The sequence below is a fragment of the Sus scrofa genome, chromosome 14, assembly GCF_054392235.1.
Source record: "Sus scrofa isolate SSC_HxYL_T2T_F1_AM1 chromosome 14, Sscrofa_HxYL_maternal_Yorkshire_Landrace_v2.0, whole genome shotgun sequence".
NCBI lineage: Eukaryota > Metazoa > Chordata > Mammalia > Artiodactyla > Suidae > Sus > Sus scrofa.
The window spans coordinates 19,659,652-19,731,740 of record NC_139396.1 but is presented as its reverse complement, the minus strand read 5'-3'; the positions used below and the strand labels follow the sequence as shown (position 1 = coordinate 19,731,740).

General features: G+C 44.4%; 1 protein-coding gene and 2 pseudogenes across 1 annotated transcript; 2 read left to right on the top strand and 1 right to left on the bottom strand.

Annotated features, from left to right (window-relative positions):
* Window positions 1-16,857: 16,857 nt before the first annotated feature.
* On the top strand, window positions 16,858-33,511 carry LOC146396393 (NUT family member 2G-like; annotated as a pseudogene).
* Window positions 33,512-33,865: 354 nt separating this feature from the next.
* LOC146396392 (putative serine protease 47) lies at window positions 33,866-45,888 on the bottom strand. The gene is made up of 5 exons (XM_084995666.1): window positions 45,678-45,888; window positions 43,795-43,978; window positions 42,347-42,624; window positions 39,926-40,086; window positions 33,866-34,183 (listed from the first exon to the last, which is right to left on the bottom strand). Exons 1-5 carry the CDS (start codon window positions 45,886-45,888, stop codon window positions 33,866-33,868), a joined length of 1,152 nt encoding a protein of 383 aa, XP_084851792.1.
* Window positions 45,889-69,048: 23,160 nt separating this feature from the next.
* On the top strand, window positions 69,049-69,824 carry LOC110258184 (coiled-coil-helix-coiled-coil-helix domain-containing protein 2 pseudogene; annotated as a pseudogene).
* The last annotated feature ends 2,265 nt before the right edge of the window (window positions 69,825-72,089 follow it).

The following is a 72,089-nucleotide window of genomic DNA, read 5'->3' as shown; positions in this document are numbered from 1 at the left end:
CCTTCCTGCCCTCTGCCTGACCCAGTGTTCTCATGTAGCCAGCAGGATCCTGGGAAGCCTCACAGTGGACCCAGCCTTCAGGACTCACAGTGCTATGGTGGGTGACCTACCTCTTCCTAACGTTTGCCCATTTTCTGGTGGAATAGGTCCCGCTGTTATGGTCGTGTCTTGGCAGTGCCTTATTCCCTCGAGACACCAGACTTGGGTCAGATGTGTGGTTGGCAGGTAGTTTCTCCAAACCTGTAGCTTCTTTTCACCTAGGAAAATGTTTCCATTTGATGAGGTCCGTTTTCTGTCTGGGGTAGGGTTTTGGCTGTCATGGGGAAGAACGCTTATCTTTTCATTGTTGCTGATGTTGTTGTTGCCTATTCCAGTGGTATTGATGTAGTTATCTTCCGTTTGATTGAAAGGACAGTGAGGTAGCATGTTGTGCTATTTCCTGCTGTGTCGCAAAGTGAGTCGGTCATACATACACACACACCCCTTCTCCCTCAGATTCTATTTCCATATCGACTATCGCTAACTGTTGGCTAGAGTTCCCTGGGCTCTACCGCAGGTTCCTGTTGGCCGGTCATTCCATGTACTCCGTGTGCAGAAGCCAGTCCCAAACCCCCAGTCCCTCCTGCTGTGGACTTGGCTCCTTTGGGACCCATCCGGTTTTCCAAGGCTGGGAGTCTGTTTCTGTTCCGTGCACACGTTCATTTGTGTCCTCTCTTTCGGTTCCACTTAGAAGTGGTATCATACGATGTTTGTCTTTCCCTGTCCACCTTCACTTAGGATGATAATTTCCAGGTCCATCCTTGCTGCTGCAGCGTTCATGATTCCATTCTCTTGTATGATTGTGTGATGTCCCCCCGTACATATGAACCTCATCCTCTTTATCCATGCCTCGGCCGATGGACATTTAGCTTGCTCCCTTGTCTTGGCTATTGGAAATGGTGCTTCAGTGGACATTGGGGTGCATGAATGTTTTGAAGGGCCTTTCTTTCCTTTTGATGAAGTCCAACTTTCTGTTCTTTCTTTCCCTTTTGGGGTAATGTTTTTCTTGTCATGTGGAAGACCCCTTTGCCAAGCCCGAGGACCCAGAGATTTGCTCCAATTGTTTTTGCTTGTGGTGTAAACGTTGCATCGTTTGTATTTATACACATTTTACATTTGCACTTAATGTTCCATGATGAGTTCATTTTCGTATGGGATAAAAACCCTATCCCTATTCCATTCTACTGCCCTTGAGCTTCCATATTAGAACATCCCAGGTATTGCTCTGGATCTATTTCTGCATTCTCTCTCTGTACACTGAACTCTGTCAGCCTCTATCCCGCCAGCAATGCCAAGCTGCCCTCCTTAGAGCGTTCTCATAAGCCGAATAACCTCCCACTTTAATATGCTTTCTCAAAATTATGTTTTCTGTTCTGGCTCCTTTATCTTTTCTTTATACTTTTTAGAATATGTTTGTCCATGTTGACAAAAAAAAAAAAAAAAAACTTCTGTTAGATTTTGACCATTTTCTATGTTGTGTCTTCACATCCTTGGGTATAATACATGTCCGCATTGTTGTAGGCCTTTTTCATTTTATCATACAGATCCTCTATCCTGCATATGTATCCCTGGATTTTCCATTGTGATTGATAATGATGAGGGCTAATGTAAGAGACCGAATATATATCCTTCTGAGTGGGTTACTTTACACCAGAACACAGCAAAGCATTTTAAATCAAGTATGATGGAAACAATTAAGTGTTAACAATTGAAATTTGAAGAAGCACTGTAAACCACATGTAGTAAAAAAAAATAAAAGTCATTCTGTAAATAACAACATAGTTTATCTTTTAAAATTAAAAAGAAAATTAAAATATAATCTGATATATTTGAGTATATTTAAAGTTGTCTTCATACTTATATCCTGGCTCCTTTATTTCTGGTCTAATTTTTATAACCAGAAATTCTACAGTTATTGAAATTCAAAGTACTGAAAGATCAGGTTGGTCATAGGCAGGCAATGATAATAGTACATGTCCAGCTAAATTTGAATTTTTCATTTCACATAAATAGTGCATTAATTTAGCCTTAACTATACCCTGTGCAACATTTCAGACATATCTTTACTGCAAGTACTTTCCATATTTATCTGAAATTTACCTTTCCCTCAGAATGGGCATTTATCTGGAACACTAACCATAAAGGGTAACACATTAGGCTATTAGTTGTGGGCAATTCTTGAGAGGATGAGAACTTGGAGTAGAGACTGACATGTGCCTTTTGGTCCAACACTAAATAAATTGACAAAGGGATCCAAAATCTGCAGGCTCTTTGGATGAAATGAAAATGGAAGAGCCAGGATATACTACCAAGTGTTTGTGCTTAGTGGGGTTAAGGACAGAAGTAAGGGGAAAGGAGAAATAATCTTCTCTTTCCATATGTTAAAGAAATAAATATCCTAGAAATCTGTGGTGGGGGGCAGTCCCTTCTTTTTATGTATTTTTCTCTTTAGGGCCAGACCTTCAGCATATGGAAGTTCCAGAATAGGAGTCAAATCAAACCTGCAGCTGCAGGCCTACACACAGCCACAGCAATGTGGGATGTAAGCTGTGTCTGTGACTTACAGCATAGCTCAAGGCAACACCAGATCCTTATTCTACTGAGGGAGGCCAGGGATCCTACCCACATCCTTGGATACTTGTCAGGTTCATTTCTGCTGAGCCACAATGGAACTCCTCGTATTTCTAGGATTAAAAAAAAAATCAACTCCCTTGGCACAGTGCCAGTATTTTACCCACCAATGTCCCCTCTCCTTTTGGACAAAGCCAGTCCCATCTAAGTCCTGGCCTGCAAGCCCTGCTTATAAGCTTGTGAATTTCCTGTCTGCATCCCATAGCCTTCCACTTTAGAATCTAAGCTCATCATTACCTATGGTCCTGACTGCATGGGAATCATGGTAGCCTCCCTTAGAAAACAAAACAGAGACACAAATAAGAAAAAGTTCTCTGAGCCTTATTATCGTGTTGGGAATTAATGTCAGCTTATCACTATCCAAATGATATGAATGAGTATTCATGTTTTGTGTGGTGAGAAGAGAGGACTCTTAGGAAACTCATCAAGGGAGATGAGGGGTGAAACCTAATAGGACTGCAACCAAATCTCTTGGGAGGCCAAATTCATTCTCTGCTGTAGCCCCACTACAACTCCTACTGATGTTAGGGCGTTGGGGAAGGAAAGAGAGAGGTTTAAAAGACTGTTCCACAATGAGAAAAAGACTTGTGTGGATGCTTCAGAAGCTTCTTGCCCCTTGCAAAGGAAGATGGACTCAGAAAAGGGTGAAAAGCTGAGGTGAGAGGATTTCCAGCAATATAATGGTGAGATTTGTATCAAGAAACTCTTGATGGGGGGTTAAAAAATAACCTGGAACTACTTCTCTGTATTTGAGCTTTTATAATGAAAAATTTAGATGTTTTTCAACCAATACCTTCATATGAGAGGATTGGTGAGGCAAGCATTCTACACAGGCTCTCAAGAAGGGCAGGCTCCTTGTTGTTTCCTCCCCTTGTTCAGCCATTCAATCAATTCCTTACAAGATCCTCACTCATAGCTCTGATATAGTATTTGATGAGTCTTCCCAGGGACAATGATAGAAAAAAATGCATGGTGGAAAAGTGACATCCCCAATTCTACAATTTTTTGAAACATCAAAATTCTATATCCTAGAGGCAGAGATAATCAAATTAGCTGACATACAATTAGGGAAAACCAGTCATGGAAGTGAGTATTTCAATGTCCTTTGGACCCTGATCTCTGATTATTCCTGCCAGGAGCTTCAGGGCAGGCAGTGGCAACTGAGGAGAAACATCTCTGGAAATGGATCACTAGCATCAGGAGACAGTGAATCTTCCACTTCTGCATGGACATTAAGGACACAGAGAAATACCAGGTTTGTGTCTTGTGGACGTTTCAAGTCTGTGCCCTTGGGGGCTTTTCATGTTGTTAGATGTAAGGGTCTTGAGAGGTATCCTGTGGAGTAAGAAATGCTCTGATGTTGCAACTGACCATAAAAGGGATCTGAGGGTTCAGGTTTCTTTAGCACACATTACAATGTCAGGTCAGTACAGTGAATCTGCTCCTACTTATTTGTATGTTGATTGCCAGCTGAAATTCTGTGATGTAGTCAAAAAAGTAGGGAGGGAGAGTAAAATTGTTCCCAAAGTACCTGCTGTTTTGTAATTGGCCAAGAGGGTCAAGTTTAGTTCACCAGCATAGCCAGAATAACCAAAACCTTACAAAAGAAACACCTGTGAATCCACCTTTATTAAAAAACCTCCAGGCGTTAACTACCTACCCTGAGAAAAAAAACATTCAAGGAGAACAAATGCATTTGGAAAAACTCTAGGCATGGAAACAGGAGAAATTTCATTCAGAGTGTTTTCTAGGTCTAAAATTCATTGCTAGACATTCTTTTTAATGGACCCCTCAGGCTTGATAGGGAAAAGAACCTTCTATTTCTAGGGAAAACAACAACAACAACAACAACAACAGTAAGGAGACCTAAGGAACTGCAGCCCAAAGGGCTTGAATGTACTTGGCCCAATTTGAGGATACCGTGCTTAGGCTGGAGCTCTCCAAACTCTTCCATGGGGATCATATCTAAATGCATGCATTTCATGTTTGCAATTTTAACATGGGGGCTCAACTCTCAAGAGACAGTTTTATTTTATTTTTTTGTTTGTTTTTGTTTTTTGTTTTAATGATACAAATGAATTGATTTACAAACCAGATAAAGACTCACTGGTAAAGAAAACAAACTTAAGGAAACCAAAGGGGATAGTGGGGGAGAGATAAATCTGGAGTTTGGGAATAACATATACACACCCATATAAAATAGGTACACAACAAAGACCTATTGTGTAGCACAGGGAGCTATATACTCAACATCTTATAATGGAAAAGAATCTGTTTTCTTTTTTTTTCTGTGTTGCAATCTTTTTTTCCATTTTTTTATTACTCAAATGAATTTATCACATCTGTAGTCGTATAATGATCATAACACTCTGATTTCACTGGATTTCCATCCCACAGCCCAGGCACATCCCCCCACCCCCCAAACTGTCTCCTCTGGAGACTGTAAGTTTTTCAATGTCTGTGAGTCAGCATCTGTTCTGCAAAGAAGTTCAGTCTGTCCTTTTTTTCAGATTCCACATGTCAGTGAAAGCATTGGATGTTGGTGTCTCATTGTATGGCTGACTTCACTTCGCATGATAGTTTCTAGGTCCATCCATGTTGCTAAAAATGCTGGTATTTCATTCCTTTTAATGGCCGAGTAATATTCCATTGTGTATATGTACCACTTCTTCTTGATCCACTCCTCTGTTGATGGACATTTAGGTTGTTTCCATGTCTTGGCTATTGTAAATAGTGCTGCAATGAACACTGGAGTACATGTGTCTTTGCGAGTCGTGGTTTTCTCTGGATAGATGCCCAGGAGTGGGATTGCTGGATCAAATGGGAGTTGTATTTTTCATTTTCTGAGGAATCTCCATACTGCTTTCCACAGTGGTTGCACCAATTGACAATCCCACCAACAGTGTACTAGCATTCCTTTTTCTCCATACCCTCTCGAGCACTTATTGTTTCTGGACTTTTGGATGATGGCCATTCTGGCTGGTGTAAGGTGGTACCTCAGAGTGGTTTTGATTTGCATCGCTCTAATAATGAGTGACATTGAACATCTTCTCATATGTTTCTTGGCCATATGTATGTCTTCTTTGGAGAACTGTCTGTTTAGATCAACTGCCCATTTTTTGATAAGCTTGTTTGTTTCTTTGGTATGGATCTGCAGACGTTGTTTATAAATGTTGGAGATTAATCCCTTGTCAGTTGATTCACAATGATTTTCTCCCATTCTGTGGGTTGTCTTTTTGTGTTGTTTAGGGTTTCCTTTGCTGTGAAGAAACTTTTCAGTTTGATTAGATCCCATTTGTTTATTATTCTTTTTATTGTCAATACTCTGATAGGTGGATCTGAGAAGATGTTGCTCTTGTTTATGTCAGAGAGTCTTTGGCCTATGTTTTCCTCTAGGAGTTTGATAGTGTCTGGTCTTCTATCTAGGTCTTGAATCCATTGGGAGTTTATTTTTGTGTATGGTGTTAGGGAGTGTTCTAATCTCATTCTTTTCCATGTGGCTGTCCAGTTTTCCCAGCACCACTTATTGAACAAGCTGTCCTTTCTCCACTGTCTATTCTTGCCTCCTTTGTCATAGATGAGTTGTCTGTAGGTGCATGGGTTGAATTCTGGGCTTTCTATCCTGTTCCACTGATCTATATTTCTGTCCTTGTACCAGTACCATGCAGTTTTGATGACTTTTGCCTTGTAGTATAGTCTGAAGTCCAGGAGCCTGATTCTTCCAGCTCCATTTTTCTTTTGCAGGATGTCGTTAGCTATTCTGGGTCTCTTGTGCTTCCAAACAAACTTTAAAGTATTTTGTTTGAGTTCTGTGAAGAATGTCCTTGGTAATTTGAAAGGGATTGCATTGAATCTGTAGATTGCCTTGGGTAGTATAGTCATTTGGATAATATTAACTCTTCCAATCCACAAGCATGGTATATCTTTCCATTTATTTGTGTCATTTTTGAAATATTTCATCAGTGTCTTATAATTTTCAGAGTACAGGTCTTTTGTCTCTTTAGGTAGGTTTACTCCTAAGTATTTTATTCTTTTGGATTCAATGGTAAACGGGATTGCTTGCCTAGTTTTTCTTTCTGCTCTTTCATTGTTTGTGTGTAGAAATGCCATCAATTTCTGTGTATTGATATTGTATCCTGCGACTTTGCCAAATTCATGGATGAGCTCTAACAGTTTTCTGGTAGAGTCTTCAGGATTCTCTAGGTATAGTATCATGTCATCTGCAAACAGTGATAGTTTTACTTCTTCCTTTCCAATTTGTATCCCTTTTATTTCTTTTACTTCTCTGATTGCTGTGGCTAGGATTTCTAGAACTATGTTGAAGGATAGTGGTGAGAGCGGACATCCTTGTCTTGCTCCTGATCTCAGCGGGAATTCTTTCAGCTTTTCACCATTGAGAATGATGTTCGCTGTGGGTTTGTCGTATACGGCCTTTATCATGTTGAGGTAGGTTCCCGTTATGCCCACTTTCTGAAGGGATTTTATCAGAAATGGGAGTTGGATTTTGTCAAAGGCATTTTCTGCGTCTATTGAGAGGATCATATGATTTTTATCCTTCAGTTTGTTCATGTGGTGTATCACACGGATGGATTTGCAGATATTGAAGAACCCTTGCATCCCTGCGATAAATCCCACTTGATCATGATGTACAATCCTTTTAATGTATTGTTGGATGTGGTTTGCTAGGATTTTATTGAGGATTTTTGCATTGACGTTCATCAGTGGAATTGGCATATAGTTTTCTTTTTTTGTGGAGTCTTTGTCTGGTTTTGGTACCAGGGTGATGGTGGCCTCATAGAATGAGTTTGGGAGTATCCCTTCTTCTGCAATTTTTTGAAATAGTTTCAGAAGGATCGGTGTTAGCTCTTCTCAATGTTTGATAGAATTTGCCTATGAAGCCATCTGGTTCTGGACTTTTGTTTGTTGGAAGTTTATTAATCACAGTTTCAATTTCAGTTCTTGTGATTCGTCCATTCATCTTTTCTATTTTATCTTGGTTTAGTCTTGGAATATTGTACTTTTCTAAGAATTTGTCCATTTCTTCTAGGTTTTCCGTTTTATTGGCATATAGTTGCATATAGTAGTCTCTTATGCTCCTTTGTATTTCTGTGATGCCCATTGTTACTTCTCCTTTTTCATTTCTAATTTTATTGATTTGAGTCCTCTCTCTTTTTGCCTTGATTAGTCTGGCTAAGGGTTTATCAATTTTGTTGGCCTTTTCAAAGAACCAGCTTTCCGTTTCATTGATCTTTTCAATGGTTTTGTTTCTCTTTCATTGATTTCTGCTCCGATCTTTATGATTTCTTTCCTTCTACTAACTTTAGGTCTTGTCCGTTCTTCTCTCTCGAGCTGCTTTAGATGTAAAGTTAGCTTGTTTATTTGGGCTTTTTCTTGTTTCCTGAGGTGGGCTTGTATTGCTATAAACTTTCCTCTTAGAACGGCTTTTGCTCCATCCCATAGGTTTTGGAGTGTCATATCTTCGCTAGGTAATTTTTAATTTCCTCTTTGATTTCTTCAGCAACCCATTGGTTGTTTAGTAGCATGTTGTTGAGTCTCCACGTGTTTGTGGTTTTTTTGCAGTTTTTTCTTGTTGTTGATTTCCAGGCATATAGCATTGTGGTTGGAAAAGATGCTTGATATGATTTCAATTTTCTTAAAGTTACTGAGGTTGGATTTGTAGCCCAGGATGTGCTCAATCTTAGAGAATGTTCCATGTGCACTTGAGAAGAATGTGTATCTGTTGCTTTTGGATGGAATGTCCTATAAATATCTATTAAGTCCATCTGGTTTAATGTTTCATTCAGGGCCTGTGTTTCCTTATTGATTTTCTGTCTGGTTTTCTGTCCATGGCTGTAAGTGGGGTGTTCAAGTCCCCCACTATGATTGTGTTATTGTCGATTTCTCCTTTTAAGGTCGTTAGTGGTTGCTTTATATATTGTGGTGAAACTGTTGGGTGCATAGATATTTAAAATTGTTATATCATCTTCTTGGATTGATCCTTTGATCATTAAGTAATGTCCTTCTTTTCCCCTTAAAATATTTTTTACTTTAAAGTCTATTTTGTCTGATATGAGTATTGCTACTCCAGCTTTCTTTTGATCCCCGTTTGCATGGAATATTTTCTTCCATCCTCTCACTTTCAATTTGTATGAGTCCCTAGAAGTGAAGTGGGTCTCTTGAAGACAGCATATATATGGGTCTTGTTGTTGTATCTATTCAGCCAGTCTATGTCTTTTGGTTGGGGCTTTTAGTCCATTCACATTTAAGGTAATTATTGATATGTATGTTCTTATTGCCATTTTATTAATTACTTTGGATTTGTTTTTGCTGCTCTTTTTCCTTTCCTTCTTCTCTTGTTCTTTTCTGCCTAAAGAAGTTCCTTTAGTATTTGTTGTAAGGCTGGTTTAGTGTTGCTGAATTCTCTCAACTTTTGCTTATCTGTGAAGGTTTTGATTTCTCCTTCAAATCTGAATGAGAGCCTTGCTGGGTAGAGTATTCTTGGTTAGAGGTTTTTTCCTTTCATCACATTGAGTATATCATGCCACTCCCTTCTGGCCTGCAAGAGTTTCTGCTGAAAAATGTGATGATAGCCTTATTGGGGTTCCCTTGTATGTTATTTGTTTCTTTTCCCTACCTGCTTTCAAGATTTTCTCTGTGACTTTAATTTTGGTCAGTTTGATTAGTATGTGTCTTGGTGTATTCCTCCTTGGGTATATTTTATATAGTACTCGTTGTGCATCTTGGATGTGAATGAGTGATTCCTTCACCCTGTTAGGGAAGTTTTCGGCTATTATCTCTTTTTTTTTGTTTTTTTTTTTTTGTCTTTTTTGTCTTTTTGTTGTTGTTGTTGTTGCTATTTCTTGGGCCGCTCCCACGGCATATGGAGGTTCCCAGGCTAGGGGTTGAATTGGAGCCGTAGCCACCAGCCTACGCCAGAGCCACAGCAACGCGGGATCTGAGCCGCGTCTGCAACCTACACCACAGCTCACAGCAACGCCGGATCGTTAACCCACTGAGCAAGGGCAGGGACCGAACCTGCAACCTCATGGTTCCTAGTCGGATTCATTAACCACTGCGCCACGACGGGAACTCCGTCGGCTATTATCTCTTGAAATATTTTTTCTGTCCCCTGCTCTCTCTCTTCTCCTTCTGGAACCCCCTATAATACGGGTGTTGGTGCATTTCACGTTGTCCCAGAGTTCTCTGAGACTCTTCATTTCTTTTAAATCTTTTTCTCTTTTCTGTTCTGCATCCGTCATTTCCACTAATCTGTCCTCCACCTTGTTTATTCCTTCTTCTGCCTCCAGTATTCTGCTGTTAGCTGATTCTAGTGAATTTTTTATTTCAGTGATTGTATTTTGCATCTCTTCTTATTTAAGCTGTATATCTTATATCTCTTTGGTCAGTGTTTCCTGTAAGTTATCCATCTTTGCCTCCAGTTTATTCCCAATGTCTTGCATTATCTTCAGCAACAACATTCTAAACTCTTTTTCCTGGAGGCTAAGAATCTCCTCCTCACTTAGCTGATTTTCTGGGGTTTTTCCTTAATCCCTCATCTGAGTTATAGTCCCCTGTCTTTTCATTTTTATATGTTTTTGGTGTGGTGACCTTCTTATGGATAATAGAGTTGTAGCCTCTCTTACTTCTGATGTCTTCCCCCCTGTGGCTGAAGTCAGCATGGGGGCTTGCTGTAGGCTTCCTGATGGGAGGGGCTGATGCCTGCCCCCAGTAGGAGGAGCTGATTCTACTCGCTCTGGTGGATGGGGCTTAGCTTACTGATGAGATTAGAGGCAGCTGTGTGCCTGAGGGGTCTTTGTGTAGCCTGTTTACTGAAGGGTGGGGCTGTGATCCCACCTGGGTTGTTGTTCGCCCTGGGGCTTCTCAACAGCTGGCTGATGGGTGTGGCCAGATTTTCCCAAAATGGCCACCTCCAGAGAAAGGCACTGCTGCTGAATATTCCCAAGAGCCTTTGCTTTCAATGTCCTTCCCTCACAACAAGCCACGTTCACCCCTGTTTTCCCAGGATGTCCTCCAAGAACTGCAGTCAGGTTTGACCCAGATTCCCTTGGAGACTTTGCTTTGCCCTGGGACTCAGTGCATGTGAAAGTCTGTGTGTGCCTTTTAAGAATGGGGTCTCTGTTTCCCCCAGTCCCGTGGAGCTCTTGCACACAAGCCCCACTGGCCTTCAATGCCAGATGCTCTGGGGCTCTTTCTCCCTGTGCTGGATCCCCCACATGTGAGGGTTTGATGTGTGGCTCAGAACTCTCACTCCTGTAGGTGAGTCTCTGTGAACCAGTTAGTTTCCAGTCTGTGGATGTTCCCCTCCAGGAGGTATGGGGTTGTTTATATCGTGAAATTTCCCCTCCTACCTCTTGATGTGGCCTTCTCTTTTTCTTCTGGAGTAGGGTATCTTTTTTAAGGTTTCTGATCCATTTTGGTGAAGAGTGCTCAGTCTTTAGTTGTGGATTTTGTTGTTTTTAGGAGAGAAGTTGAGCTCCAGTCCTTCTATTCTGCCATCTTAATCCCATCCTCAAGAGACAGTTTTAAACAGAGATGGCCACAAATGATCCCAATGAGAACACATTGCAAGAAATCTCCCCAGGGGATGCCAATCCTCCATAATATTCCTCTCTTGCATGACGCCTTGGGCTAGCTATTCACACATCCCATGCCAGCAAGCATGCACATGCCCACCGGTGGCGGTGCTGTCTGGCGCAGTGACTACCATCCTCCAACTGCTCCTAGTGTCTTTTGAGGCTGGTCTGCTTGAGAAGCCAGTAGCACATGCACGAGGGCAGAGGGCAGTTTCCCAAGGGGTGGCCTGCCTGGGGGCAGGGCCAGTCATGTCTGTGGTTAGAATTAATTATGTGAAGGCCGTTGTAATCACAGCTGGGTTACTTTTCTTGAGTGCTCATTAGCTTACAACAGTTTCCTAAACTTAAACCTTGTCTTTAATCTCCAGTGGGACTTTTCATCTATTTTAAGTATCTGAATCTATCCTTCTCGTTAGGATGATTATTTGCGTATTTGCAGCATGTTGTGTGGTTATTTGCTTTTTTGTGTAGTAATTTTTCAGGAGCTGCGTATGTGTATTTTGATGTGTACAGGGCAAGTCTGACTATTTTATGGGATTGGTGAATATTATATAGGTAGGTGTGCTGTGTTTCTGTACTTCTATATTCTGCAAGATGGAAGGGGGAGTGTGATTTTCTGTATATGCAGAGAGTGTATTATATATGTATTTGGAACAAAAGGCATAGGGTGATACACTGCCATATTTGTGGGGTCCTGGGTAATGGTGGGTACATTTGGGGCTCATGCAGAATAGTTGTGTGTATGAGTTTGAGGGTGTATTCAAGGGGCATGGTCATTTGGAGGAATATTTTCTAGGGCTATGCACTTGTATTTTTCAGTAGGGACATTTTAGGATTAAATATTTGGGGAATTGAGTATGTGTGTTTCTAAAGGAGAGATGAGTTTCTGTGTTTATTTGGAGGAGTTGGAGACTTGCATTTATAGGTATGAGAAACATGGGCTGTGGTTATTTGTTAGTAGTTGTAGAACTAGTTCATAGCTTGGGATAGTCATCTCTGTGTTCAGTTACATCAAGTTGGTAGTTTGAATATGCTCATGCTTGGAATACTTATACCATGTAGATATCATAAATGAAGTCTTACCTGACTTTTTAAAGAGCTTTATATAAGCATTTACAGCATACCACTCATCTGTGTGTTTGGTTGGAAGTATGTGTCAAGCCAGACTATTCAGGCATCACTTGGTATGTACATATAGGACATTTTATGTGAATTGTGAGTGGGGCATCCAGGGTGTTGGGCCCTTTGATGTGTGCATTGGCCCTTCTTTCTGAATCACTGCATTGCTCCTGTCAGGTTGAGTCATTCTTTCAGGTCAATGAATTCCTTCCTCCAAATGCTGGTGAATTCCAATGGAAATCATGCAAATGGATTTAGGGGTGTCTGTACCTTAGGCAGGTGGACACACCTTCAGCATTGTATGGTCCTAGAATCTGGGGCCCTCGAAGGGTGAGGCTGATGGCAGGTAACCCTGTACAGCAGAACCTTCACAGGAGTGTGGTTGGCATGAGAAGCAGCAGTCAGCAAGTTGTGGGGATTCATGGATAAGTGATAAGGTGGGCAAGTGCTCTCCCAGGAAAACCCCGTGAGATTCAGTTCAGCAAGCACAGGTATTTCTGGCTCTTCTGTGGCACAGCTGGTAAGCAAGGACACTGTGCACATGGGGTCCAGATGGTGCAAGTCTCTAGAGCTGCCCAAGGGTGTTGGAAAGTATTGTAGGTCAGGCTGGTAAGCTGTATGAACAATTCTCCACTACTGTATCTCTATGGAAACCTAAGTCCTCAGGGATAGGCAGGACCTCTAGGGTCAGTGAGCTGACGAGGACAAAGGTGGGGAGGCCTTGTCTCTAAGGGAGGCTTGGGAATGAGGCCTGGAGAGCCTGGGGAGTCCTTCTCTGAGAAGATATGGCTCTGATATTCCCAAACCTTTAGACATGGTTCCTGTTCTTTTCTGAAGGTTCAGGGTACTTCTATCTATGGGAAGTTCATCCAAAGATCTTGGTTCTCAGATCAGATGACCTGACCCTATTTTTCTTTATTCCACATCCAGCCAGCAACCCAACAGGGAGCCATATGGTCACTGTGTCCACCAGCTTACCCTACAGCCTCCTGCTTCCCTTCCCAAAATAGACCCCTCTATTTTGACTCAGCCCCTGGATTCCACACAGTGAACTGTTAGTGACCTCTACGATGATATTCAAGAGCCTCAACCTGAACAGGCTTGAAAAATAACAAATAACTTTTTTTTGCTTTTTGCCATTTCTGGGGCTGCTCCCATGGCCTATGGAGGCTCCCAGGCTAGGGGTCAAATTGGAGCTGTAGGCACTGGCCACAGCCACAGCAACACAGGGATCCGACCCACATCTGGAACCTACACCACAGCTCATGGCAATGCGGGATCCCTAACCCACTGAGCAAGGCCAGGGATCAAACCTGCAACCTCATTTGGTTCCTAGTCGGATTCATTAACCACTGAGCCATGACAGGAACTCCAACAACTAACATTTTATGAGCCATTCCTAAAATCTTCCCAGTTCACACCCATAGGTCAACTATTCAATCATAGCCACAAAGAAGGGTGAATCTGTGGCAGCCTTTGGAGCCTTGTGGAATCTCATTTTATAGCATTTGGGGTTCCATACAGTTAAAAGGCCACTCAGCCTGCTTCAGCTTCCCCACTCATGAATCGATTAACTTCTGCGATTAGCAGATTGATACAGAAAAGACAGAAAAGAAGATGGGAGGCTATAGGCCTACCTGAACTCCTGATGAGAGCTGAGCATTTTGTAAAGGACCTGGCAGCAAGATCACAAACCAAAAACCACCAAGCTATGAGCTTTATATCTCCAACAGATCCAAGGGAAGAGACACAAAAGAATACTTGCACCTTGCCCATGACCCCCTCCTAGGTGTCCAAGATCATTTCAGTGACCCAGCGTTGGTGTTTCATTTGTAATCAGCTAGCCACTGGGGAAAAAAAAGCTGTCCTCAAAGGTCTTGTGCAGACTCCTCACAGGAGATACTCTCATACCTACCTCAAAGTGAGGGCTCCCCCATCAACCCTTACCATAGTTGACAGAACAACAGAGGTTCTATTACCAGCAATTACCTGAAACAACCTAGAAGAAAGGAAAATGAAAATTAATAGAAAACCTGGCTCAATTTTAGTTGATACAAGAGCTATACTCAGTACATGAAACCCCACTCATTCTTTCATTTGAAATCTACGTGAAACCCTAAGCCTAACTGTAAACATAGCCAACTCTTAACATGCTACCCCGACCATAGCTGTGCCTTCTACTTTAAATCCCATCCTCATAAAACAGTACACCCCTCAGAGTAAGAAGGATGTTTCCAGAGTGCGGGTATCTAATAAGTTCAGAGAGAACTTTTATCTCAGCCACTATTCTGTTTTGCTTTGCACTATAGCCCAGTTAATCTATGTGACAGAGATCTCCTTTCTAATGTAAAAGGGCTACTATGTTTTCCCTGTGATGGAGATCTCACCTTAAAATTTCTTGATCATCCCCAACCCTGATCATTTATATCCCTTATACTCTGTCCTGAACATAAAAGAGGAAGAAGCTCAACAAAAGTTCTCTAATTGAATTGAGATGTCTGAAAATGCATGGGCTACTTCTGACCCTGACATTGGAAGAATAAAAAATGCAGAACCTATAAGAATTCAGATAGATGTGGCTAAACCTCTCCCTAAGTTTCCTCCATAACCATTAAAGCCTGAGGCAATACAAGACCTCACACTCATTGTAGGAGGCTTATTTGCTCAGGGGTTTCTCATGTCCTGTGTGAGTTCCTGCCACAGGCCAGTCTTGCCTATTTGGAAACCTAATGGGATAGGTGTTTGCCCAGGAGCTGGGGGCTATTAATAAAGTAGTCATCCTCCATTTACCAGTTGTTCCAAAACTGGACACCCTTCTGCCACAAGTTTTAACTGACTTGAAATGGTTTACTGTTGTAGACTTTTGTTCAAATGACTTCACCATCCCTGTAGACCCAATAGCCAATATCTATGTCTATGTGCCTTTCCTTGGAACCATCAGCAGTAGACCTGGACAGTTTTGCCCCAAGTGTTCCCTGAGGCCCCTTCTTTCTTCCCCCAAGTAATTCACCAAGATTTAAGTACCTTCTGTAGAGTTCCCATTGTGGCACAGCAGAAACAAACCCGACTAGGGAACATGATGTTGTGGGTTCAATTTCTGGCTTCACTCAGTAGGTTAAGAATCTGGCATTGCTGTGAGTTCTGGTATAGGTCACAGATGCAGCTTGGATCTAACATTGCTGTGGTGTAAGCTGGCAGCTGTAGTTCCAATTAGATCCTTAGCCTGGGAATCTCCATGTGTGGCACGTGCAGCCCTAAAAAGGAAAAGAAAAAAGGTAACGTTTTAAGTGTTTTCTAGTTCCCTGAGAAATCACCCATTTTACAAGATGCAGATGATCTCATGGTGAACTCTGCTACTATACAATTCTATGAGGCATGTATAAAAGCTTCCCTTTATTTGCTGCAATAGGTAGCTGAAAAAGAGCACATAGAGAAAATTTCAGTTATCTGAACACTGGACATTATATAGGGCATAATCTAAACACTAAAGGAATTCAGCTGACTTCCACAAGAATTAAGCTCACACAGGACATTCCCAGGCTTACAACTGAGGGACAGCATTGTGGATTTCTAGATTTAGCTGGTTATTGCAAACTCTGGGTTCCAAATTTTATGAACTTACTGAAGTTCTAGTTCCTTAACCCCATCCTTGGGAAGATAAACATGAGCAGGCTTTTCTAAAGTGAAAACTACTGCTACAAGAGCCACCTGCCTTAGGGTTATGCAACTATTCAAGCATTTTACTTTATTTGTGCAGGAAAGGGATAACTATGCCCTGGGAGTTATGGAAGCATGTAGTAAACATAGCCCTACTGCCTGTTGTAGCATGCAACTTGATTCTGTTGCTCATGCCTGTCTCCGTTGTCTTGAAGTGACAGCCAGACCTGCAAAGTTAGCGAAAGCCTTGGCAAATGCCACACACTCTCCAGTCTTCTTAACTGTGAAATGACTCAGTGTTTTCCTGCAGGTAGATTAACTTCCTATGAGATCCTTGTGCTCTCGCCACCTCATCTATATCTTAAACATTGCAATGCTCTCAGTCCTGCTACACTACTACTTTTATCTCAACAAGGAAAGCACCATGACAATGAGGTAATAATGTCCCATTTTGTGACACTGTCCTGATTAATGATATCTCTAAACCAATCCCAATCGAATCTTGTGTGTTGATGAGTTATGCTTACAATTGAGAAGGGATTTTCAAGCTAGTTATGCTGTTTCTACCCATGATGACTTAGTCAGTGTTGGAGATGTCCTCAGGCAGAGCTCTGTGCCCTTTCCAGAGCATGCCAGTTGTCAGAGGGAGGATCTGTCAGTGTTTAAAAGGATAGCCAGGATGCTTTTGACCAAGACGTTGGATCCAGTTCTGACAGAGGCCTGGAAAGGGTGTAAAGGTGACAGCACTTTGAGATGATCTGTGATGCTTACAAAATGCCTGACAGTTCTCCCTCCTGTCCTTACTTGTTCCTCAAACATGGCCTTAAGTGGTTTCTGGTCTGTACACTTTCCCATCTATGTGGGACACATTACCCAGGATAGAGGCTTCCTGCCGCTGAGAGGTGAGGACTACTGAATTTGGAAAACCTGACTTTTGATCAGTGACCCTTTCAGAGAAAGATCTTGATCTTTGAAGATCAAGGAGAGCTGTGAACATGAATTTACGGTACCTTAACTCAACTTGGAGTTGAGAAGGCCTGTAGAGGGAGCTCTCACACCTTACCCTTCGTGGTAATTACCCTAAAAGGAGAATGTCAATTACTGACCCCAGCAGGAAGCTAGGAACCTTGCATTCCCAAACAGGAAGTTCACTTGGTTTCTACCCCAGCAGGAGGAGGGAAGACTGCCTTCTTATGCAAAAGCAAACCCTCCCAATTAAAAAAATGCTACAGTGTAGCCAATAAAAAGCAAACATCACCTGAACTTTTACTTTTCTCCAGTCAACTTTTCTTTGTCTTTCTTTCCTATTGATGTCATTTTCCCCTTGTCCCACCCTTCTTACTATAAAAGACTTTCATAGTGTGTAACCCCTTGGAGGAGCTCTCTGTTTGCCAGGTGGGATGCTCCCTGATTCATGAGTCTTTTAATGAACCCAATTAGATCTTCAGATTTACTCAGTTACTTTTTTTTTTTTTTTTTTTTTTGGAGTGCCAATATCACTGACTTGGACGTCCCAGTTACTGCTTCTCCTAGTACAAGTGGATGCCTAGTGGCTCAGATTGCCCCATTCATTATCCATCCCCACTAAAATGTCAGTACAATGAATTGTGGTTACGGGCGTAATGAAATTCTGCCTTCTCATATTTTTTAAAACATGGTTTTTAATTATTTTACATTTTAATTCATTGAGTTATATTTATAGTTGTACAACCATCATCACAACCTAATTTTACAACATTTCTAACCCTAAGCCCCATGCTGTCTCCTCCCAAACTGTCTCCTTTGGTAACCAAGGATATTCTTTTCTTTTCTTTTTCCTCAGAGAAATTTTTATTGTATTTTATTTTATTTTACTTTTTAAATATTTGTTTGTATAATGATTTTTGTGTTTTAGCAGTATAGCTGGTTTACAGTGTTCTGTCAATTTTATACTATACTGCATGGTGACCCAGTTACTCATACATGTATACATTTTTTTCTCACATTATCATCCTCTGTCATAAGTCACCAGACATAGTTCCCAGTGCAACACAGCAGGATGTCACTGCTAATCCATTCCAAAGGCAATAGTCAGAGTTCCCTTCATGGCGCAGGGGTTAATGACTCCAACTAGGAACCATGAAGTTGCGGGTTCAGTCCCTGCCCTTCCTCAGTGGGTTAACAATCCAGCATTGTCGTGAGCTGTGGTGTAGGTTGCAGACGTGGCTTGGATCCCGCGTTGCTGTGGCTCTGGCATAGGCCAGTGGCTACAGCTCCGATTCAACCCCTAACCTGAGAACCTCCATATGCTGTGGGAGCGGCCCAAAGAAATAGCAAAAAGAGAAAAAAAAAAAAAGGCAATAGTCTGCATCTGTTAACCCAAGCACGCCATCCATCCCATTCCCTGCCCCTCCCCCTTGGCAACCACAAGTCTATTCTCCAAGTCCATGATTTTCTTTTCCATGGAAAGATTCCTTTGTGCCATATATTAGATTCAAGCCATAAGTGATATCATATGGTATTTTCCTTTCTCTTTCTGACTTACTTCACTCAGGATGAGAGTATCTAGTTCCAGTCATGTTGCTGCAAAAGGCATTATTTTGTTCTCTTTTATGGCTGAGTAGGATTCCATTGTGTATATATACCACATCTTCCTACTGCAATCACCTGTTGATGGACAATTGGGCTGTTTCCATGTCTTGGCTATTGTGAGTAGTGCTGTAATGAACATGTGGGTTCATGTGTCTTTTTCAAGGAAAGTTTTGTCTGGATATATGCCTGAGAGTGGGATTGCCAGGTCATAGGGTAGTTCTAGGTATAGATTTCTAAGGTATCTCCATACGGTTCTCCTTAGTGGCTGTACCAGCTTACATTCATTCCCACCAACAGGGCAGGAGGGTTCCCTTTTCTCCACACCCCCTCCAGCACTTGTTACTTGTGGACTTATGAATGATGGCCACTCTGACTGGTGCGAGGTGGTATCACAGGGTAGTTTTGATTTGCATTTCTCTTATAATCAACGATGTTGATCATTGTTTCATGTGCTTCTTGGCCATCTGTATATCTTCCTTGGAGAAATGTCTCTTCAGGTCTTTTGCCCATTTTTCCATTGGGTTGTTGGTTTTTTTTGCTGTTGAGGTGCATAAGTTGTTTGTCTATTTTAGAGATGAGGCCCTTGTCAGTTGCATCATTTGAAACTATTTTCGCCCATTCCGTAAGTTGCCTTTTTGTTTCCTTTGCTGTGCAGAAGCTTGTTGATTAGGTCCCATTGGTTTACTTTTGCTTTGATTTCTGTTGCTTTGGGAGACGGACCTGAGAAACATTTGTAAGGTTGATGTCAGAGAATGTGTTGCCTATATTCTCTTCCAGGAGTTTGATGGTGTCTTGTCTTACATTTAAGTCTTTCAGCCATTTTGAGTTTATTTCGGTGCATAGTGTGAGGGTATGTTCTAATTTTGTTGATTTGCATGCAGCTGTCCAGGTTTCCCAGCAGTACTTGCTGAAAAGACTGTCTTTTCCCCATTTTATGTTCTTGCCTCATTTGTCAAAGATTAATTGCCCGTAGGTGTTTGGGTTTATTTCTGAGTTCTCTCTTCTGTTCCATTGGTCTGTCTGTCTGTTTTGATACCAGTACCACACTGTCTAGATGACTGTGGCTTTGTAATATTGCCTGAAGCCTGGAAGAGTTATGCCTCCTGCTTGGTTTTTGTTCCTCAGAATTGCTTTGGCAATTCTGGGTCTTTTGTGGTTCCATATAGATTTTGGGATAGTTTGTTCTAGTTCTCTGAAAAATGGTGTGGGTGACTGGATAGGGATTGCATTGAATCTGTAGATTGCGTTGGGTAGTATGGCCATTTTTACAATATTAATTTTTCCAATCCAGAAGCATGGAATGTCTTTCCATTTCTTTACATCTTCTTAATTTCCTTGTTTAATGTTTCATAGTTCTCAGCATATAAGTCTTTCACCACCTTGGTCAGATGATTGACTTTTTTGGGGTGCAGCTTTAAAAGGTATCATATTTTTGTATTCCTTTTCTACTATTTCACTGTTTGTATACAGAAATGTGACTGATTTCTGAATGTTAATCTTATATCCTGCTACTTTGCTGAATTTGTTGAGCAGTTCAGGTAGTTTTTGGGTTGAGTTCTTGGGGCTTTCTATATATAGTATCATGTCCTCTGCATACAGTGACAATTTTACCACTTCTCTTCCTATTCGGATGCCTTTTATTTCTTTTGTTTGTCTGCTTGCTGTGACTAGGACTTCCAGCACTATGATAACAGTGGTGGTGGGAGTGGGCATCTGTGTCTTGTTCCAGATTTAGTGGGAAGGCTTTCAGCTTTTCTCCATTGACTATTATGTTTGCTGTGGGTTTGTCATAAATGGCTTTGATTATGTTAAGGAATGTTCCCTCTAGACCCACGTTGGTAAGAGTTTTGATCATGAATGGATGTTGGACTTTGTCAAATGCTTTTTCTGCATCTATTGAGATGATCATGTGGTTTCTGACTTTTATTAATGTGGTGTATGACATTGTTTGATTTGTGTATGTTGAATGGTCCTTGTGAACCTGGGATGAATCCCACCTGGTCATGGTGTATGATCTTTTTGATATGTTGCTGGATTTGGTTAGCTAAAATTTTGTTGAGAATTTTTGCATCTGTATCCAGCAAGGATATTGGCTGATAGTTTTCTTTTTTGGTGGCATCTTTGTCTGTTTTTGGAATTAGCATGTCGGTGGCATCATAGAATGTCTTTGAGAGTGTTTCTTCTTCTTCAGCCTTTTGGGAACATTTAAGGAGGAAGGGTAGGATTTCCTCTTTGTGTGTTTGGTAGAATTCTCCTGTGAAGCCATATGGTCCTGGACTTTTATTTGTAGGGGATGTTTTTATGACATAGTCAATTTCATTTCTAGTGATCTGTCTGTTCAGTTGATCTATTTCTTCTTGATTCAGTTTTGGCAGGCTGTAAGTCTCTAGAAAGATGTCCATTTCTTCAAGGTTGTTGAATTTGTTGGCATATAATTATTGATAGTAGTCTATGGTTTTTTGTATTTCTGTAGCATCAGTTGTGACTTCTCCTTTTTCATTTTGTATATTTGGGTTTTTTCCCTCTCCTCTTCTTGGTGAGTCTAGCCAGAGGTTTGTCTATTTTGTTTATCTTTTCAAAGAGCCAGCTCTTGGTTTGATGGATTTTTTCTATTGTTTTTTGAATCTCTACTTTATTGATTTCCTCTTAGATCTTTATGATTACCTTCCTTCTGCTGACTTTAGGTTTGGTTTGTTCTTCTTTATCTAATTCATTTAGGTGGTGGGTTCAGTTTTCAATTTGAGATTTTTCTTCTCTGTCGAGGAAGGCCTGTGTTGCTATGAACTTCCCTCTGAGCACTGCACCTAGAGATGCAGATGCACAAGAAGGCCTGGGATGCTCCACCACCAACTCCAGGGACTCTTGGACTGGGGAAAAGGCTGAACCAGCAAATCCCAAAGAATGGGGACTGAAAACTCATTCCAAGCCAAATGGAGAGCTATAGCTCTCACGAGCAGTTCCCAGCATGGAATCCATGGGCTGCGTCAAAACAGATGGGTCCAGGGGAGGCAGGAGGTGGCTGTAGGGTCAGCTGGTGGACACAGTGATCATGGGGCTCCCTGATGGGTTTGCAGTTGGAGGTAGAATAGGAGGAAAAAAGGCTCAAGTCATCCGATCTGAGAACCATGAGACTGGGATGATCCTCCCACTCCCAGAAGAATCCTGAACCTTCAGAAAAGAACAATGACCATGTCTACAGGGTTTGGGAATATTGGAGCCATATCTCCTCAGAGTAGGACTCCCCAGGCTCTCTAGGCCTCACTCCTCAAGTCTCCCTTAGAGACAAGCCCTCCCCACCTTTGTCCTTGTCAGCTCACTGATCCCTGAGGTCCTGCCTATCCCTGAGGACCTAGGTTTCCATACAGATAGGTTGGTGGAGAATTATTGATACAGCTTACCAGCCTGACCCACAATAGTTCGCACCCTCCTGGGGCAACTGGGCACAGGGACACATGGCTCTAGAGACTTGAACCACCTGGACTGCATGTGCAGGGTGTCCTTGCCTACCAGCTGTGCCACAGAAGAGCCAGAAACACCTGTGACTGCCCAACGGATTCTCAGGGGATTTTCCTGAGAGAACACTTGCCCACCTTATCACTTATCCATGAATCCCCATGACTTCCTGACTGCTGCTTGTCATGCCAACCACACACCTGTGAAGGATCTGCTCTACATGGCCATCTGTCCACCAGGCTCACCCTTCTAGGGACCCAGATTCTAGGACCATACAAATGTTGAAGGCGTGTCCACCCGCCTAAGGTACAGATGCCCCTAAATCCATCTGCATCATTTCCACTGGAAGTCACCAGCACTGGGGGAGGGGGGAATTCTTTGACCCGAAAGAATGACTCAACCTGACAGGAGCAATGCAGTGATTCAGAATGAAGGGTCAGTACACACATACAAGCCCCTGATCCCCCACTCATAATTCACATAAAATGTCCCATACGTACATATAAACTGATGCCTGAAAATTCTTGCTTGACACATACATACATCCAGACACAGATGAGCAGTGTGCTGGTAAATGCTTATCTCTAGGAAAGTCAGGTAAGACTTCATTTATGGTATCCATATGGTCTAAATATTCCAAGCACGAGAGAATTCAAACTACCAACCTGATGTTACCAAACACAGAGCTGACTCTCCCAAGCTAGTATGAACCAGTTCCAGTGAAGTCCACACCCTTCCATATGAATATGGAATCCACACAATCCACTTACACTCTGAGTGGGATCCTCAACTCTCACCTCAGTTATGGAAGCAAAGGACATCACACGTGTGCGTGTGTGTGTGTGTGTGTAAATATATACGTATTGGACACACATGCACATTTCTACACTCAGCCTGATAACTCTACAAACAGGCCACCTAAATTTACATACCTAGATATACACATAGTCTAAAGTTTTACAGACAAAGTCCTATATACCTTGAATATCCAACTGCCTCTCTTACTGATGCAGGTTGGGACCTGGCACCCTTGGCTGCAGGGGCTGCAGTGGTTGCACCTGGACAAACATCTCCTGGAGAATGAAATACAGCAAAAGTATAAAGGATGAAAAAGAACTATGTGCTTGCTCATTTGGGACAAATTGTGAGAAAAAAAAAAAACTTCCACTTCTGAAGAACAGAGAGCAAAAGCAGGGTACCATGCACACCCCCTACATGCACCACCACTAAAGGGGTGGGAAAACCACCTCAGCCACCCCCCCTGGCCCAACCCCTGGACATGCCCCTACCCTCACCCCATAGAAGGAACTAGCTCACCCCTGCTCAGTGAGCAGGTGAACAAGGGAAGCTGGTGATTGCTTCTGCACCTCTCTGCTGAAGCAGGTGTCCTGAATAAAGCCTTCCTGATTTTCTCTTCTGGCATCTTATCAATTGCTCTTGATTAAGGAAGGCCAAGAACCCTAGCTGGTAACACTCCAACTCTATACACATCCAAACCATGAATACAAACATGTGCAACCTCCCTACCAGCCAGCTGTCCATGTTGAATACCCACATGCTGTGGCTGTGGCATAGGCATGAAGCTGCAGGTCTGATGTGACTCCTAGCCTAGGAACTTCCATATGCAGCAGGTGTTGCCCCCAAAAGGACAAATAAATAAAAAGAAGGGGAAAAAACTGATCTCTGGGACCTTTAGTTCTTTAAGACAAAGTTCTGCATCTATTTACCCCAAGCTCCCAGTCCCTCCCACTCCCTTCCCCTCCCCGTGGCAACCACAAGTCTATTCTCCAAGTCCATGATTCTCTTTTCTGTGGAAAGATTCCTTTGTGCTATATATTAGATTTCAGATATAAGTGATATCATATGGTATTGGGCTTTCTCTTTCGGACTTTCTTCACTCAGAATGAGAGTCTCTAGTTCCATCCATCATGCTCCATCACAAGTCTAAGATGTAGTTCTCTGTGAATATTTTAATTTTCAACCAGGAAGAAAGAAAGATTTTTTTAAATGAAAATGATGGAGTGGTTGGGGAGCTTGGGTTAATAGATACTAACTACTGCCTTTGGAATGGATTAGCAATGAGATCCTGCTGTGTCGCACTGGGAACTATGTCTAGTCACTTATGATGGCGCAGGATAATGTGTGAAAATAGAATGTGTACATGTATGTGTAAATGTGTCACCAGGCTGTACAGTAGAAAAAAAAATTGTATTGGGGAAATAACTATTAAAAAATAATACTAACAAAGGCAGAATCAGATCTGAAACACCAGCTGTCCTCCCTTAAGCTGGACAATAGCGACGTTTACAAATGGTGCGGGGGTCAAGACCATGAAACTCCTGCCACGACATCTGCACAACACACGGGTTCCCCTGGCAAATGCCCTCTCCCACTGAGGTCAGACCATGAAAATCCCTACACGACATCTGCACAACACACAGCTTCCTCGGGCCAAATGCCCTCTTCCACTGAGGTGTGTCCTCTGAGTCCCCAGAGAGCTTCCGTCCATGTCGCCCATTCTCCTCTTCCATTCACCCCTTTCCTTTCTCTCCACAGCATCTCCACTGCTGGGCACGGATGTGGTCATGCCCCCTGGGGCCTCACGCTCCTATCCTCCCCCCACTCCTGGCTCCCAACCCCAGCCAGCTTGGGAGCAGCACCTGCCACCGCCCATGGCCCCATTACTCCTGCCTGGCAGCACCCTATTGCAGCCAGCTCACCCCATGACACCTCGGGTGACTCCTGCTGACCATGGCCCCATTGCCCCAGGGCTTGGCAACATCCCTGTCCCAGTCTGGTCAGGAGGGAGGTCAGCATTGCCCCACCAGTCTCAGGCTTTTGGGTGCCCTCAGGGCCCCCTCAATGGGAATGCTTCCAGGGCCCTCATGGGGAGTGCTTTGTGTCCTGCACCCCATTGCATAGCAAGCCCTGTGGGGGACAGCAGGGTGGCTGCCCCGGCTAAGGCAGCAGCTCAGGCTGGCAAGGGAGGCTTGGCCCCAGGCCTTCCTCCTCAAGCTGCACCACCAGTTGCCCAGATGGCCTTCATCCTGCCCCCAGGGACTTCTGGGCCGTGGCCGCATGGCACCTCTGGGGCAGGCAGCCTGCATGCCTCCCAGCACACGGGCCCTCAGGAGGACGCCTCTCACCATAAGAGCATCTATCAGAACTTCCGACGCTGGCAGCGCTTCAAGTCCCTGGCCTGCAGCCACCTGCCCCAGAGCCCCGATGCAGAAGCTCTCTCCTGCTTTCTCATGTAAGTGACCTCTCAGGCCCTCATTAGCTCAGCTGGAGCCTTCGCATATACAGGACTTTGGCATGGACTCCCTGCTTAGGTTTCCAGGCATCCTTTCACCTCAAAAGAAGGAGGGTTGACAGCAATGTCCATGCTATGAGGAGGCACGTCTGCACTCAGATGTGTCCCACGTCCAGTCCATGACATCCCGTCCGTGCCTTAGCTCAGCTACCACCACCATGCAAGACCAGTTGTCTCACTTTCTGCAGTGCCATGATAACATTGAGTGCAGGAGAGCAGTACGAGGGGGTCCTGCTCGGATGTGAGGAGCCAGAGTTTGAATGGGACCTGCTTCTCTGGTGCTACCTCCTTTCAACATGGACCTGGGCCTCTGGCAGCCAGTGGGTATCACTTCAGATAAGGCTTAGGACATTCAGGCCCAGGACGGAGCTTTCTGCATGCCCGGTCCTTGTTGTTCTGAAGAAGTCCAGTGTGAACGGGGAGGTGGTCGAGCTGTCCTAAGGGCAAGGGTCTATCCTCCTAGAGCTGTGAACCTGGCAGGAACATCCCTCCTAGACCCGAGGTCCCTCCGAAAAGGGGGACTAGGCCATCTAGTGCAGAGACCTGGGCCGAAGAATCCTTGGGCTTCTCAGACCTGTTAGCTGGTAGACTGGCGCCTGCCCTCCCGCATTGATGGGGCTGCATTTTATATGAGATGGCGCCCCCAGCCAGAGTGTCCCAGCTATAGCCAGGGAGTGGACAATCATCGTCTGGTGAGTGGGAGGTGGTGGCACCAGGCACCAGGAAGGCTTGCCTTTGCTCTCCAGACACCCTCGTCTCCCCCTCTTGAGCCTGGGTTTGGCAGGGCTGGGGCCCATGGAGGCCTTGGAGCTGGGTGGGGTTGGGCAGTTGGGGGCTGGGCTGTACCAAGAGACTGACCCTGAGGGCTTATAGCCCAGTGCTACGCACTCTGGCTCGCCTGAAGCCCACCATGAGGCTGGAGGAGGGCATGCGGCAGGCCATGCAGGAATGGCAGCACATGAGCACCGTTGAGAGGATGGCCTTTTATGAAATGGCAGCAAAGTGAGTCAGGGTCCTGGGCCATGGGCGACATGGTGGGGTGGGTGGTGGGTGATGGGCAGGCCCCAGGGCAGGATCTGGCTCTGGTGCTAGCAATCAGAGAGGATGCAAGAGGAGGCTGGCACCTGGCACCTCCTGTTCCCTGAATCCCCAAATCCTATTGGCCTCCAGAATCCCCTCTGCCACCTGGAGAGCTTGGCTCTTCCAGCCCTGTCCCAGGAGCTCTGCCCTACCATGATGCTGATGTGGGGAGGCCTCAGGATGGCCTTGGGGAGCACGGCAGCCCAGGAGGGGGTCCCCTGAAGGCATGGGGGCTGTGCAGGGGTGAGGACTCCACCCGGCAGCCTGGCACCCCTTCATGCTGGGTGCCTGGCCATCACTGACCTAGCATGTGGTAGGCCTCTCCTCATCAGCGGTGGCTGGAATGGGCAACCGGCCATCCTTGGGGAAGCCCATGGGTCTCTGGCCCTCCCTGTCATTTCTGCATGTGAATCTCCTAGTTTCCAAACAAAACCAAAGGAGCAGCTAGCTCTCAGTGGCAAGAGATGCCTCACCTCTAAGGGTAGGATCCCCACTCCAGCCTGTGCTGGGTCCTGTCTCATGCGTGCTTTCCCGCACTCTCACTCCCAGCCCCAGGTTCTGGGTTCAGGCAAGGGCTCTGGGGAAATACGTGCCTCACCAGGCCACTGGCTATCTCCATTGTTTGGGTCAGACAAGGTCTGGGGGCACATGAGCAGGGGCCCCCAATGCCCACCATGTGTCCCTAAGCCTGGTCCCAGAGATTGACCTGGGTCTCTGCTGGGCTCATGCCCTCCAGCTCTATGGCTGGTCAGGCAGGAGGAGGCCCAGATCTTGGACCTGTGCCAGAGCAGCTCCCTGCTGCGACAGCACCTCACAGGGCCCTGACAGCCCCAAGGACACCCTCTCCTCACCCTCTGAGTTCTGCTGCCCTGGGTGGGCTCCAGAGCCCAGGTGGTTTTCTCACTGGGGCCTGTCCCTCAACACCCCCCAGGTTCCTGCAATTTGAGGCAGAGAATGAGATCAGGATGGGGAACGTGTCCTGCACAACGCAGGCACAGGGCATGCCTCCTCCAGCTCCAACAAAGCTGGCTCCTCAGGAACCCACATCCCGCAAAAGGGGCACTCAGTCTGTGAATCACCTTCCACATGGACATCAAGGCACAGGTAAGAGATGCCTAGGCATGGTCCCTGTTCCCAGGTGGGTCCTTTTCCCTCAAGGGGACATTGGTCTTTCAACACGGATAGCCCCGAGGGGGTCTCAGTAACCCCTTTTCCCCTCTGAGGTGTGGACTTGGTCCATGTAAAACCTCATCACCCTCCTCCCTGTCTAAGGGGCCCCTGTGAAATCTGCCTAACAAGTGTGCTGGTGGGGAGACCCTTGATCATTAGATGTTCCACACGTTCTCACACCTGACTTTTACCTGTCCCTGACTTGAATCTGGCCTCCCACAAAACCTGAGGCTCTGGCTGCTCCTCCCCCTTCCCACATGCATATCCATTGCCCCACAACAATGCCCTCCCCTGTGCCTGCTCAGGGGTCAGATTCTGGGCGCTGTGTCCCCTCACTTTCCCTTCCTCCTGCTCTGCCTCAGCCTGTGCTCCAAGGAAACACGGCCCCAGAGTCCAGCACACCCACCCAAGGCCACGCAGAGCCTGGCAGCTGCTGGAGAACAAGGCCCCCAAGGAGATTCCCCCTGAGGCTCGCAGGGAGCATGGGGACGTCCCGCAGGCACTGGTGGGTCCTGCCCCTCAGCCACAGGGGAGTCAGATATGGAATGTCGAGAGGATGGATATGAGCTGCCACAGGACGAGGACGGCTGCTTCCCAGACCCGGATCTCCTCAGCTACGTGGACAAGCTGTGTTCCCAGGAGGACTTTGACACCAAGGTGGGCTGGGCCTGGAGTCTCAGACTCCAGGATTCCAGGGAGAGATGCTCTTCGCACCCTAGTTCTGGCTTTGGCCCAGGATAATGGGATTTAGGCTCTGGTCCCTGACCCTGACATCTGTGTGTCTTCCTGTGTGTCTGAGTGTACTTTGGTGCATAGGATGTGTATATGTGGATGTGTAAGTTGGACATGTTGGTGTCTCTCTCTCTCTTTGGAGGCCTTTGTGTGTCTGTGTCGGTGCCTATGTGTTTGTGCTTTGGAGCCCATGTGTCTGCATGTGCACCTGCTTGTGAGTGTGTGTGTGTGTTTATGTGAGAGGAGACAATACCTATGGGAGTTTGAAAGCTCCCCCTTTGTGAGGGGGACTCTGGATTGGCCTCTGCTAGTCTCGTTCCCCCCAGGTCTTCCCGCCTCCCAGGGCACTCCTGCCAATGCTGCTCACAGCCTCTTCCTTCCATTCCAGGTGGAGGCGGTCATTCACCCCCGATTCCTGGCAGAGTTGCTTTCCCCAGAACCAGAGCTGGATCTCTCGGGCCTGGCTGAGGAGCTGGAGCAGGGGGACGGACTCTCCCCTGAAGAGGTGGCCAGGGGAGGGACTGACACTAGGGAGACTGGGGGCAGGGGGAGAAGCCAGGTGACCCTGGAAATCCAGGAGGAAAGGACCCAGGTCAGCCAGGGCCGAGGAGGGCCCTAGAGCAGGAGGCCCTGAAGGCTCTGTTCCTCCCTCCACGGACGGAGAGGCCCTGCACCCGGGAGGCTGCCCAGGTGGGTGCAGGGCAGGAGGAATGGAAGGGGAGGAGGGGAGCCGGGGACAGGGCAAGGACCCTGCTGGGGAGAAGGTCCAGGAGGAAGGCAGGAGGGCCACAGGCTCTGTCTGTGGATGTGAGTCCCATCTCACTTCCCCCTGCCCATAAGCCTCGGCTCTCCCTGGAGTGTGCAGAGCAGTCACTGTCCACCTCTCTCCCACCAGCTGGTGCAGACACAAGTCCTGGCCTCGGAGGAGGACGACGGGGTGCCAGCCACTCCCAATCACAGGCACCCCACCTGGACTCAAGACCTTCAGAGTCTGTGGCCCGGCAAGATGCCCAGAGGAACGAGCACGGCCCACAGCCCGGGGTCAGAGATGAAACCTGTACACCCCAGATGGATTTCCATGGCCATCTAAGGCACCCCCAAACAGAGAGGGGCCTGTTCAGGCACAAAGGCTCTGTGCCCTCTCAAGGATATCAGGAGCCCCCTCAGGCTGGAACAGCACAGCCGTTTCCTCACCAGGGCACCAAGCGCTCGGGCCCTCCATTAGGACCCAGGGCCAGCAAGGTTCTCAGGGAGGCCTCTCCTCTTAGTGGAGCCCCAGGGCTGGGTCACGGGTTCAGTGAGGATGAGGAGGAGCTCCCCAGCCTGGCCTTCCTCTTGGGCCTTCACCACAGCCTGCTGCCCTGGGGGCTGCCACAGAGCCCTGTCCCTGCCTCAGGTCTTGTGTGCACTGCAGGGCCCCTTTCCCAGGCCCCCTTTCCCAGGAGAATGGGCCTCAGCTCAGGCCCCCTGGAAGCTGCCAAGTGTAGAAAGCAGGCTCAGTGTGGAGGCCTGTCTGCTGCTGAGGAGCTGGTGATGGAGAGCTGCTTTTGTGCCGTTCAGCCCTCTGGACACTCACCTGTCATGAGAATGGAGGCTGGAGGCAGCCCTTACCTCTAGAGAGTTTCTCTCTGCCTCTCTGAAGTGGCCAGATGACAGGCTGGGGTGATTCTCCAATCATCCAGGGTGTCCCGTGTGGGTGGCTTAGCCAGAGAGGAAAAGGCTTGTCTGTCAGGACGGGACTTTCTGCTTCACTGCCTTGTGGGTGGGAGAACATCCAATAGTCTCAGCTGGATTACTGCAGTGTACAATATGGTGAAAGCAGATGCCTCATAGTCCCAATGAGGATGAAGCAAAGGGAGTGGGGAGTGGAATTTCATGGCCTATTAATGTCCTGGGTGGAGTATTTCATCTTGTCAAGCTCAGTGGTCCCACCCTCACCAGCCCACTGGCATCAACCCCCTGGTAGCTTTCAAGTGAGCAAAGCCTAGGACTTTCACTAGACCAGGCGTAGTGTTCCTGTTGTGGTGAAGAGGGTTAAGGATATAGGGTTGTCTCTGGGAACTTCCATATGCCACAGGTGCAGCCCCCAAAAAAGAAGAAACAAAAACAAAACCCCTGAAAAGTCTAGAATTAATGTTAAGGTGCAGGGGCTGTACATGAGGAATTCTCTAATGTTATTCAATCCATAAAAAATGAAATAATGGGAGTTCCTGTTGTAGCTCAGCTGTAAGAATCCTGACTAGTGTCCATGGAGACATGGGTTTGATCTCTGGCATCACTTAGTAGGTTTGGTTTCTGTCACTGCTGTCAGCTGTGGTGTAGGTGTCAGACACACCTCAGATCCTGCTTTGCTGTGGCTGTGGAATAGTGCAGCAGCTGCAGCTCTGATTTGACCCCTATCCAGAAACTTTCATATGCCACAACACAGCCTTAAAAAAAAGAAAAAATTGGGAGTTCCCATCGTGGCTCAGCAGAAACATATCTGACCAGCATCTGTAAGGATGCGGGCTTGATCCCTGGCCTCACGCAGTGGGTTGAGGATACTGCATTGGCTTGAGCTGTGGTGTAGATCACATAGCAGCTCAGATCTGGTGTTGCTGTGGCTGTAGCTCTGATTAGCCCCCTGGCCTATGAACCTCCATATGTTGAAGAGTGTGGCCATAAAAAGACCAAAAAAGACAAGACAAAATTGAATGCAATAGAAATTGCAGAAATGAAAGTTGAACAGACCATAACCAAATAATATTTTAGGGAGATTCCATGTGGCTCAGCAGATGAAGAATCTGATTGGTGTCCATGAGGATGCAGGTTCAATCCCTGGCCTCATTCAATGTGTTAAAGGATCCAGTGTTAACATGAGCTGTGGTGTAAGTCACAGATGTGGCTTGGATCTGGCATTCTCTGATTTGACCCCTAGCCTGGATCTTCCATATGCTGCAGGTGTGGCCCTAAAATGACAACCAATCAATCAATATAAAAATCAAACCGTGGTTTAATGGGCAATACATTCACAGAATCATAGAAATTACCAACATCCACAAGGTGGGGATTTGTTTCGTATTTGTTTCCAGTGAGCCGTGATGGGAACTCTGAGTATTGCATCTTGCCAAACTTCCTGATGCTAACCTCACCAGCCTACTGGCATCAACACCCAAATAGCTTTAGGAAGAGCAAGACCTAGGATTTTTAAAAGACCAGGAATAGATTTCCTGCTGTGGGGAAGAGGGTTAGGTATCCAGCATTGTTCCAAAGCACTTCCATATGCCACGAGTTTGGCCCCCCCAAAAAAAGGAAAAAAACAAAAAAACAAAAACAAAACCGAAAAAAGTCTAAGATTAACATTAAGGTGCTTGGACTGTAAATGAGGAATTACACTAATGTTCTTCAAGCCATAAAAGGAATGAAATAGAGGGAGTTCCTGTCACAGCTCTGAGGTAATGAACCCAACTTCTATCCATGAGGACATGGGTACAATCCCTGGCCTTGCTCAGCGGGTTAAGGATCCGGTGTTGCCCTGAGCTGTGGTGTAGGTGTCATGTAGGTTTGATCCTGCATTGCTGTAGCTGTGGCATCGGCCAGCAGATGGAGCTCCAATTCCACCCCTAGCCTGGGAACTTCCATATGTTGAGAGTACACCCCCCACACACACAAAAATAAAAGAAAAAGAAAAAGAATGAAAGAGAAATTAATAGAAATTTCATTCAATAGACTCAGCTGTAGCTCACATTTGACCCTTAGCCAGGGAATCTATGTGCTGTAGGTGGAGCCTAACTTGACAAAAAATAAATAAATAAAATCAATAGTGGTTTAATGGATGATACACTCACAGAATCAGAGAAATGACCACTGTCCACAGGGTGGGTAAAGGAGGTTCCTAATTCCAGCGGCAGCATGACTGGAGCTTGTCTGAAATAGAGGCAGGTGCTGGGCAACCTTTGCATATGATATACACCAAGGGGAAGCCTGCCCATTGACAACAGGGAAAGGCTCAACTCCAAAACCCTCAACATGGAACCAGAGCATTGGGTGAAGGAACACACTTGACGGAGGCTGTGGGCCGCCTAGTCTGGGTTCTTCTCCTTACCAAATCATGGTATGTTTCTCTAAGAACAAGGCAAGGAGTAACCCTTTTCTAAATCACAGACATCATATCTTAACGATACAGCTCTTACAATTGTGCAGCCAATGTGCTTTGTTTGAAGGGCATTTTTAAGTGGTGGGTATGGAGCAGTGTGTTCCAGAGAGGATTTGGGCCATCTGGCTCACAGGTGACCTCTTGCCAGACAGGCCAAGTGACACATCTGTAACCAGGGTGATTTCCCAGGCACTGCCTGCCTTCCTCAGATGGCAGGGATGCAAAGGGTTTGAAAGGGGGCACAGAGCACAGAGCCATCACCTACGGTCCCCTGACTGCCTCTGCCTGGGGGGGAGCAGCTTCCTGCTGTCACAGAAGCTATTGCTAGCACACCAGTCATTGGAGGAGTTCTGGATCCCCAACATTTTCCTACTCAGCAGCAGGCAGGAGAGAGCAAGGATGGTCCACGGATGTAGCTAAGGGTCCTTTTTTTAGGGGAACTTGCTCATTTTCAAGAGGTGCAGGTACAGCATATGGCAGTTCTGAGGCTCGGGGTCAAATCAGAGCTGCAGCTGCAGGCCACAGCCACAGCAATGACAGTTCTAAGTCTTGTCTGTGACCTACACCACAGCTCACAGCAATACTGGATCCTTAACTTAGTGAGCGAGGCCAGGGATCAATCATGAACGCTCATGGATACTAGTCAGGTTCATTTCCGCTGCACTACAACGGGAACACCTAGAGGAGAGTTTTTAAAGAAACAGCTAAAATGAGGTCACTAAGGTGGCCCCTAATACAATATGACTGGTGCCCCTATAAAAAGGGGAAATTTAGACCCAGAAACACACAGAGGGATGCTGATGTGAGGGCACAGGCAGAAGATGGGCATCTAGAAGCCAAGGAGAGAGGCCTCAGGGCAAACCAACCATGCGCATATCTTGATCTCAACAGTTACTTGATACATTCTTGTTGTTTAAGCCCCATTGCCCATGGGATTTGTGATGGTAGCTGGAGCTGACTGATATACTCTCTCTGAAGGCCTGTACACTCCCACCACAGGATGGAGCCTGCAAGTGAAGACACCCTCTCTGTCCCCAGCTGGGCTCCACCAGCATCCTCACCCCTGCCTTCCTCCTGAGACAGCTTCTCTGCCAGGGCCTGTTTCCTTGTCCAGGGAGTCAGACAGTGGACCTCAATGGAAGAGGTACGGATGGAGGTCAGGAGGGGCTGTAGGGCCCCAAGGCAGGAGCAGGAGGAGTCTTTCATTTGTTTATTTGGGATTGCAGGCTTGGTTTGTGGGGTGGCCACTGTTGGACGGAAATGCCAAGATGGGGCCATGGAAAGCTGATGGAGCTGGTGGGGGAGGGGCCGCAGTTTCCAGAGAAGAGACTGGACTCTGAGGCAGAGACAGGAGCACAGGAGCTGGGCGGGTCAGCACCAGGCCTGCCACGGGACCCGGAGCACAAACAGCAGCAGGGTCCAGGTCTCTGAAGGCACAAAGGCTGTGCCAGGCCCAGGCGAGCCAGCAGCCTGCAGAGACTGGGATGGAACCTGGGTGTGAGGAGGAGGGGCCATGGGCTCAGGGAGGGGTGTGCACTTCTGGATCTCGTCAATCCAATGGGAGAAGTAGCTGACATTGGTGAAGATGCTGGGGTAGGTGGGATGTCGGCAGTCCAAGCCCCAGCTGGCCAGCCCCACCAGAACCCATGAACTGAGGAGGTCACAGACGAGGGGCCCCCCGGAATCGCCCTAGGAAAGAGAGGGGAGTTACTGTGAGCAACTGAGTTAGGTCAGAGGAGTCTCTGCCATCTACGGTCCCTCAGGTGGACTTCTGGGAAGGTCCAAACACCAGCATCCCACAGCAGACCAGCCTGTTTAAGCCATGCAGGGAGGCAATGGCATCATGTTTTAGGAGGCCCCTGATTGGCCCTCAGGACAATCACAGGTTTCAGTCTATGATCATATGGACCCCTGTGCCCAGAGACAGCCTGGATATCCCTGACAAGGCACTGTCCAAGGAAGAGAAGGGACAGCTACACCCACAATGCCCAAGAGAGTTGGTCTGGGAGTGGAGCCTGGCCAGCTCAAGCCCCTGCAGACCTCAGCTCTTGCAAGACCCTGGGCTGCACCAGCACACCCCTTACCTGGACCCTCTTCATTTTTCATTCATTTAGTCATTTGGTTTACTTTCAACACCTTGGTTGAGCAATTTCAGAAGATGCCCATACCCTGGCCTGGCGGAGGCAACCTCTATTACTCAGGGAGTCGGTGGGGGTTAGAATGAAATCTGCTGGGACTTACTAGAGTTCATGCTCTCAGGGCAGGGCCATCTGGTTGGAAATCTCCTCATGTCATCAGCCAAAGGGAGGGTCTGGTCCTTGTGGCTGGGGGTAGAGGGGCAGGGGCCTTAGTCACGCTTGCTGCTCCTCCACTTACCCATCCAACATGTGCAGCAAGCAGCCAGGAAGCCTCTGCCCTGGGCACAGGGTCTCCTCCTTTGTGGTGCTTTTGTAAATAAGCCAACCAGCCTGCCATTGGCAGATGTGACATGTGGAAACAAGGCATGGAAGGGTTAGGACAGGAAGGGAAGGGCACTTCATCAAGTGGAGGTGAAAGGCTACTCTTCTTGCACTAGGAAACACAAGGCAGAGTTTCCAAGCGGGAAACAACTGAACTTTCTGAAGCAGGAGCACTGGGAGGAGTAAGTGCAGACCAGGGAAGGAGGGATATGCCAGGTGGGTGGGAGGAAGAGCAGTGACATGTGGGGAGTGAGGAAAGTATATGGGACGAGGGGTCTCAGGGCCTATGGCAGAGGGTAGGATTTGATCCCCATGGAGAACTGTCTAGGTCATGTCTAGTGCCTGGATCAGTCCAGTGCTGTGTGGAGAATGAACCAGCTGGGAGGCAGCTACAGGAGAGATTACTGATGGAGAGGGGCCAGGTGGTAAGAACAGTCAGATTTGGAACAATAGTTTGAAGCTGCCTATAGGACCTGTCAAATCTGAGCCTTTCTGTCATTAACCATGGGGGGAAGTGCAGAGGGATAGAAGCAGGCTGAGCATGGAGCCCTGGGGCCCCAGCATTTAGAGGTGGGAGGGGAGGGGACCAGGCATAGAGCAGAGCATCTGGTGAGTGCCTGGGCCCAGGAAACAGGAGGGAGACTTGCTTAAGTGCCAAGTGAGAGGAGGACTCAGATCCACAGGCGGTTCTGGTGAGACAAGCTATTGGGGATGGTGGCCTTGAGGTTTTGGATAGCAAGCTGGGGACACTCCTAGGTGGAGTGGGTTAGATTCAGGACTGTTGGGAGGAGTCTTTGGGGGAAGGGAGGTAAAGAAACTGAGCAGTAGATGGTGCGCATTTACACAGGAGCCATGGAAGGGGCATCAGAGGACATGGAGCAGGAGAGACTCTGGGCATGGCAGGGATGGAACTTGAGGCTGAGGAGAGAGGGAAGACGCTGGGATAGACGGTGTGTAGGGTTGTCAGGACGAATGACGCTAGTCTGATTGGCTGCTGTGGGGTTCTCAGTGAAACAAGCAAGATCTTCAGCTGAGAGGGCGGGGTGGGGGAAGTGGCAGGTTGAAGGAGAGTGAAGGGTACATGGTGTGGTGGCCAAAAACAACCCTCAGAGATGCCCATCCTCATCCCTGGAACCTGTGGCTATTAGCTCATGTGGCAAAGGGGACTCTGCAGCAGTGATGGAGTTGAGGATCTTGAGCTAAGAAGGTTTTCCTGGATTCTCTGGGTGGTCCAATGTAATCAAGATCCTCATAAGGAAAGAGAGACACAGGAGGTCAGAGTCAGAGCAGAAGATGTGGCGGAAGCAGAGGCAGAGGTGTTGCACTTTGAGGACGGAAATGGTGTGAGCCAGGGAATGAGGGTGGCCTCTAAAAAGCTGGGAAAACCAAGAAAACATTCTCCCCTAGGAAAGCCTCCTGAAGGAACCCACCTGGCCAACACCTTGATGTTAGACTTTTGACCTCCAGAAATATAAGATAAATTTCCGTGGGTTTAGCCATTCACTTGGAGGGGATTTGTAGCTCCAAGTAAGGCAGCTCCAAGTAAGGCACCTTCTTGGGAACGTGCCATCATTACTTCAGCCCTTCCCCTCTGTGGTCCCCACCTGGGGTGGCCTCAGCCCTCTGCACGGTGGACCCCCTCCCAGCTGTGTGAGGCCAGTGGAAGGCCTTTCCCTGTTCACTGCCGCCCTCAGGGATTCACACAGGGGACCCATGCAGTTGCGGAAATGATGACGGATTCTGAGTCAGGCTCCAATAGCCTCCTGACTCCTGGGGAGCTCTCAGAAGGCAGGAGAGAGCCTCCTCTGGGACCATCTGTTCTACTGCATCCACTTTTCTAGGGCAGATGTCGGTACAGCCCTCATAGCCTCAGGGGGCACCCCTTGAGAAGTGGTGATGCGACTACACCAATAAATTTCCTCCAAGGTTAACTGCGCTACCTGACTTTTCATTATTGTTTCTATATTCTTTAAGGTGGACTCTGGAGGTCTTTAAAAAATTAAGAGATGTTCCCATTGTGGTTCAGTAGGTTAAGAGCCTGACTAGTACAAATGAGGATGCAGGTTCAATCCCTGGCCTTGCCTAGTGGGTTAAGGATCTGGCATTGCCACAAGCTGTGACATAGGTCCTAGAAGTGGTTCAGATCTGGCATTGCTGTGGCTGTGGCAAGGGCTGGAAACTGCAGCTTCCATTCAACCCCTAGCCTGGGAACTTCCATATGCTGCAGGTAGAGCAGGAATAAAAGAAAGGAAGGAAAAGGAAGGAAGAAAGAAAGGAAGGGAAGAAGGGAGAAACCCCAAATCTAAGGTATCACATGAAACGTGAGCTACAGTTTGCACTACTGTAGATACAAAGCAAACCTTGCATGTGCACTCTTGCATGTTCATGCATGTGTGTGTGTGTGGGGGGGTGTGGGTGTGTCTGTGTTGGGCAGGGCCAGAGCAGTGAATTCCACCTTCAGCAAGAGGTTGGGTCTAAGCCAGGTACAATCCAGAGAGAGGGAGGCAAACCAGGCCAGGAGACTGGAAGCCAAAACTTGTTAAGTACCTACTGAATGCCAGGCACAGTGCTGCATTTCTATAGGAACCTTCTTCAGTGGAGGCCATGAGCAATTCCATTTCATGGGTGAGGAGACTTAGCTAAGGCCACAATCCCAGTCACTGGAACCAGGTCTGTCTTGCCCCACAGTCTGAGCATTGAGTGCCTTGGCAGGCTCTCTCTCCTCAGACCTGTTTCTGGACCCCCTGTGCAGAGGGAGGGGCCCTTGTGGGGAGAGGTGGGAGCCCCAGGTTGGAGGGTGGGGTCCAGAGCAGGTGACATGGCAGAAGATGAATCTAGGTGGAATCTCTCAGTCAGGCGGTGGTAGGTGGAAGGGGAGGCAGGAGGGGGGTCATTTGCTGGGACTCCCGAGTGTCCAGCTCAGGGGTATTCTCAGCCTGGAGAGAAACCAGCGGAAGAGTGGGGTCGAGGGGCACTACGAATATCCAGCAGGTGAGCAGACACAAGGCTCTGGCCTTGAGCTCCATTGGCATAATTCCTGCAGGAGAAGGGAGGTGGACAAGGCTGTAAGGGAGGTCCATGGTGACAGCTGGATGTGGACTGGGCAGGGTGGGGGCTGAACACTTGTTCCACTTCTGGGTGGAGCTGGCTCTGTGAGGAGGCCAGACCAGGCCAGGCAGCTACAAATCTATACCACTGTTTAAGAACTGGGAACCAAGAAATATGGGTCTGCCTTCTACCAGCAGCTCACTGGCCTGCCATGAAGATATCTATCCATGTGGCCTTCTCATGGGCTAGGCTAAAGTCACAATCCCAGTCATCTTGTCCCTCCTGTGTGCATCTCCTGGGGTGCCAAGGCATAGTGCCACAAACTGGGTAACTATAAAAACAATGCAAATGTATCCTCTCACGGTTCTGGAAGCTGGAAGTCTGAAAGCAAGTGTCTCTGTGTCTAGCCCTCTTCACATAAGTCATTGGTACAGGGCCCACTTGAAATTTACAATGGTCACATCTCAAGATTCTGAACTAATCACAGCTGCAAAGACTTATTTCCAAAGAAGGTCACATTCTGAGATTCCAAATGGATACGAATTTAGGGGACACTATCCAACCCCCTACACCACCCTTTCAACAATCCCATGAAGGAGGCCTCAGACTCCTACACCGTGAATAAGACACAGGCTCAGATGGTGAAAAGACCACCCAAGGGCAGAGCAGTGCCTCTAACTCCAGAACCCTCACCCTCTGCCCTCCACTCCACGATGCCATCTGTGTAAAAGCTTGGCACCCAATGCCAGTTCAGGGTGCTGGGCCCTGAGGGGATGTGGTGAAGGCCTGGAGGCCAGGTGAAGCTTGGAGTCAGAACACGCAGGCCCTCCTTATTTTACGGGAGTGCTTTCCCTCTTTGGGCCTGTTTGCCCACTTCTAAAATAGGACACTACAGAGAGTGGATAGACATCTTCACAATTCAACAGTACACTCATGTCTGGAATGTACATAATAGACACATGTACCAAGAGCCCCTAAAGAAAAAGACACAGGGGGAAAAAATGGAAGGTAAATTAGGAAGAAGATATTCAACGGCAATAAACCTACGGAAGTATATTTCATCCGTCATCAGGAAAATGCAAACCACAATAAATCATCACCATTAGGAAGGATGGAAAGTGCCAAGTGTTGGTGAGCTTGTAAACTCTCAGCCACTGCTGGAATGTGTGGAACTGGTGCAACCCCTCCGGAGATGTTTGGTAACATCTGCCAAAGCTGAACATGCAGATAGTTTTTAATCTAACAGTTCTCCTCAGGGGCTTCTGTGAAATCAAATAGAAAACCTCTGGAAGTGAAATGAAATGAAAAACTTGGAAGCTACAAAAATATCCATCGAGAGCAGAACTGCCCATCGAATTCAATTCACACGATAGTGTCTTGCAGGGCAATGAGGCTGAACAAACTATACCTACGTGTGACAGTGTGGATGGACCTCACAAACATAATGTTAAGACGTGAAAATCTGACAACTGGAAATAAGCTCTACTTATGGAAAATTCAGAATCTAATATAAAGTGTTAAGGTGAAGATGAGAGTTTCCATTGAGTGTTGGTGACAAGAAGGGGAGAGGAGTGTTGGCCACCTGGGGTGTAGCACTGTGAAAGTTCATCAAACTACACATGTAGGGAAAGAGTATGAATGCCTTCTTCTGTATGTATATTTCAATAAAGGTTTTAAAATATGCCTCGAAAATAGATGCTGCTGGAGTGTCCTGCCAGTAGTAGTTGTCCTCCTGTGCAATGGGCTGAGGAAGGGGCTAGCCTGGGGGACACTACCAAGAGATAGAGCCTGGGAACATAGGTAGAGGGACGAAACAGAAGGTACCAGGGGTCTCCACAAAGAGAGTGGAGGCAACACAGCCTCCCACCATGGAAACTGAGGCCCTGAGAACAGGCCAGGGAAGAAGGGAAATGACCTCACTTACATGGCAGATGGCCTTTCCTGTAGAGAAGTCCCCAACACACAGCATCTCCTCATACACGGAGAAGTTCTTGCTGAGCCTGTGTCCATATACCAGATTACAGAACTGGTTCTCAATGAGGCCCACCTTAGCCTCCTGGAGATGGAAGGGTGTGGGCAGAGGCGCTGTGAGGATAAGAAGGAAGTTAGTGAAGTTTGCTAGAGCTTAGCTACAGGCTCTTCTGCCTTACTGCTCACCACCACCCCTGCATCATAGGGTTTTCTCAGCAAAGCTGAGCTTTCAGCTCTCTATCAGTCTTCTACCTATGCCTAATAAGGCCTCCCCTGCTTCTCAAACGTTTCCAAACTCATCCTATTCCCACCACCTCTCTCATAGCAATAGACCACACCACTCGTAGTCCATAAAGAAAAAAGGCAAATCCTACCAATGCATGCCAATCACTGATGCTTAGCAACCATTCACCAACCCACCTACCCTTTCACAAACCATCCTTTCCACTTCCATTTGTCAGTCATTACCTTTCCTTCCCTCCACTAATTCCTCCGTCCATCATCTACCCATCTTGTCTCATGCCCCATTCATCCACTCACCCTTCCATCTATCTGCTGGCCTATCCATCTTTGGATCTATCTCCCCATTCTCCCTCCATCAATCAATATATCCACTCTCTCCATCCCTCTTCCCACCCACTCAACCATCTTCCCCTCCAGGCACTCATCTTCCCTCCTATCCATCCTCCATCCATCCTCTCATTCAATCACTCATTTATTCATCTGTCTTCAGGTTAGCTATTGTTTAGACACTAGTGATAGAGGGGAACATTTTTAGTTGGGGAACCAGGGTAAGTGAAGTAAATAAGTAGGATTATTTAGCTCTGAGAAGTGTGGTAAGGAAATACAACAGGGAAATGTGACATTATGCATTGCCTGTTTTAGGTTTCACATCAAGGAAAACTCTTCAGAGGAGGAGCTGAGTTGTATATCAAAGAAATGAGTCACCCAGATTAGCAGGGAGAGCCTGTGAGGCTGGGGAAGCAGCCAAGGTAAAGGTCCTGAGGTGGGGACAGCCTCAGGATATTCAAGGCAGGAAGGGGCCTGGTGGCTGGGATGGCGTGGGTGAGGGTGCAGTAGGAGCTGAGCAGAGAGGAATGGGGGCCAACATTGCACAGGGCCTGAGAGCCAAGGTAGGACATTTGGACAGTTTTCTAAGCATAAATGAGAAGGCACTGAGGAGAAAGAGCAGGGAACTGGCACAACACCTGCTTCAAAGCAAACACTCAGGCAGTTGTGTGGAGACTAAAGTAGGGCACACAGGGTGGGAGCTAGCAGACCAGTCTGGAGGTCCATGCAAGAACGGGTGGTCTACAGGACCAGGGTGGCAGCATTGCCACCTACCCCGCTGCCAGGCCCTGGGGCATAGGCTGGGATATTAAAACAAGAAAGACAGAGTCCCTGTCCTCAAGGAAGAACCAGACTGTGTGTGTGTGTGTGTGTGTGTGTGTGTGTGTGTGTGTGTGTGTGTGTGAGACAATGCTGGGGACCTGGTTATCTGACCTGTGGTTGGGGATTGTTACTGATACACTATTGAGAAGGGCCAGCAATGCTGGCACATCCCACCCAGTGAAGACAGGGTCTGATCAAAATCTGACCTCCTATCCTGAGAAACACCTACCAAATTACAACCTTACAAATAATTGCAAATACACATTCTTTTCCCCCTAACTCTGCCACATAAGCTTGTGCCCAACCATAAACACTCTTTTCTTTAATAAACACTCTTACTCATGAGTTTTTGCCTGCATTTCTTCCCTTTCAATCTTAGAAAAACACAAACTTTTTCTGTGTTACTCAGTTCACCTAATAAACCCACAAAGTAGACAGTTGACCTGGGTTGGGAGAAGAGCAAAGTGAGGTTCAAAGAGTGAAACACTCTTAAGTTGTAGTCATTCTAACTTTACCTTGGAGGCTCACAGGTCAGAAGTCATAAATATGTTTTCTTTCCATTTTTCCTAAGTGCCTCCAATGGGAAATCTTGGTTCCTCAGTGGCCTAGAAGGGGCCAGGCCCCAAGCAGGACATCTGAGTTGAATCAAGTCATCTTAGATCTATAGTTGATTAAAGCCTTGAAATCAAGAAGCTGACAGGTTCCAAGAACCTGAGTTCTTAACATCCAACAGTCAAAGATTCCCAGATTTTCAGAGCTTTGCACTTAGGGAACACTGAATTTTAGAATCACACACTTTCAGAACTAGAGCCAGAATGGTTCAGTCCTCTGGAAATGAGGCACAGTGGACCAAGGTCCAGCCGTTGTTTTGCCTGGGCACCCCTACTCCCCTCCTCCCCTCCTCTGTCCTCCTTCCCTTCTTCCTCCTCCTCACTTCCCCCTTATCTGCCCTCCCACCCCAGCCTCTCCCCTACCCCCTCACTTTCCTCGTTGAGCATCCCCCAGCCAGTTATCCAGCAGGATGCATTATTAAGCAGCTGCAAGCCAGGGGCTGGGAGGCAGGCAGGGATGATGTAGGAAGTGAAGTTCACAGGAAAGAGCAGCTGTAACATGGCTATGTCACTTCCGAAGGGATGAAGCTTCTCAAAGTCTGGGTGCATGACAATCCAGCTCACGGACATCTCCAGGGTGTGCTGAGTGTGTTCAAACAGCTGCGTGCTTCCTAACAGGACCCGGTAGTTCTCTGGAGCATGGGATTTTCTGGAGGAGGAAGAGCATGCTGTCACCATCATCCCTGAGTGTGGGCTAGGTCTCTTCCCCTGCATATTCATCTAACTGCTGACATCCACCTGGACCCCTGCACCCCCCATGGTGCCAGCCTTGGTCTCTGCATTCCTAAAGTTCAGGAGCACTTCTTTCTTGAGACTGATATTCTACTTACAACCTCAGACATATGGTTTCTCCACCATATCCAAGAATCAGAGGAGCATTGAATCCTTGTGCTGGAAAGGTCTTTGGTGGGCTCATCAAATGAAGGACCTTGGATTGTTTACAGGAGATGTTCTGGATTGACCCTGCTCTACTTTTACCTTCCCAAGGCTCCTACAACCCACCTTATGGCCCCACAATTTTCCTGACCCCTCCCTTCTTTAACCACCTTCCTGCCAAATAGCTGTTTCTCCGCTCAGTTAGAAGCACTTGCCAAAGATCTGTAAGGTAAAGGAGCAACTGAGTGTAGGAAACAGAAACTTGCATTTGCCCTGAACACAGCTGCTCCCATAGAGTAGGTGCTGATCAGATTCTGAGCTCCCAAAGCTCCAGCTCCCAGACCTGGGCTGTGATGTTCCAACTCCCTGGGGATGCCTCCTCATCTGTTCACAAGCTGGGCACTGAGCAGACCCAGGAGGGCCAGGTGTGTCAGACTCCTGAGCAGCCACATCACTCTCCCAGGGTGCCCCATCTCCCACCCGCACAGCCTGGCACCACATCTCCCACATGCACACTAGTGACCATGATTCCTCCTGGGCACACAGTTTTGCAAGAGTAAAAAGTAGAGCCATTCAGCTGCTCGCCAGACATGAGGTCCCATGTCCCTGCCTAGACTCAGAAACCTGGAAATGTGGGGACCTTGAGAAACTGTGATCTGAGATTGGTCCACACTGCATGGCAGCCAGAATGGACACTGCTACTCTTCTGGGGCACATCTGTGTTTGGAGACAGGCCCAGGGGCTGAGGGCAGAGTCTGGGGAGGGTCTGGGAAAGGGAGCCAGGAGGACAGTCCAGGTAGAAGGTACACAGGTCAAAGGCAGGAATGACATGGACCTCTGGGCCACAGACAGCCCCAGAGGAAAGCCCAGAGGAGCTGGGGTGGGACACCCTCACTCCTCCCCTGCCAGTGCCTCTGCTGGCACCCTAGGAAAGAGGACTCACTTGAGAAAGCAGTGGGCAGCAGAAACCAGCCAGCGGGAGTTGATGAGGACAGCTCCACAGACATGCAAGCCCTGGTACATCAGGCTGGCCTGCCATGGCCACTGGCCAGCCACCACATCCTGACCACCAGAGATCCGCCACATCACCTTGGGTTTCCCGCACGCTGTGGAGACTCCCCTGCCACCTACAATAGAGACATGGGTGAGACCCCAAATGCCACTACCAGGGAGGCCCCCTCCACTTCACAGATGGGAAAACCAAGGGCAAGTGTCCAGTGGCCTGGCCAAAAGGACACGGCTGCCTGGACTCTGCCTTTACCAGCTGCCACTGAGAATTTGACAGCAGAGCACAATGGAGCAGGCTTTCTGAGCATGAAGGCCCAGGGCTGTGGTGAGATGCCAAGGGTGACCAAAGGTGGCAACAGCTCATGGCAGCATATCTGCTGAGCTGGACATCACTGAGGGAGTCTGCCAAAGGCTGGCCATGTGCCAGGCCTTATTTCCCTGAACTAACACACCTCAACAACTCAAGGTCTCCGAAGTTGCCAACATTATGCACTCAAATCATAGCTTCTAAGGGCCGGTGCCCCTCCACTTTGCCCCAGTATCTTAGAGAAGCAGATCTGCAGGCAGGAGTCTGGGGTGATGTGTGACCATGGAACTTAGCAGGACCCCATGAGGCCTCCCCTAATAGACCCCCACCCATGTCCTCTGCCTGCCTTTTGTCTGTAGAAAACTTTAGTCACAGAGTACATTTACCTGGAGAAGTGGAAAAGTGCAGGAAGAAAGGAAAATAGTCAAGCAAAGCAAAATAATATTTTAACGATTAAACAGAGTAAGAATATTTAGCTCCTCCTCAAGGACTATAGATAATATTCTGAGCCATGTCCTTGGAAATGTTTTGCAGATACTGAAACCCCACCAGGTGGAAGAAGTTACCTATATGCTGCACACAAGCACATAGACCCAAACAAGGTGGAACCAGAAGGTGGATGAGGTTGACTCCCAAGTACCTCACCACCCACCAATCCGAAGAAAGTCTACAAGCTGATCAAGCCCTGCTCTTTGAACCTCACTCAGCCCTCGAGGTGGGGGCACACAGCCTTGAGGCTGTTACCCCACTGTGGCCCCCTCTGCCTGGCAAAGCAATTAAGCTGTTCTTTTCTACTTCACCCACAACTCTGTCTCTGAGATTCAATTCAGAGCATGTCCACAGAGACTGAGTTTCAGCATCAACCTGGGGAAAGTCACTCCCTGCCTCTGACTCAGGATTCTCCATTTACAAATAAGAGGGGTGGGCGTTCCCTGGTGGTCTAGTGGTTAGGACTTGGTGCTTTCACCACTACAGCCAGGGTTCAATGCCTGGTCCAGGAACTGGGAATCCCACATTAAGCTGCGGCCAGCAGCGGAAAAAATAAATTAATTGATTAAAAAACACTCTATGCAGTGGCCAAAAAATTAAATAAATAAGAGGGAGTGGGCTAATGAAGACAGCCATGGTTCTGGGACCCACACGTGAGGGCAGGGGTGAGGCCAGGGCCCCTAGAGCAGGCATCCTGCTCTAGGGCCTGGGCCCCAGGGACTCAGGGCTCCCCATTCAGCAGTCCTGGGCTTTCCTCCACCCAGCCTCAGGCTGGACCCTGCCAGTGCCCACTTGCACAGCCCCACAAGGGTCCTGGGGCAGTTTCCATCCCAGAGGCCCCTCAGTAGGGGTCCTGTGACCCACCTGTGTTAAGGTGGTCTCTGGGCTGCCTGGTTAGATGGACCTGACCGCAAACAAAAGAAGAGGTTCAGTGACCCTGGGCACCAAGCCCTGGTCACAGTCAAGCCCCCTCAGGCCCTGCAGGCCCACCTTCTCAGCCCCACACAGAGGCCCCCACGCACCTGTGGCTTCCCAGGCCAATGGCTGTGCTTCCGGAGTCAGAGGCCCACCCTCCACCGCTCGCACGGCTGCAGGAGCTGGGCCGGGGTCGGCCCAGGACCCTCGCAGGTTTAGGGTGGTGGTGGGCGACCATGGCCGCAGCAGCACCAGCTGCAGCCAGAGGAGGGCGGCAGGCTGGCCTCCTACTTGCCGAAGCCTCGCCTCTGAGACCATTGTCAGTGCTGTGGACCTGGGCCTGAACCTGGCCTGACTCAGCCCTGGGCCTGGACCCTGCCCCCGCCCTGGCCAAGGTTTGACCCCGCCCCCACCGCGCCTTGACCCCGCCCCAACCCAGCCCTGATCCCACATGACCTTCCTATTAACTTTTTTTTTTTGTCTTTTTGCCATTTCTAGGGCCGCTCCCATGGCATATGGAGGTTCCCAGGCTAGGGGTCCAATTGGAGCTGTAGCCGCTGGCCTACACCAGAGCCACAGCAATGCGGGATCCGAGCCGCGTCTGCGACCTACACCACGGCTCACGTGACACCGGGTCCTTAACCCACTGAGCAAGGCCAAGGATGGAACCCGCAACCTCATGATTCCCAGTCGGATTCATTAACCACTGAGCCACACCGGGAACTCCCCTATTAACTTTTAAAATAACTCCACTGAAAAATTATTTCTATACCATGAAGTTCCCGTATCACAAGCGACGTTTCAATGATTTCCAGTACATTTTTCTTCATTCATTTGTTTATGTTTGTATTTAAATCAATCTTCTATTTTGGGAGAGTTTTAGATGTATGAGTAAGTTGCAAAATAATACAAAGACTTTGCGTATCCCCCTACCCAATTTCCCCTCTTGTTAAGATCTTATATTGTTACGGCACATTTGTCACAACTAGTGAGCCAATACTGATACATTAATATTAACTCAATCCATTAGCTCTCTTTTTTCAGTTTTTTTACTTTAAGGCATAGAGCTTAATGATTTCACTTACATACAATCATAAAATGATCATCACAATAAATTTAGTGAACATCTATCACTCATATAGATACAAAATTAAAGAAATAGAAAAAAAATCACTCATAAATTGTTGAGTGCCTCTTCAGGCAATCTATGAATTGGTTTTCAGAGTCAAACACCAAGGTTTGACTTGATGTTTCCTTTCACTTCTTTATCCATTAACCCAATTTTTTTCCCTCAACCCACTCTGCTTCCTATCTGGCTCTTAACTTACTTCAACAGAGGCTAGACTTTCTGAACAAAATTCACAATTTATCATCTGATAAACACTTCTGTAATGATGGTGCCATGGAACAAAGTATTTGAAATTAGGATCGTCTCAGCAGATCCAATATGTTCATAGCTGTAGGTATATAATTCCTAATGAAGAAGTCCTTGTGCTCCAACCAATATCCAGCAGGACCAGCCTAATATTCCTTTGTTCTGGAGAGCCCCAGTGTATCAAAAACGTGGTTGTGCAGCCCACAAGTCCAAGACCAGAAATTATTATTGGTAAATATTTAACTTTTTCCCTATTATTGTTAAATATTTAACTTTTTTATTAGTTTTTTTAAACTAATAATACCTTCTCATGGATCACAATCCAATTGTGCAAAATGGAATATGCAGTGTTGAGTCATGCGTCCTCCCAACTCTTTCCCCTGTCCACCCAGTCCTCTTTCCCACAGGGAACTAGTGTTTACTTAAATCCTTCCATAGATGTGTTATGTAAAGAATTTAGAATGCAATATATTTGCATTTTTTAAAATGAAGGGTTTTCTCTGATTAAAACTTAATATATTTTCAATACATTTGCAGATGTTTACAATGACTCTCTTCTTACATTAACGAGATTCCTTTCTAGATGGGAGTAGACTTCCAGAACAAGAATTTCTATACCCCTTAAAATCAAAAGTTTTGGAAAGAATAAGATGGTCAGGTGTATTTAATTAAAATAGTAAGTACCCAAATGAATTAGAACTTCAGGTAAACAATATGTTGTGTTTTAGTATAATCATTTCCCACTCAATATTTTGGACATAGTTTTATGGAAATTTTTTCATTTTTATCTGAAATTTATTATTAAACTTAGATCTCGTACTTTATCTGGAAACTCTTCAAAAAAAAGTATAGCACAGTAAACTAAATTGTTAATTACTCATTGTAAGAATCCTTAACTGGATTAAAGATTCTTGAATGTGCCACTTGGCTCCAATAGAAGACACCCTAGTTGCATACACACACACACACACACACACACACACACACACACACACACACACACACACCCCTTCAGCCTCTTTTGATGATATGGGATTTGGAAGAGCTATCATTCAGCACTGGGTTTGTGTGTCAAAATGAAAGAGTATTTGTGTTTAATAGAAGAAGATTGGTAGGAAATTGGTCAAGGGAGATGAGAGGTGAAGACTTCAGAGGATTGCAAGCAAATCTCTTGAATTTCAAGCTTTACTGTCTGCTAAATGTTTCTTGCTCCTTGCAAAAAAAAAAAAAGTTGCATGCAAAATGGTGGCTATTGAAGAAAGGCATTGAATTTTGAAGCCAGGCCCAGGTTCTTTCCTCTTCTTTCTAACAGTTGTGTAGGAAAGGCATTTCTAAACTCCTGACCAATTTACTTGTGATTTCTAAGGGTTTTTTTTTTCTAACTGTAAATTTGAAAATGGTATATATTTGGTACTTTCAGAGAGTGTTTTCTTGGCCACTTGAAGGGAGTGACTTACAGTGTTCATCCATTTTAATATTTCCAAGGCATTTAGTGGTCTGCAGTACAGAACTGTCTTCTTACAGGTTCTCTCTCTCTCTCTCTCTCTCTCTCTCTCTCTCTCTCTCTCTCTCTCCCTCCCTCTCTCTTCTTTTCGGGCTGCAACCTCAGCATATGGAAGTTCCCAGGCTAAGGGTTGAATCATTGGAGCTGCAGATGCTGGCCCATGCCACAGGCACAGCAAAGCAATGCTGGATCTAAGCCACATCTGCGATCTACACCATAGCTTGGGGCAACACTGGATCCTTAACCCACTGAGAGAGGCCAGGGATTGAACCCAAGTCTTCGTGGATACTAGTCAGGTTCGTAACTTCTGAGCCACAATGAGAACTGCAACACTTCTCTCTTTCATTCTCTTTGGTAACTATTCTGTGTACTCTACCTTGACCTTAGCTGAGAAGATGAGGTGAGAGCAATTCAAGGCAAATCATGGTGAACTTTAAAAAAAAAAACTAAGTGTTGAAAAAATACACAGTTTGGAGACATTTCTCATGACTTGAGCATTTATCATGGAAAACTTTAAATTATTAACCAATAGCTTCATATTAGGGGAATAGTGTGGCAAAATAATGTACCCTGGCACTCCAGAAAGGCAGGTTTCCTTGTTGCTTCCTCCTCTTGTCTAGTCAGTCAGTAGTGAATAAACGATTCTCACTCATGGCTCTGACACAGAATTTCAATGAGTCTTCTCTGGACTACTGACATAAAAACCTGCAAAAACTTGTGAAAAATTATCCAGTTCCAATTCTATAATCACTTTTGTGCTATATCAAAATCCTAGATCACAGATATAATCAAATTAGTCCAAATGTAACTTGGGGAGACAGACAACAGAAGGGCATAGATAAAACTCCTTTGGACAATGATCTCTGACTATTCCTGCAAGAAACTGGGGGTGTGGTATTGACTGCTGAGAAAAAAAAAATCTCTGTATATGGATCACAGACCTCCGAAAACACATGATATTCTACACAAGCATGGAATATTAGCGGCATGGTGAGATACCATGTTTGTGTCTTGTAGAATGTTCAGTCTCTGAGCTTAGAGGCTTTGGTGATATTAGATGTGAGGGATCTTCAGAGGTATTCTGTGGGGCAGAAACGGTACTAATCTTGCACTGACCAGTAAAAGAATCTGATGATTGAAATTTCTTTGGAAAGTATAACAAACTCAAGTCAGTACGTTGATTCCACTACTATTTTTTTTCCAACTGAAATTGTGTAATATATTGCTGAAAAGTAGGAGGAGAGAATAAAATTTGGGAACGCTATGTCAACTGGAATTGACCCAAACTGTCAAAACTTGCTCAAAGTTACAACAAAAACCCTGCAGAGGCAACATCTATGAATCCACATCTATTGAAGAACCCCCACGTATTAAAAAAAACTCACTAAGTAAAAACATTATAGCAGAATCAATTCATTTGGAAAAACTCTAGGAATGGAGGAGCCAAGAGACAGTAGCTCTTAGAGTGTTTCTCAGGTCTAAAATTCTTCACTAGAATTGTTCTTTAATGGAACTATCAGGCTTGCTAGGAAAAAGCATCTACTATTTCTGGGGAGAAAAAAACTAAGGAAACCCAAGAAACTGCAGCCCAAAGGGCGTGAAAGCACTTGCCCCAGTTTGAAGATACTGTGCTTAGGCTGGTGCTCTCCAAAACTCTTTCACAAGGGTCATATCTAAATGAGTGGATTTCACGTTTGCAATTTTAAAATCCCAGGGGCTCATCTCACAACCCCTAGTTTTAAGAAGAGAGGACCACAAAAGTTCTGAGAAGACCTTGCCATAAAATCTTCCCAGGGGATCCCAATCCTCCGTTGCTTTCCTCTTTCATAGCAACCTCCAAGGACAGCTCTGCAAGGCCCCACCCCTGCACGCATGCGCACACCCGCTAGGGGCGGGGCTCCCCGCATGCGCACCACTGTCCTCCAGCTGCTCAGAGCATCTGTTGAGGCCTGACCGCTTGGGAAGCCAGTAACACACGTGCCAGCGTGGAGGGTGGGGTTCCTACGGTCATCCCGGCTGGGGGCGGGGCCAATCATGGCAGCATTTAAAATCAATTATTTGAAAGCAGGAGTAAGGAAAACGGACTTTTCACCTCTTGGGCGTCCTGCTGTGCACTCTGAGTCACTCTGTGGGTTATTTGTGGCCTTGTCCAAGTGAGTTCACCACCGCCCTGTGCCCCTCCCCCACCGCCACCAACTGGAGCTCGGTGTCCTTGCAGTGTTTACACCAGGGTTGTTGGCACCACTGTGGAGCAGGTTGCATGAAGGCTTCAGTGATTTCCGGGCCTACCATGAGGCAGGTGAATAAAATGTGTGAACAATTAAACGGGTGCCAGTCTAGTGTTTGCATTCTAAAGCGTATGAAAGCTAGAAGGAAGGTTTTCCAGTTTGAGAATGCTCATCCAGTTCACAAGAAATAGCTCAGGACACTGGAAATTGAGTGGAAAATGAATAAAGATCTATTGTACATCCTCATAGTTTCACCAGTGTCTTCCATTTTAACATAAAAATGTCAATCAACACATGTTCAAACTGCATATTATTGTCAGTGATGGGGGCAACTTTGCTGAATCTAACAATAAGCATTGATTTGTAGTCTAATACTCTCAAGAAATGACAGAATTGGAGTTTCCTCCTGGCTCAGCTTGTTAAGGGTCCATGGTTGTCACTACTGTAGCTTTGGTTACAATTGTGACAGGCTGTTCATTCTCTGGCCATAGACATGCTTTGGACTGGCCATGCCACCAAAAAACAAAAACAAAAACAGATATCCTAGCATAGATTGGCAAGTGAAGCAAAAGTTCAATAACAATCAAGAAATGCATTAGGGAAGAATCAACTGGGTAGGAGACAGAAATAAGATGGCTGAATAGAAGGACTGGAGATCAAATTTCTCTCCTAAAAAACAACAAATTTACAACCAAATGCTGAGCAATTTTCAACCAAATGGACCAGAAACTTTCAAAAAGATATCCTATTCCAGAAGACAAAGAGGAGGACACATCAAGAGGTGGTGGGTTGATTACAGGATATATGCAACCCCATACCTCCCGGTGGGAAGATCCACAGACAGGAAAGTAACTGGTTCACAGAGACTCACCTACAAGAGTGAGAGTTCTGAGCCCCACATCAAACTCCCATGCCTGGGGATCTGGCACTGGGAGAAAGAGCCCCTGGAGCATCTGGCATTGAAGGCCAGGGGGCTTGTGCACAGGAGCTCCATGGGACTGGGGGAAATGGAGACCTCATTCTTAAAAGGCACACCCAGACTTTCTCATGCACTGGGTCCCAGGGCAAAGCAAAGTCTCTATAGTAATCTGGGTCAAACATGACTGCAGTTCTTGGAGGACCTCCTGGGAAAACAGGGTTGAATGTGGTTCATTGTGGGGGAAGGACATTGGAAGCAAAGCTCTCAGGAATGTTCATCAGCAGCTGCCTTTCTCTGCAAGTGGGCATTTTGAGAAAATCTGGCCGCACACATCAGTGCTGAGAAGCCCCAGGCCAAACAACATAGTTTTGGAAGTCCTAGCCACAGCAATCAGGGAAAAAAATAAAAATAAAAGGAATCCAAATTGGAAAGGAAGAAGTAAAACTATCGCTATTTGCAGGTGACATGATACTACGCCTAGAGAATCCTAAAGACTCTACCAGAAAACTGTTGGAGCTCATCCATGAATTTGACAAAGTCGCAGCATACAAAATTAATACACAGAAATCAACGGCATTGCTATACACTAACAATGAAAGAGTAGAAAGAGAAATTAGGGAAACAATCCCATTTACCATCACAGCCAAAAGAATAAAATACCTAGGAGTAAACCTACCTAAAGAGACAAAAGTCCTGTCCTCTGAAAACTATAAGACACTGATGAAAGAAATCAAAGATGACACAAATAGATGGAAAGTCGTACCATGTTCTTGGATTGGAAGAGTCAATATTATCAAAATGAGGGCATTCCCGACATAGCTCAGTGGTTAATGAATCCAACTAGGAACTATGAGGTTGCAGGTTTGCTCCCTGGCCTTGCTCAGTGGGTTAACGATCCGGCGTTGCCGTGAGCTGTGCTGTAGGTTGCAGACGCGGCTCAGATCCCACATTACTGTGGCTCTGGTGTAGGCCAGTGGCTACAGCTCCAATTCAACCCCTAGCCTGGGAACCTCCATATGCCGTGGGAGCGGCCCACGAAATAGCAACAACAACAAAAGACAAAAAAAAGAAATTATCAAAATGACTATACTACCCAAAACAATCTACAGATTCAATGCAATCCCTATCAAATTACCAAGGACATTTTTCACAGAACTCAAACAAAATATTTTAAAGTTTGTTTGGAAGCACAAAAGACCCAGAATAGCCAAAGATATACTGAAAAAGAAAAATGGAGCTGGAGGAATCAGGCTCCCGGACTTCAGACTCTACTACAAAGCAACAATCATCAAAACCATATGGTACTGGCACAAAGACAGAAATAGATCAGTGGAACAAGGATACAAAGCCCAGAATTCAACCCATGCACCTACAGCCAACTAATCAATGACAAAGGAGGCAAGAATACCCAATGGAGAAAAGACAGCCTGTTCAATAAGTGGTGCTGGGAAAACTGGACAGCCACATGGAAAAGAATGAAATTAGAACACTCCCTAACACCATACACAAAAATAAACTCCCAATGGATTCAAGACCTAGATAGAAGACCAGACACCATAAAACTAGGCCAAAGACTCTCTGACATAAACAAGAGCAACATCTTCTCAGATCCACCTCTTAGAGCAATGACAGTAAAAGCCAAAAGAAACAAATGGGACTAAATGAAATTTAGAATTTTCTACACAGCGAAGGAAACCCTAAACAAAACTTAAAGACAACCCACACAATGGGAGAAAATCTTGGGAAGTGACTCGATTGACAAGGGCTTCATCTCCAAAATGTATAAACACTTTCTGCAGCTCCATCCCAAAACAAACAAACAAACAAACAAACAAACAACCCCATCAAAAAATGGGCAGAAGATCTAAACAGACAGTTCTCCAAAGAAGACATACAGATGGCCATGGTATTTAGTTCCTTTTAACGGCTGAGTTATGTTCCATTGTGTATATGTACCACTTCTTCTTGATCCACTCCTCTATCGATGGACATTTAGGTTGTTTCCGTGTCTTGGCTATTGGAAAGAGTGCTGCGATGAACATTGGTGTACATGTGTCTTTGCGAGTCATGGTTTTCTCTAGATAGATGCCCAGGAGTGGGATTGCTAGACCAAATGGTAATTCTATTTTTAATTTTCTGAGGAATCTCCAACCTGTTTTCCACAGTGGTTGCACCAATTTACAATCCCACCAACAGTGTACTAGGGTTCCTTTTTCTCCACACCCTCTCCAGCACTTATTGTTTGTAGACTTTTTGATGATGGCCATTCTGGCTGGTGTAAGGTGATACCTCATAGAGGTTTTGATTTGCATTTCTCTAGTGATGAGTGATGTTGAACATCTTTTCATCACTGTGCCACAATGGGAACTCTGGGAATTGTGTATTAGTGCATGTGTTTCTTATGGTGGTTTTTCAGGAATTTTGTGGTTTGGGGTGTGTGAGGGTAGGTCTATGACTATTTTATGGGACTGGTGATATGCTGTATATGTGCAGATGAATGGATTGTGTGGGTTGTGTGGTGTGAGGTTATTATGAATTTGTATTTTGGAAGATGACTCGAGTTATTTCATTGTAATTATTTAGGAATGTGGGATTATGTATATATAGGCAACGTGAAGCTTTATGTGCATTTGAGGGTACATGGTGGTATGTTTCCATATATGTAGTGTGCTGGGTAATTGTGGGTATATTTGGGGCTTGTGGTGAGAAACATGTTTGTTGAGTTTCTGTGTGTATTCAAGGAGCATAGCAGATTGGATGAATATTTTCCATGGTATCTATTTGCATTTTTCATTAGGAGGTTATTTTTGTACCTGCAAATTTTTTTGCATTAATGTAGTAATGGAGTTATGTGTATGCAGAAGAGTGGCAGAATTGTATTTGTACTGGAGGTATGTGGTATGGTTCTATGTGAATATTTAGGGGTGTGGAGGTTTGAGATGTGTACTTTGGGACTTTCAAGGGGTTTTATGTGTATTCATATATGATACGTTGGAGAATTGTCCTTGTGTCCAGGTGTATGTACTGGTTTATGTGTATGTCCGTCAGTGCATGTATGAATTCATGGGGTTTGGGGTTGTTGGAAACGTTCACAGTGGTTTCCCAGGATGCTGGGATTTTCATGTTTGGAAATATTTGGGGATTGTAGTGGTAATGTTGTATTCTGGAAATGCAAGGATGATGAATAGTGTTTGGGGGTCTGTATATATTTAAAGATTAGGAATATTCATGTGTGTGTGTATGGCCATGAGAGAGTAGTGGTCATGAAAGTATAGTGGCTACAGTTAAAGGATGTTGCTTTTCCCCCACTTAGTGCAATGATTATTGGACTTTTTGCTTTCATTCTATTAGTGTGGTGTATTGTATCTATTTATTTGCATATAGTGAACCACCTTGCATCCCAGGGGTAAATCCCGTGTGATCATGGTGTATGATCCTTTTTTTTTTTTTTTTTTTGCTTTTTATGGCCACACCCATGACATATGGAGATACCCAGGCTAATCAGAGCTAGAGCTGACAGCCACAGCCACAGCAATGCCAGATCCAAGCCATGTCTCTGACCTACACCACAGCTCATGACAATGATGGATCCTTAAACCAATGAGCGAGGCCAGGGATCAAACTTGCAACCTCATGGCTTCTAGTTGGATTTGTTTCCACTGAGCCATGATGGGAACTCCCAGTGTATGTTCCTTTTAATATGCTGTTGAATTTTTTTCTATTGTTGTTCTGGTCTCTACTTTACCTAATTCTGCTCTGATTTTTGTTAGTACCTTCCCTCTGCTAACTTTGGATGTAGTTTGTTCTTTTTAAAAAATATTATTTTTCAGAGTTCCTATTGTGGCTCAGTGGTAATGAACCTGAGTAGTATCCATGAGGATGCCAGTTCAATCCCTGGCCTTGCTCAGTAGGCTAAGTATCTGGTGTTGCCATGAGCTGTGGTGTAGGTCACAGATGCAGCTCGGATCCTGCATTGCTGTGGCTCTGGTGTATGCTGGCAGCCACAGCTCCAGTTTGACCCCTAGCCTGGGAACTTTCATATGCCACAGATGTGGCCCTAAAAAGACCAAACAAACTCTCCACAAACTGAGTATAGAAGTAATAAAGACAGTATATGAAAAGCCCTCAGCTAACATCCTCAATGGTGAAAGTTTACAGTTCTTCCTCTAAGATTCGAAACAGGACAAGGATGCTCACTCCTATCATTCCTATTTAACATAGTACTAGAAATCCTCGCCAAAGCAATTAAGCATAAAAAAAGAAATAAAAACATCTGCATTAGAAAGGAAGTTAAGATTGTCTCTGTTTGCACATGATATGACCTTGTAGATAGAAAATCCTAAGGTCTCCAACAAGTAAACTTGTTAAAACTAATCAACATGTAGTTGCAGGATACAAAAATCAATATACAGAACTTAGCTTTTTTTCTATATGCAAACAAAGCAAATATCTGAAAAAGATACAAAGAATATAGTCCTCTTTGCAACAACATCAAAAACAGTGAAATACTTTGGAATAAATTTAACCAAGGGGGTGAAATTTCTATGTAATGAAAATTATATGTCATTGATGAAAGAAATTGAAAATGACACAAAAAATGGAAATATATCCCATATTCATGGTTAGAAAGAATAAAATTGTTAAGTTTTTCTATACCACCCAAAGCCATTTATAGATTCAACACCACTCATCTCAAGATTCCAATGACACTTTTCACATAAATTCAAAATTTATCACAAAACTTTAGTAACCAAATCAATATGGTACTGGCATAAAAACACATACTTATACCAGTGGAACAAAATAGCTAAACGCACCCATATGTAGTCAATTAATTTATGATAAATGAGCTAAAAACATACAGTCTCTTCAATAAATGGTGTTGGGTGACCAGATGGCCTTGTGCAAAAAAAGTGAAACTAGACTCCTATCTTACACCATACATAAATTTAACTCAAAATGTATTAAAGACTTGAAGTAAGACCTGAAACCACAATATAGGTGGTAAGCTCCTTGCCATTGGTCTTGGCACACCAAAAGCAAAGGCAACAAAACTAAAAATAAATAAATGGGACTATATCGGACTCAACAGCTTTTGCACAGCCAAAGGAACGACTGACAAGATGAAAAGGCAGCCTACATAATGGGAGAAAATATTTGCAAACCATCTATCTGATGAGTTAATATTCAAAATAAATGGAACTCATACTACTCAATAGCAAAAAATAAGTCATCTGATTTAAAAGATGGATGGAAGCCCTGAATAGACAGTTTTCCAATGCCAATAATCAATAGATACATGAACAGTTCTCAACACCAGTAATTAATTAGTAGGGGAATAGAAAACGCACACAAGAGGTCAACTTATACCTATTAGAATGGCAAGAATGTGTAAAAAGGGGAACCTCTGTGCACTTGGTGGGAATGTACATCAGTAAAACAACTATAGAAAACAGTATGGAGTTTCCTTTAAAAACTAAATATAGAACTATCACAATAATCCAGCAAACCCACTTCAGGGTATTTATCAGAAGAAAAAAAAAAAAACACTAATTCGGAAAGAGATGTGTACCCTTGTGTTCCCTGAAGCATTATTTACCATAGCCAAAATATAGATACAACCAAAGTGTCCATCAACAGATGACTGGATAGAGAAGATGTGATATATATAAACAATGGAATATTAGCCACAAAAAAGAAATCTTGACATTTGTGACAACATAGATGGACCTGGAGAGTATTATGTTAAGTGAAATAAGCCAGACAGAGGAAGACATACTGTGCAGTTACACTACCTGAAAAATAAATGAACAGACATAAACAGAGTTATAGATACAGAGTCCAAATAGGTGGTTACCAGAGGGGAGTGTGGAGGGGATGAGTGCAATAGGTGAATGAAACTAAGATGTACCCACTTTCAGTTACGAAATACGTGAGTCATGGTGTTGAAATATACAGCATGGGAAATATTGTTACTATATTGTATTATCTTTGTATGGTGACAGATGGTAGCTAGTTTATCATGGTAATCATTTCTAATGTATAGAAATATTGAATCACGACATTATGCACCTGGAACTAACAGAGTGTTGTAGGACAATTATACTCCAATTAAAAATTTTTAATTAAAGAAATAAGTAACAAATGTTGGTGATGATGTGGAGAAAGGGAACACATGTGCACTGTTGGTAGGAATGTAAATTCATAAGACCACTATAGAAAACAGTATATAGGTTCCTCAAAAAACTAAAAATAGAACTACCATATGATCCAGCAATCCCACCTCAGGATATTTACCTGAAATAAATGAAGTCATTGCTTCAAAGAGACATCTGCACCCCCATGCTCATTGCAGCATTATTCCCAATTGCCAGAACATGGAAACAAGTGTCCATCAACAATGGGTGAAGAAAATGTGATACATGTATATATATATATATATATATATATATATATATATATATATATGTCTAATCTTAAAGGCATTATGCTAATTGTGAAATACAAATACCATGTAATGTCACTTATATGTGGAGTCTAAAAACAAGACAAAACAACACATACACACACAAACTGAGTTCATAGATACAGAGAACATATTGGTGGTTGGCAGAGGCAAGGGGCTGGGGTGGAGAAATTTGTAAAATGTATCAAACAGTATAAACTTCAAGTTATTAAATAAGTGATGAGTATGTAATAAGCCTAGTGACTACAGTTACTAATACTGCATTGCATATTTGAAAATTGATAAGAGAGTAGATCTTGCCCTTATTAGAGTTCCTGTCATGGTGCTGTGGAAACGAATCCAACCAGGATCCATGAAGTTGCAGGTTTGATCCCTAGCCTCACTCAGTGGGTTAAGGATCCAGCATTGCCATGAGCTCACAGATGTGGTTCAGATCTGGCTGTCCTGTGTCTGTGGAATAAGCCAGCAGCTGTAGCTCCAATTAGACCCCTAGCCTGGGAACCTCCATATGCTGGGGGTGTGGCCCTAAAAAGAAAAAGAAGTCCTTAAAAATATTGTAGCTATGTATGGGGATGGATATTAACTAGACTTATTGTGGTTATCATTTCACAATATATACAAATGTAGAATCATATTTTAATCTGAAAATAATATAAGGTTATAGGTCAATTATACCTCAATTTAAAAAGGAAAGTTAGGAGTTCCCATTGTGAATCAGTGGTAACAAACCTGACTAGTATCCATGAGTATGTGGGTTGGATCCCTGACCTCGCTCAGTGGATTAAAGGATCTGGCATTGCTGTCAGCTGTGGTATATGTCACAGATGCAGCTCAGATCCCATGTTGCTGTGGCTGTGATATAGATTGGCAGCTGCAGCTCTGAGTCAACCCCTAGCCTGGGAACCTCCATATGCCATGGGTGCAGCCCTAAAAAATAAATAAACAAACAAACAAATAAATAAATAAAAAGAAAGATAATAAAATTCTCCTGGTAGGGGGGAAAAATGTGCTTTCCTGCTGTTAGGAATATTCTACATCGTTCAGCTATTCTGCTCCTGACTAAAGAGGTCTGGAAAAAATTATATGCGTGTTTGCTCATAATGAAGTTAAAAGGAAAAAAAATTATAGGCATTCCCATTGTGGCACAGTGGAATTGAACCCGACTAATATTCATGAGGATGCAGCATACAGTTAGATCTGCTTAGATATGTATGTATTGCTGTGGCTAAGGCTATATACACATTTGGTTTGGTGGGCAGCTGTATATTCCCTCTTGGGACATGCTGGAGGCCACCAGTAAATTTCCTCCCAGGTTAACTTTGCTACCTGAATTTTCATTGTTGTTTCTATATTCTTTAAGGTGGGCTATGAAGGTCTTTAAAACATTGAGATACAGTTTACATATAATAGTGTATTCATTTTGATATAGGCATATATTGCAAAATGATAACCACGGTAAGTTTAGTTAACATCCATCACCACACATAGCTATATTTTTTTTCTCTTTTCTTTTTTAGAGCTGCACCTGTGGCATATGGAAGTTCCCAGGCTAGGAGTTGAATCGGAGCTATAGTTGACAGCCTACGCCACAGCCACAGCAATACCAGACCTGAGCTGCATCTGCAACCTATGCCACAGATTGTGGCAATGCCAGATCCTCAACCCACTGAGCAAAGCCAGAGATTGAACCCGCATCCTCACGGACACTATGTCGGGTTCTTAACCCACTGAGCCATGACGGAAACTCCCAATTTTTTTCTTATGATGAGAACTTCTAAGACCTACCCATTTTACCACTTTCAATTATACAATAGAATATTGTTAAGTCAACAGGATGTAAATTACGTTCCTAGGACTTATGCATTTTTATAACTTTCCAGTTTGTACTTTTTGACGTGTTCACCCACTTCCTCCACCGTCCACCTCGGGCAACCACCAATCTGTCTTCTGTCATCTATGAGGGTTTTTTTTGGGGGGGTTGCTTTGGGTTTCTTTTCCTGTTTGTTTTTCACTCCACATATAAGTGAGATTATATAGTATTTGTCTTTATCTGATTTGCCTCACTTACCATAATGCCCTTGAGGTCCATCTATGTTGTTGCAAATGGCAGAATTTCCTTCTATTTTTTGGCCAAATAATATACCATTACACACACACACACACACACACACATAACATTCTACATATAGATATATATACACATACATGATATATATATATCATGTTATATATATATATATATATATATATTAACCAAATATATATCTCCTAGGTTGTAGGTCACAGACGTGGTTGGAATCTGGCACTGCTGTGGCTATGGTGTAGGCCAGTGACTACAGCTCTGATTTGACACCTAGCCTGGTGCAGTCCCCAAAACACAAACACACACTTAATGTGTGTACATGTGTGTGTGTGTGTGTGTAACTTTGGTTGTTTTCATGTCTTGGCTACTGTGAATAATGCTGCAGTGAACACAGGGGTGCAGCTATCTCTTTCAGATAGTGGTTTCACTTCCTTCAGATAAACACCCTGAAATGGGATTGCTGGATCATATGGTAGCTTTTTTTGGTTATTGTAACTGAAAGAATTTTATAATATTTATAGTTGTACAATGATCATCACAACCCAATTTTACAGCATTTCCATCCCAAACCCCAGCGCATCCCTCCCCTCCCCCAACCTGTCTCCTTTAGAAGCCAAAAGTTTTTCAAAGTCGGTGAGTCAGTATCTGTTCTGCTAAGAAGTTCACTGTATGCTTTTTATAGATTCCACATAGAAGTAATAGCATATGATATTGGTATCCCACTGTCTGACTAACTTCAGTTAGCATGATAATTTCTAGGTCCATCCATGTTGCTGAAAATGCCATTATTGTATTCCTTTTTATGGCTGAGTAATAGTCCATCGTATGTATGTAGCACATCTTTATCCACTCCTGTGTCGATGGACATTTTGGTTACTTCCATGTCTTAGCTTTTGTATATAGTGTGCTGCAATGAACATTGGAGTACATATGTCTTTTGTGTGTGTGTTTTTTAGGACCACACCAGAGGCATATGGTGGTTATCAGGCTAGGGGTCCAATCAGAGCTAAAGCCGCTGGCCTACACCACAGCCACAGCAATGCCAGGTTCAAGCCACGTCTGCAACCTACACCACAGCTCATGGCAACACTGGATCCTTAAGCCACTGAGCAAGGCCAGGGATTGAACCTGCATCCTCATGGATGCTAGTGAGATTCATTTCTGCTGAGCTATGAAGGGAACTCCACATGTATCTTTCTGAGTCATGGTTTTCTCTGGATAGATGCCCAGGAGTGGGATTGCTGGATCAAATGGTAGTTCTATTTTTAGTTTTTTGAGGAATCTCCATAATGTTTTCCAGAGTGGTTGCACCAATTTACATTCCCACCAACAATCTAATAGGGTTCCTTCTCTCCACACCCTCTCCAGCATGTATTGTTTGTAGACTTTTTGATGATGGCCATTCTGGCTGGTGTGAGGTGGTACCTCTTAGTAATTTTGACTTGCATTTCTCAAAGAATTAGTGATGTTGAACATCTTTTCATGTGTGTTGTTGGCCATCCGTATGTCTTCTTTGGAGAATTGTCTGTTTAGACCTTCTGCCCATTTTCTGGTGTGCTTGTTCATATGGTAGTGCTATTTTTAATTGTTCAAGGAACTCTACTTTTTTTCCCATGGGGTCTGTACCAATTTACATTCCAATCAGCAGTGTACAAGTTTTCCTTTTACTCCACATCCTCACCAACATTTTTTATTTCTTGTCTTCTTGATAACAGTCATTCTAACAGGTGTGAGGTGCTATCCCTTTGTGGTTTTTATTTGCATTTCCCTGATGATTAGTCATGTTGAGCACTTTTTCCTCTGTTGACCAGTTGTATGAATTCTTTGGAAAACTGTCTATTCAGGTCCTCTGCCCATTTTAAAATCAGAGGGTTTTTTGTTTCTTTGGTTTTGTTTGTTTGTTTGTTTTTCTTTATTGGCTTTTTTAGGGCCACACCCATTGCATATGGAGGTTCCCAGCCTAAGAGTTGAATCAGTGCTGTAAATTGCCGGCCTACACCACAGCCACAGCTACGCCAGATCTGAGCCTCCTCTGTGACCTACACCACAGGTCATGGCAATGCCACATCCTTAACCCACTGATCCAGGCCAGGGATTGAACCCACATCCTCATGGGTACTAGTCAGGTTCTTTAACCACTGAGCACAATGGGAATGCCTAGTTTGTTTTTTTCTTGTTTCACATTACTTCATAGTGTTGCATGAATTATTTATGTATTCGGAATATTAATCCCTTTTCTGATGTGGTTTGCAAATATTCTCCCATTCATTAGGTTGCCTTTTCATTTTGTTGATGGTTTCCTCTGCTGTGCAAAAGCTTATAAGTTTGTTTTGATGTGTTTTAACTGGCACCAGCCCCATCCTCCACTCTCCAGATCCATGGTAGCTTTGAAAACTAACAGCTCCCAACCACAGTGAAAACTAGCAGGCTGCCAGCTCCAGGAGGGGACAGAACGAGGGTTAGAGTTTTTCCTAAGCTCCATTACCAGAGAATTACCATTATTTGATCTGACTGATGATTCCTTGGAACCCCTACTTTAAGGCTATGTATTTTACCTTAGCGAGAGTTCAACCACTGTCAAAAGGCTTCTTTGAGAGCACTTGTCTCAAAAATTACAGGCAATTGTTTAAATTCACAGCTGCCTGAGGCAGGGAATACTAGTGGGGACAGACAATAGACCAGCCAAATAATATAAAAGAAAAAACTGGGGGATAAAATATTCACAGGGGCTTTGAAAAGTTCTTAGGAAGCTAAAAGTCCACCAATGCCTAAAAATGAAAAAAGGAAAATAAAAATCTCTCCCGGTTTTCTCACATTGATTCTGTGTTTAGGCACTCCTTTATTGCCTAGCCAGGCAAGTTACAACTCTGCCTTCACCTTCACTTCCTGTTTGTGCTGACCTTAGAGATCAGCCAGAAAGGAAGGCTCAGACACTTCTCAGGTCTTCTCTGAGCATGTGTCATGCCTAGGTTATACACACTTCTATACACATAAATGTACCACCATACACAAGTCCATTTGAATGCCCTAATTTCTCAGAGAAACTTTCCCTAAGCTTTTGGCAGGTTTATTATTATCTCTCAACCATATCTTTTGCCCTAAGCTACAGCAGTTTGTTCATTTGTTGTACAATTTTTTGAGGAATGCTACCTGTGTAGGCAATTTTCTGGCCTGAGCAAATTCCAAATTATGTTAAACAGACAAGCACCTTCTATCAATCTTTCAGGTGATACCTAAGACAGGTCAAAGCAGACAAACATGAGTCACCGTAAATAAGGTCTTCTCTACTCCCTTTAGCCAGGGACAAGGGTTGAAGGCTGCTTTCTTCAAGACTGCTACCAAGGGTGGGGAATGGTGCAGGTCAAGGACAAGTAACAATGTTGCAATGCATTCCTACCATTTTAAAGTTGGCTTTTTTTGATTCATTTTTCTCTTTGTTGCTGTAAACCTCCGTTTTCAACAATTCTGACTATGGTGACTCTTACATTTTTTGCTTGATTTTTTTCAGTGTTTCTATGGAGGGATAGGCCCCTGGAACTATCTAATCTGACATTTTTTTACTGATGTCACCCCTTTAGTAAGGCAGGTCTATAACGAATGAATTATTTGTTTTTGTTTAGTTCAAAATAAGTTCATTTCCCCTTTGTCTTTGAAGGATAGTTTTATTGGATATAGAATACTTCATTTGACTTTTATTTTTCTCTCAGAACTTTGAATATATCCTCCTACTGAAACAGGAGGGGAGGGGAAGGCATGACCATTAAAAGAATGACAGCCATTGAGAAGAACAGTGGTTAGAACATTGACAAAAAGTGGTGAGAGCCTATTAGGCCAAAGATGGTAGAAGATTCAACTTCCAGTAGATCTTGAAACTCATTACATGCTCATTGTAACACATTAGCATGCTGAATGACATACTTACAGGTGCCATGGCAGTTCCAAGGCTGACCATTAGAGGCCAAAAAACTGGGCAGTGGCCCAATTCCTGGAAATGCCTACCCCTTCCCCAAAATAGTTGGAATAATCCTCCCACTTGTTAGCCCATAAAATTATCCAGACCATAAAAACTAACAACCCCACATGTCAAGCCAGCTCTCCCTTTCTGAGAAAGTCCTCATTCTGTCTATGGAATATGTATCTTTCTAAATAAGTTCACTTCCTCTTTACTATGGCTTGCTCTTTTCTTTCCTGCACAAAGCCACGAGCCCTCTCTTGGAAGCCTCTCCCAGAAATTTACCCAAGACCCAAGACATGACCATCCATTAACATGCCATTTTCTTGCAACACTACAGCCTCCATGGTTTCTGATGAGAAATCAGCTCTTAATATTATTTAGACAAAAAGACGGATCTTCATCAAAATTAAAAACTTTTGTGCAGCAAATGGCATAATCAAGAAAGTAACAAGATAACCTACAGAATAGAAGAAAATTTTTGCAAACCACATCCCCGGTAAGTGTTTGATATAGAGAATGTAGAAACAACTTGCATAATTCAACAACAAAAAGCAACTCTTATTTAAAAAATTGGTGAAAGACTTGAATACACATTTCCCTAACATGATTACTGTTCAACACCTGTAGTCATGAGGAAGATGAAATGTGGTGAGTTTTTCTATTGGAGGAGAATGCAAACTGGTGATCTGTATCAGAGTCCTATGAACTGTTAACATTACATCACTTGCAATTTTCTGAAACCTTATCTTTTCAGCTGAGTTCCTTAAATTAATGTCAGGGTTTCAGAAATGTACCATCTACCAACCCTCGTGATTATTTCAAGTATGAAAGTAGAATTAAATATATTATATTATATACTAGAATGTCAAAGCTCTGTGTTTATGGGGACATCTGATTTCTTAAAGATTGACTTGAAGAAATATATCTATGAGCAATTTTTTAAGCTGTTAATGTGCAAAGATCGTTTGGTAGAATGTCATCATCCCTAAAACAGCCTGACGCCTCACAACAAACACCATCATTTTATTTTTATTTTTTAATTTATTTATTATTACTTTTTTTTCTTTTTAGGACCCAACCTGTGGCATATGGAAGTTTCCAGGCTAGGGGTTGAATCAGAGCTGCAGCAGCCAGCCTACACCACAGCTACAGCAATGCCACATCAGAGCCACACCTGTGACCTATGCCACAGGTTGAGGTAATGCTGGATCCTTAACCCACTGAGTGAGGCCAGGGACTCATGGACACTACGTTGGGTTCTTAACACACAGAGGCACAAGAGGAGCTCCCACTTTTACTTTAAAATGAAGTAAAATACTAATAATGGCTTGGAGTTCTTTGACATAACACAAGAGAATCAACACAAACTTAGGTCACTGCTGAAAGTTGAAACCCATGGGTGCACACACTTGTATATCAATATAAAATATTTTTCATAATAGAAGAAATTTTTCATAATAGAAGATAAGTTGGTGAAAATACATCTGCTGGAGGAACATCGATATTGACTATTTCCACAGAAATCTTATCAAAGCAAGGCTTCTTTGACACAGAGTTAACTTTTTGTTCTGGGAGGAAAGAATATCACAAAGATTATAAACATATATGATATCCCATGAATTATTAATAGTTCATGACTAAATAAATATACATAATACATTTCAGGAAGATAGCATTAATAATAACAGACAATCAGCATCTAGTATGGTGTTCATCATAAGACACAGTTCCTTGCAAAAACTCTGTTGAAGTTTATTAGCCATTATAGTCAATCAGCCACAATGTGTGAACTTTGGCATTTATGAAAATATCCACAGGGTACCTATGTCTTCAGTCATTAAAATTCAGGTTATGTCCTAAGTGGGGGTGACTGCCAGCATGTCCTGAGAGCAGAACCTCATCCCATGGAGCTCATGTGAGGCTTATCATCTTGGCTTCCATAAACCCAGTGCACCTGCATCAGCCCTGAAATGCTGCCACCTTCCCTGGCACTATTAGGTCAAGAAGAATAAAAACCTTGAGCTCAAATGGACTTCAGAGCTCATCTGACTCACCACCTCATTCAGGAAACTAAATTGAAGGAGGCCAAGATATTTTAGCAAGTAGAAATTCATCTCTTCCAATTTCCCCATGAGGCTAGCCATTGTAATTTTAAAAGGTGACAAATGTACTAATTTATTCATGGTATCATGTTACCTCAAAAGGAACCTGTCCTGGAGTTCCTGTCATGGCTCAGTAGTTAGTGAACCCGACTAGCATCCATGAGGATGTGGGTTCGATCCCTCGCCTCACTCAGTGGGCTAAAGGATCCAGCATTGCCATGAGAGTGGTGTAGGTTGCAGACACATCTCAGATCCTGCATTGCTGTGGCTCTGGCATAGGCCGGTGGCTACAGTTCCAGTTGGACCCCTAGCCTGGGAACCTCCATATGCGGTGGGTGTGGCCCTAAGAGACAAAAGGGCCAAAAAAAGGAATCTGTCCTTCTGTTTCTTCTGCAGCAGTAGACTCTTACTCCTCCACCTCTGTCCTGAAGTTCGCATCTGTGAAACCATTCAGAGAAGAATTTCTAAAGTTGAGAACATGTTAGCAAAAGAAAATAAAAACATAAAAAAGAGGATATTATAGTAATTCACTTCTCACTGTAGTAATACTTCCAAACTGGAAATCAATTCTAAGAGTATTAATAGGAGAATCGTTAAAGTAATACAAGTCAGTCGTTTACTGGGCATTTCAATGAAGTGACATTTCTAGGAATTGGAGATGCAGTAATAAACTGTGGAGCTACATCACTCATCTCATGACCATTATAAGTAACATCAATTTAAGTGCAGCTTTACTGGTGTGAAATGTAGAAAAGTTGGCATTTAAAAAGCACAATGGGATTGGTGGCATCTCTGCAGGGCCAGGACAAAGGTTTGATCCCTGGCCCGGCACAGTGGGTTAAAGATCCAATGTTGCCATACCAGCAGCACAGGTCACAACTGTGGCTTGGATCTGATCCCTGGCCCAGAAACTCCATTTGCCTTCAGGACAGCGAAAAAAGAAATGAAACATGAAAAAACGAAAAGAAAGTATGTAGGAGTTCCTGCTGTGACAAGGTGGGTTTAGAATCTAACTAATCGAAGCAAAGGCACCAGTTTGATTCCTGGCCTGGTGCAGTGGGTTAAAGGATCTGGCTTGCTGCAAGGCATGGGGTTGCAGCTGTGGCTGGAATTCAGTCCCTGGCCTGGGAGCTTCCATATGCCTTCGATGCAGCCATTCAAAAAAAATTGTGTAACTTTGCGCCAACAGGAGTATCTGTTTCCATGCTCTGTTTCCAAATGCAGGGTTTAAATCTTGCTGCTGGAGTAGAAGGAATGAACGCCTTTATTATGATCTCTTATTCTTGTGGGAGAAGGCAGGTCTCTGCTTGACGTTTTTTCCTCCACCCATCGTAGGATCAAAACTTAAGTTTCCCTGTAGTTGTTGCTGTCAATGCTGGAGAGAGTCATTTCAATAAAATATAACCTTATTTTATCACATGTTGATAAAATAACAGTAGTCCTGGGTAGAGATTGCCAGAATCCATTCTACAAGAATTCTGCTTCTTCTGGTCTACTCATGAATTTCTTCCCCTGCTCAAACTAGTAAAGAAATTCCTATGAAATTACCCCCAGCACCAACAGAAGGAAAACTGGAATATTCACAAATATGCACACAGTAACATGCTCTTAAACAACCAGTGGGCTAAAGTAAAGATCACAAGACAAATTAGAAGACACAAATGAAAGAAACATAAACATGCTGTACCAAAATTTTTGTGATGCAGTGAAATATGCTCAGAAGGAAATTTGTAGCTTTAAATGCCTATGTTCCTACATTAAAAAATGTCTCCAATTAGCCACTTAAATTGGCACCTTAAAGCACTTGGAAAAACTCAAAACTAGCAGAAGGAAGGTAATAATGAAGATTAGAGTGGAGATAAAGAACAGAGAAACAAGAGGGAAAATAAATGAACCTAAGATATTTTCAAAGAGCAACAAAATCGGCAAATCTTTGAGAAAAGACTCCGATTAAAATAAGAAACAAAAGTGAGGAAATTACTACAGACCTTAATACCAAAGATAGCATTGAACTATATACTCTTAAAAATGGTTAAAATAATGAGAAATTCCCATCATGACTCAGCGGAAATGAATCTGACTAGAATCCATGAGGACACAGGTTTGATCCCTGGCCTCGCTGAGTGGGTTAAGGATCCAGCAATGCCATGAGCTGTGGTGTTGTAGACATGGCTCAAATCCTAAATTGCTATGGCTGTGGTGCAGGCTGGCAGCCATAGCTATAATTCGACCCCTAACTTGGGAACCTCCATATTCCACAGGTGAGGCCCTAAAATGACTTAAAAAAGAAAAAAGAGAGAGTTAAAATGATGAATTTCATGTTATGTAAATGTACCTCAATGAAAAAGCTTACATTTGTGTGGATTCACACCTATAATCTGTCCTGTTCCTTTGATCTATGTGTTTGTGTGTGGTTAACCTCTTACTATTACCATACTGTCTTGATAACTGTGATTTTATAGTAAGTCTTAAAATCAGATTTTCTTCTTTTCAAAATTATTTTGGCTGTTCAAGTTCCTCTCACTTTCTATATAGAATTTAAAATTAAGTTGTCAATATATACAATGAGTGATCCTGGGGTTTTGACTGGAGTTGTGTTAAATCTATAGATCACTTTTTTTAAAATTAGCATCTTAACCATATTTAATTTTTCACTCCATGATCATAATATATCTCTCCATTTATTTAGATTTTTAGATGTCTTTTGATCTTCTTCATTAGCTTCTTTTTATTTTTAAGCATATAGCTCCTGCACACATTTTCAGGTTTATATCAAAGTATTTCCTTTTTCTTAAATAAAAGGTATTTTAAAAACAGATTTATGAGAAGCCGCCAGGGTCTTCTCTGAGTTTCTCTGTCTTCTAGGTTCGCGTTCGTTGCGCAGTTACGATGCCTCGTGGAAGCCGAGGCCGCAGTTTCCACATGGCCCCTCCGGCTAGCCGGGCACCTCAGATGAGATCTGCACCCAGGCCAGGGCTGGCAGCTCAGCCACCAGCAGCAGCTCCACCATCTGCTGTTGGCTCCCCTGCTGCTGCACCTCAGCAGCCAGGTCTCATGGCCCAGATGGCAACCACTGTAGCCGGCGTGGTTGTGGGTTCTGCCATCGGCCACACGATAGGTCATGCGATCACTGGGGGCTTCGGTGGAGGAAGTAGTGCTGAGCCCTCAAGACCTGACATCACTTACCAGGAGCCTCAGGGAGCCCAGCCAGCACAGCAGCAGCAGATTGGCCCATGCTTCTATGAGGTGAAACAGTTTTTGGAGTGTGCCCAGAACCAGGGTGACCTTAAGCTTTGTGAGGGTTTCAGCGAGGTGTTGAAACAATGCAGACTGGCAAATGGATTATCTTAAGCAAGAAGCTCCATTGAAGACATGAAAAATCACCCCCCATGACCTGGTTGATTTAGCATAAAAATGTGATTGATCATGAAGATATAAAGTGTGAAATCAAGATTAAACCTCTCCTCTATCACTAATAGCTTTCGTGCTTCAGAATTGCAGTGGAGGAGGGTATTCTTCTGATGTGGAAGTTCATTGAGTATTGAGTTTGGGGCTGGGCAGATGTTTATGTGGCCTCTGAAACATGCTTTTCTGATGTTATTGTTTGTGAATTAATTAGAATAAAGAGATTTTCCTTCAAAAAAAAAACAAAAAAACCCCCAGATTTATACATTAATATTGTATAAATTGCATTTTAATTTTTGTATGTTGACCTTTTATTTTTCTTTTTCATTTCTGGCCACCCTGCAGCATATGAAGTTCCTGGGCCAGGGATCAGATCCAAGCCAGAGTTGTGACCTAAGTCACAGCAGCAGCAATTCCAGATCCTTCACCCACTGTGCCAAACGGGAGATGGAACCTCAACCCAGTTCTCCCAAGATGCTGCTGATCCTTGTTGTGCCACACCAGGAACTCCATATGTGGACCTTTTATTAGGCAACTATGCTAAATTCACTTGTTAAGTCTAGTAGCCTTTAAAAATAGACTCTAGAGATTTCTACTTTAATGATCATGTCATCCGTTCCAATCTATATGGTTTTTTCTCCCCTTGCTTTATCGTACTGGCTAGTCAGCTTATGATGTTAAAAATAATGTATCTTTGCTTTGTTCTTGATCCTGGGGTAAAATATGAAACCTTTCATACTAATCCTGATGTTAATTATAGATTTTTTTGTAGGTACCATTTATTAAGGAAGTTCCTTTCTATTCCTAATATACTAGAGGGGTTTTTTGGGGGGTAGCATCCTGCAGCTTATGGAATTCCCGGGCCACGGATCAGATCTGAGCCAAAGTTGCGACCTACACCAGAGCTGTGGCAATGCCAGCTTCTTTAACCCACTGTGCCGGACAAGGATCAAACCTGCATCCTGGCACTGCAGAGATGCTGCCAATCCCATTGTGCCAGAGGGAACGCCTACCAGAGTTTTTATGATGAATGGATTTGGAGTTTTTCAATTGATTTCAATTTTCTTTTTTATATCAATTAATTTTGAATTTTTTTGTCCAGGGATCAGGATACTATAACTCACAGGCCAAATCCTGCTCATCAACTGTTTCTGTAGAGGCCATAAGCTAAACAAATTTAAAAAAATGTTTTTACAAATTTTTAAAGGATTGTAAAAAGAAGAAGAATATAATACACTACAAAAACTGTATGACACCCAGTGGGCCCTAATTAAACTCAAAAGCTTCTGCACAGCAAAGGAAATCATTTAAAAAAAAAGACAACCTACAGAATGGGAGAAAATTTTTGCAACGGACTCAACTGACAAAGATTTAATCTCTAAAATATACAAACAACTCATACAATTCAATGGCAAAAAAACAAACAACCCAATTGAAAAATGGGAAGAAGGCCTAAAAAGACATTTCTCCAAAGAAGGCATATAGATGGCCAGCAGGCACAAGAAAAAATGCTCAGCATCACTAATTATTAGAGAAATGCAAATCAAAACTACAATGAGATACCACCTCCCGCCAGTTAGAGTGGCCATCATTAACAAGTCAACAAATAACTGCTGGAGAGGATGTGGAGAAAAGGGAACCCTCCTACACTGTTGATGAGAATGTAAATAGGTAAAACCAGTATAAAAAACAATAAGGTAATATCTCAGAAAACTAAATATGGAACTACCATATGACCTACTCCTGAGCATATATCCAGACAAAAAAAAAAATTCATTGAAAAAGATACATGCACCTGTATGCTCATGGCAGCACTATTCACAATAGCCAAGACATGGAAACAATCTAATTGCCCATCTGAATAGGTGTTTAGGAAGATGTGGTGCATATACACAATGGAATACTACTCAGCCATAAAAAGGACCAAATAATGCCATTTGCAACAACATGTATGTACCTAGAGACTCTTCTACTGAGTGAAGTAAGTCAGAAAGAGAAAGACCCCATATGATATAACTTACATGTGGAGTCTAAAATATGGCACCAATTATCTATCTACAAAACAGAAAAGATCATGGACATGTAGGACAGAAGAGTGTATGTAGTGGGGCTGGGGAGGGACTGGGATGAATTGGGAATCTCAGGTTAGTAGATGAAAACTCTTGCATTTGGAATGGATAAGCAAGGAGATCCTGCTGTATAGCACAGAGAACTATATATCTAATCACTTGTGATGGAACATGATGGAGGATAATGTGAGAAAAAGAAGGTATATATATATGTGTGTGTGTGTGTGTGTGTGTGTGTGTGTGTGAGACTAGGTTACTTTGCTGTACAGCAGAAATTGACAGAACATTGTAAATCAATCATTTTTTTTTAAAAAGGTGTAAGTTCTACCTCTAGATTCTTATGTTTTTAAATACGAGGATATATATGGCTATCTAGTTGTTCTAGCACTATTTGTTGAAGAGACCATCTTTTC

Bases quoted from the DNA above. Each gene is read 5' to 3' on its own strand.
- LOC146396392 (XM_084995666.1), bottom strand. From the start codon at position 45,888: ATGGTCTCAGAGGCGAGGCTTCGGCAAGTAGGAGGCCAGCCTGCCGCC. The intron at 43,979-45,677 runs GTGCGTGGGGGC...TCTCTATTGTAG, and splicing joins ATTGGCCTGGGAAGCCACAG to GTGGCAGGGGAGTCTCCACA. The intron at 42,625-43,794 runs GTGAGTCCTCTT...TTCCTCCTCCAG, and splicing joins GCTGCCCACTGCTTTCTCAA to AAAATCCCATGCTCCAGAGA.